At 46.4% G+C, this 71,937-nt stretch overlaps 7 protein-coding genes across 7 annotated transcripts; all 7 read left to right on the top strand.

The window, feature by feature from the left end:
• Positions 1–20,645: 20,645 nt before the first annotated feature.
• On the top strand, positions 20,646–21,637 carry LOC129593180 (alpha-soluble NSF attachment protein-like). Its single transcript, XM_055489387.1, has 3 exons — positions 20,646–20,921; positions 20,971–21,285; positions 21,338–21,637. Exons 1-3 carry the CDS (start codon positions 20,646–20,648, stop codon positions 21,635–21,637), a joined length of 891 nt encoding a protein of 296 aa, XP_055345362.1.
• A 3,541-nt stretch (positions 21,638–25,178) lies between these two features.
• On the top strand, positions 25,179–26,090 carry LOC129593179 (uncharacterized). Its single transcript, XM_055489386.1, has one exon. The coding sequence runs from the start codon at positions 25,179–25,181 to the stop codon at positions 25,911–25,913; it is 735 nt and encodes a 244-aa protein (XP_055345361.1). The 3' UTR covers positions 25,914–26,090.
• A 12,152-nt stretch (positions 26,091–38,242) lies between these two features.
• LOC129593178 (uncharacterized) lies at positions 38,243–39,265 on the top strand. Its single transcript, XM_055489385.1, has one exon. It carries the CDS (start codon positions 38,243–38,245, stop codon positions 39,263–39,265), a length of 1,023 nt encoding a protein of 340 aa, XP_055345360.1.
• A 9,356-nt stretch (positions 39,266–48,621) lies between these two features.
• LOC129593177 (uncharacterized) lies at positions 48,622–49,644 on the top strand. The gene has a single exon (XM_055489384.1). It carries the CDS (start codon positions 48,622–48,624, stop codon positions 49,642–49,644), a length of 1,023 nt encoding a protein of 340 aa, XP_055345359.1.
• Positions 49,645–54,877: 5,233 nt separating this feature from the next.
• Positions 54,878–55,867, top strand: LOC129593176 (uncharacterized). The gene has a single exon (XM_055489383.1). It carries the CDS (start codon positions 54,878–54,880, stop codon positions 55,865–55,867), a length of 990 nt encoding a protein of 329 aa, XP_055345358.1.
• A 2,869-nt stretch (positions 55,868–58,736) lies between these two features.
• On the top strand, positions 58,737–59,720 carry LOC129593175 (uncharacterized). The gene has a single exon (XM_055489381.1). It carries the CDS (start codon positions 58,737–58,739, stop codon positions 59,718–59,720), a length of 984 nt encoding a protein of 327 aa, XP_055345356.1.
• A 3,442-nt stretch (positions 59,721–63,162) lies between these two features.
• Positions 63,163–64,892, top strand: LOC129593174 (alpha-soluble NSF attachment protein-like). The gene is made up of 2 exons (XM_055489380.1): positions 63,163–63,264; positions 63,820–64,892. The coding sequence occupies exon 2, from the start codon at positions 63,821–63,823 to the stop codon at positions 64,865–64,867; it is 1,047 nt and encodes a 348-aa protein (XP_055345355.1). The 5' UTR covers positions 63,163–63,264; position 63,820; the 3' UTR covers positions 64,868–64,892.
• Positions 64,893–71,937: the final 7,045 nt, after the last annotated feature.

Here is a 71,937-nt window from a genome sequence, read left to right as displayed (position 1 = left end):
GTCTCTGGAAACTGTTGAGTGAGCCGGAACGCATATGTTATGGGATAGCAAAAACTTTTTGCGCGATCAGTGCTTGAAGTTGAGGTACCCGCGAAACTATGTTTGTCTCCCATAGACTTGTATGTTATAAAGTGCTCAACGAAGAATGTGATTGCCTAGCGCACAGATCTACGGTATTTAGCTGTAACAACGTACTGATATGCTCCCTGAAATAGACATGGTTTGCATTAGGGAAATTTATTATGAACAGGAATATCTAACACATACTGAGGAAGATGGGAGTGCTGGACAAACAGAAGGAAAAACTTACGAAGCGGTGGCCAGAAAAGGTTATGCTTGCTTTCAAGGTTAGCCGGAAAGCAAAGTCCGGGGTTTGTTCTGCGGATGAATTAGCTAGAATTGACGCTATGTACCTTTCACACGAGATTTTATCAGTAAGGCAATTTATAATACTTTGTCGTTGCTCGGCGGGCGTGCAAAGAAGGTCACCCTCCACTTCGACAGTGCCTCACTTTGAACTGCAAAGGTCACGCATGCTTGGGGGGAATAGAATGGTGTCAGGTGTATTTCGTAGCAGGATTATTTGGCACACGAAGTAGGTTTGTCACTTTTGGGTTGGAACATCAGCGAAATTTTTTATAGGATTTTAAGCGGGAGAAAACGTTCTACGGTGATGGGTCGGAGTGCATTTTGAATCCGGTGTGCCTTAATTTTGACCGAAATTTTGTGCATCGAAACACGATCCCAACGTAGGGAGCCCAAGTGTAATAGATGCTGGACACATACGACAAACATGTACAATTCAAAAAAAAAATATTTATTTGTTGATGGCTGGCCTATGGTAATTTTTTTGTAAAAACTGCCCGAACTTGGCTGCCCAGGGCTGTACAATGTCTATCTGTATTACATTTACAGTAAATGCAATCAAAATTCATTTATTTGTACACCGTTACTGCATATTAATTATTTTTGCTTTTAGTAATTACTCATAATTGTTTATATTTGCAGTCGTTACGTACATGACTTTTTTTGGGTTTGGGCTCATATAATTATAGCAAATGCCGGGATATTGTACTTTGGATCGTCGTTTTCGTATGTCTGCGCCTAATGTGAGCTGACTGTTTCACAAAACCCGGCAGCTATTTTACATTAGCCACATAAATTACCGGTCATCAATGACATCACTCGCACTTTGAGCCAGCATTAGCAATTCCTCCCTAATTAAATACAGTGAAGCGTGGGAAAGTTCTGCGAAGTAAGTTTTTCGAAAACTACCAACTTGGCAAGGGTTTTCCAGGGCTGTGCACCGTTGGCGATAATAGATCATTTGCACCTGGAGTTGATGCACAGCTTAGACAAGGACCGGCAGCCGTGTCTGGACGCCGTAAGCCGTAGCGGAGTTTTTGCCGGAAGCAGGCACAAAGGTCACAGCTACTGCATGGCGCTTCCGGACCACATTGTTAATTACAAGTGAGGCACTCTGCACTTGATTCATCTCCACACATTCGGCTTCTATTTCTGCTTGATGGACACGAGTGTGGTTTGTGTTAAATTTCGATGCTGTTTGTGATCGCAGTCCACGTCAATCGCCACTAGATTAATGTCGAAACTTCGCGTTCAGCTACGCTGAGCAGTTTATACCGTTATTTACTTTTGCACTGACCACTGTGGATTATGCTGACGCCGTGTGCGTAATCCATTTATTCCTGCCGGAAGCAGTGTGCTGCCGCGTATAGTTTTCTCACATCGATTGCTTGAAAATTCGTGGCGCAAAGTGCTGCAGTGCTGTCATGGGATACATTGGATCCAAATGAAGAAAATGCCTTATTACAGATACTAATCACGCATTCTCTTCACTTGTATCCTTCCACTAATAAGTTATTAGTGGATGTTTCCAAGTATGATGTTCATCCGGCATTCTTGGCCAAGAGAAATCCATCCGTCGATGCATGCGCAATTAAATTCGAAAAGGTGCCGTAGCTAAAACTCTTCTTGCGGTAACTGATAAAACCGCAAGTAAATAACAACAAAATCTTTCATTTACATACACACAAATTATTTCGATAAAATTTCAAAATCAAAAATTTAATGAGACCTGTGGTTGTTGCGTTCAGCATACATGTCACCTAAAATTAAATATATACATAAATGGCAAGAAAATGATAAAAGAAAAAGTTTAATGAAAGTAATAATATATGAATCCATAATAAGTTTTATCAAGCCCATCAGAATGTATTATGTTTTTATTGAGCAATGAGCAGACTCTCATTTTTAACGACGGTTGTACATCAGCGAACATCATCGTTGAAAATGAGAGGCTGAACTCGCTGCTTCCCGGATCCTGATGCAGTGTAGGGATTATAGCGGAATACGTATCCACACACAGACCACATTGCGTTGTGCAGCTGGTCTGCCCCCATCTATACACAGATGGGGTGAGACGCCATGCGGAACAGCCGCGGTGCTCATTAACCAGAACCCGCGCCGGTGACCTGGATCCGTCGCGAGCGCCGTCTGATCTGGATCTGGTTCGTCGACAGCGCTCACAGCCGAAGCTCGACATTCCTTTCCGTTGGGATTCGAGTGTGGTTTCCCGCGACGAACTACCGACCGACGTTCCCCGTCCGACACCAGACCGTGTAGCGGCGGCGAAAGGTCATCTTTAATATGCACCATTCAATCCGATACATATCTTCACCCTTGGACTGTTTTCAGCAGCGTAGACTCCAAGTAATTAACTGGTAAAAGTTTTTCTTATTGGCTGATTTTGTTATTTCCTGTTTATTTATTTTTATTCTCGTTTCTCGTACGATATATCTGTATGTGTATGTTACGGCTTTATTCTGCAGGTTGTGCAAATCCCCACGACACAGGTGTGCCGGCGAATTATCCCGACTACATGTATGTATGTATTTGTACGAATGGTTGGTGTCGGTGAACATTGAGCTGACTGTCAAGGTCCAGCAACCACTGGTACAAATACACGTTGGTGCGAGAAGAAAAAGAAACTACGCATTGCCCTGTAAGTTCATAAGCGCTTCCCGTTAGCGAGGGGTCAGTTGCTCGCAGAACAACACTGGTAAAAATTAACACTGACCGGACATCGGAATACGGTTCGAATCGGTGCAAGGCACGCACGACAGATTCTTCGAATTGAGTTTTCAGTAATTAATGTACAGCTCCGTATGCACATTCGCAGCATTGACATTAATTATTTGATTGAAGTATGACCTTTCTAACGTAAAGGAAAAACATACATCATCGCTTTTTAATAGGTGTAATGATTAAAAAAAGAAGCTCAGTCGCCGACAAATTCCTGTCAGCTGAGACCGGTATTCTGTATTTTCCAAGCAAAATTTTATAAATTGCGGACAATTTTTGCACTGAACCCGCTAAAATGTAACTACTCAGACGTTTTTATCAGTCCGCGCCGAAAGTCATTTCCAAGAGCAGTCATGCACTTTTCTACATCATACGGTGCTTTTCTGTAAGCCACTCAAGGAAAGCATACAAACCTCGCGTTCTACCGAAATGTTATTAACAGGTCAGCATGACTCTAGAAAAGTGATGATTAAAATAGTAACTGCCTATCAGATTTATATGTGTGCGCTTTATTGACTATTTTTTTGCTCTTCGCCGGCCCCCACGTGGCAGACTACTCGAATGTATCCTGATCGCCCGACTTGCTTTTTGTTTGATTTTTTGCTGCTCTGTAATCTGTATTATTGAAATAAAAAATCGAAACTGTTCGAATTTGTGCACGTTGATGACCGGTTAAGTCTGTGCATCCCACCCGCTCCAGTTGCTAATATTCATTTGCTTTTCATGGAAATTAATGTGCTGCCAGTTTATACTTCGAGCGTTCATGAGCGAGTTATTAAACTATTCATTTGACTTTTTTTTAACTATTCGTAAACTAGTTTTTGACTACTCATTAGCTGTGGAGATTATCCATCTTGTTCGGAAATGCACTCAGCGGTTTCAGTGTTAGATCACTGATCAATTAACGCTGACAATGATTCGGCAGAAAGGTCGACGCGCTGCGGCAAACTGGTGGATGGCGGCAAATTCGGGGGGAGGCAGTATTTTTCAAACGGGTTATGGGAGGGGGGCTTATTACGGAGGGGGGACCTCATGAAGGGGGGGGGGGGGTGCAAATTCGATAATTGCGGTAAGCCAAATTTCCCTTGCAGCTGATGCACAGCGAAGATAAGGACCGGCAGCCGTGTCTGGACGCGATATCATCGGCATATGTGGACGTCAAGGCCGCGCCGACGCTGTGGCCGCAAGCATGGAGGCACAAAGGTCATAGCGTTTTCTCTATCAATAACCACAGCTATTGCATCGCACTTCCGTATTATTAATAACAAGTGAGTTACTCTGTACTGGATTTATCTTGACAAATTCAAATGTCTGTTTCTGCCGTGATGGACGACAATTTGCGCTAAATTTTGATGCTGTTAAATTTTGTGAGAACTGATCCACGTCAACCGCCATTACATTTTCATCGATACTTCCGGTTTAAATTTTAGCAGCTTAAACTGCGCTGATAACTGTAACATATAATGACGCCGGATGCGTGGGCATGTAAGTACATACTACATAGTATTATTCCTGTGTGAAGAAGTGAACCGCAGCACAATTTTTATTACAACGATTGCTGGAAATTACGTCGGATCAAGATGAAGGAACTGCCACACGGGCAAATGGATTTCTGTTGGACGAGATTCGGATGTCTTGGTAAATGGAAATCCTTCTGCCGATTCATGCGCAGTTAAATTAGAAGAGCACCTGCAATTTTTGTTTCTATAACCGACGAAAGCGCAAGTAAATGAGCATTGCTTAGTTGACAATAAATAGTTGTACATATTATAATAACGAATAAATTGATTATGAATAATATACGATATTATGTATGATATGTATTAATGTATTAATGCTTCGCAAATCAGTATTAATGGAGTAAATATTTTTAAACAGGTTGCAGTCAATCATACATGGTTTCTTAATAACCAAGACAAACTCGCGTTTGTAATATTTACACGCGATCTCCTAAATCAGCAGTGGTGATAATTCTGAGCTTTTAAATAACAAATTTTACTGACTCTCCCAAAACAATAATTTTTAAACAGTAATTATGAATATTGATAAAATTAATATTTAAATAATTATTTCTCATTGCAAATAAGATGAAATAGCATAATAGCTTTTATATGAATTTTTTCTGAAATAGGCTCTTTTGTCCGGTGACGACAGTAATGCTGGCTGCATCTGCTTCTCGATAAACCTGATGAAGTCCAGAGATTAGCGGACTATGTGCCACGTCCGGAAGGGCGAGACGCTGTTCAACATTTAGTCTGTCCCCACCCGTAAGTGGCACATTACCAGAATCCGGGGACCGTGGATCCGACAATTCGTTGTCGAGCGACTTTATAACGGGCGCAGATCGTTTTTAATATGCACCTACAGATATGTATGTACAAGCTTGTCCGGTAATTTCTTACGAATCCATACAGCGATTTACACAAATTTGCGTGCTACGCCAAACTTCACACTACGGCGCGCCACGCCACAGGATTAAACACGTAACTTTCATTTTGCTGGGGGTGGCTGCGTACGGTACACGCCATATAATTTTATGAGAATAATAGTAACTGCCTGGCGGAAGGTGGCTAGAAAATGGTCGGTCCAGTAAGCGACAATCTAACTGGTGAGAGCATTAAATATTGTAGAGATTTTGATAAACGTAGTGAAGTGGCCATCGTTATATGCGCAAACTTCGCGCTAGCTGTACCTTTACGTAGGAAATTACCGCACAAGCTTGTACGTAGCAGTCAATCCGAATTTATTTTATGAAGGTTTTCATTTACGAGTACGAGTACGTATAGCGGTATAATTATGTATGGTGTGCCTCTGTTTTGCAGTTGTGCAAATTCACCCACCACGTACCCCGGCGAGTCATCCCGGCTACGCGTTTATTTGTGCGAATGGCTGGTGAACATTGAGGTGACTGACAATGTCTACCAGTGACTACCACCCATTGGTACAAATACACGTTGGTGCGAGAATAAAAAAACCGCGCATCCCCCTGTAAGTCAGTCAGCGCTCATCCAGGCAGCAATTAAGGTCAGTTGCTCGCAGAGCAACACTGATAAAAATTGGCACATATCGAAAATCGGAACGCGATTCGAATATCTGTGCAGGGCAAGACATATTCTTCAAATTCAATTTTCAGTAATAATTTCATGTACAGCTCCATATGCGCTTCAGCGGCATAAGCAATATTACTTGATTAATAAGCATGACCTTTCTAATGTTAAGGAAAAACATAGCTTTTCGTAATCTACGTAATAATAGGTGTAATGATTAAAAAAATGCTCAGTCGCCGACAAATTCCTGTCAGCTGAGATCGGTATTTTGGGTTTTCCAAGCGGAATTTATTGTTTTGTGGACAGTTTTTGCACTGAACCCGTTCAAAATGTAACTGCTAACGTAGATGATTGACGTTGGGTACGCAGATGGCCGTTTCTATGCATCTCGCCCGGTCGAGTTCCTGTTAACCATTTTGCTTTTTATTATGGACATCAGTGTTTTTGATGACCAGCTATGGTTACAGCAGAATCCGCACCTCTATAATTCTGCAACGTTGTAACACGTAACACACAAACTGTAGTGCTGTCAAAGCAACAAGAATGGACGTGAGATAACTACAGTCGTATCAATTCTGCGATTACGCCGTTCTGCAGCGCGTGATACAAAGAAGATACGTGTTGACGAAGAATAAGAAAACGCTGAATCGCCTCAAAGCAGTTAAATGACGCTGCATGCATCTGGATTTGTCAAAATTTTTGTGGAGTTATGGTTATGGAATTGTGGAGCGCGTTCTAGCAAAATAATTAGTCATGATTTTGTGAGCTACGAAGTGTGAGCTTCAGAATTTTTACGTTACATATTTGTTCAATGCAATATAAAATGTCCAGCGTAGTTACAGCACTAAATGCATATAAAATGTACAGCGCGGGCAACCACAGTGACCACACTGCGGTACAAGTGACCACCTAAGCGCCAAGGTATATATACTCCGAAACTACCGGATATATGATTAACGATATACATATATCTTGAATCCTATCTTGTACCTAGAAACTACCAAACAGATGGCTTTTCAATGAGTGTTATAATAATAACTTCGGTGTAAAAACGATCTTCATGGTTATGTGCGTCTAAATGAAAATTTACGAAGATCGGTTCATAATGAGACTTTTGGTACACCAAAAGACCTTTTAGGTTTTTGGTTTTGTTTCCGACCAAAACTCCCGAGCCAGATGTTGCGCGGACAAACGGTTTCACGCCTGTATTACAAATCATCTGGCTACAGGCTGTCATAAAACAAAGGAAAAAAGTGTTTGTGATTGCGCGAAAATGTTTATGGATGTACAAGTTACCGGGCCACGTCCCTTAACCGCAGGAATTAATAATTTTTGAAACTGCAAGGGTACGTGTACTGTACATAAAATATAACATGACTGTTGATGGCATACGTGTTGCCGGTCAGATATCGTTGTGCAAAGCTGCATGCAGGTTGTGCATGCTACTCAATTGTACAGAAAATATAATACGACTACGAGTAATATTAAAAATGTGATATTGTAAGGGCGGGACGCCCCGCCCTCCTGAGTAGCTATTCGCTGTTTCTGGGGATTTCCACCCCGCACATTGCTGCGCTGTTTTGACGGATCTGCAGCACAGTTGCACTGGCTGCAGAATCCTTCCTCTTTAGTCTGGTGTTGCTGCGCCACGGTGCGCATTAGATTCGGCAATAAAGCCTCATCCGGGTTCACGCTGTTCGCTGTCGAGGATACGCGTGGCGCCCATACGGCCCCGCGTTATATGGTCGCAGATCATGGTTGCGAGCCAGGCCGTGCGCGCTGCCCGCGCGCACGGCTCCTCTGATTATTTGAGCCAATTTAACCCCCACGTGTGGAGCTACAAATGCCCCCCCCCATTCCCGCGGAATGTGATGGATTCCTCTCCCAACTGACGGAGACGGACGCCTCCCCGCGACGGATGCCTCCCAAACTGGACGGAGATGCCGCGGGCAGAAACGCCTCCTGCGATGCCGTGGAGCGAGAATTGCCTCCTGCGATGCCGACGGCGAACGCGACCCGGACCAGCGGAAACCAGAACGGATACACCGCCAGCAGCACCAACTCCGATCCCAACGGCACGGATCGACCACCAGCACCACGCCGAAGAATTCCCCCACCAAAACACTGCCCGAACTTCCTGGGACGGCGACCTCCCCCCCGGACGGAGCAGTGGATTTCACTGCGGATTTGCGTGCTTTGTTTTTTTTGCAGGGGTCACGGGCCACATAGACCCCAAACCCCTGCCCAAATTTCCCCAGAACGTGACCTTTCCCGTGCTGAAGAAACCACGGAATTTACCCGTTTCCGGGTTGGACCCTGGATCTGGCGCGACAGTGCGTTGACCCAGACGGTTGACTCGGACCGAACCGGAGCCGACCTGACCCGGAACCCAACCTGAGCCGAACCGGATTCGAGCCGACCGGACCGAACTGACCCGGAACCCAAGCCGAACCGGCGTGGGGTGCGGATCCTCCGAATCCTGGGAGATTTCGCTCCGAGGACGTAGCGATGCCTGCAAAAGGGGTGTAAGGGCGGGACGCCCCGCCCTCCTGAGTAGCTATTCGCTGTTTCTGGGGATTTCCACCCCGCACATTGCTGCGCTGTTTTGACGGATCTGCAGCACAGTTGCACTGGCTGCAGAATCCTTCCTCTTTAGTCTGGTGTTGCTGCGCCACGGTGCGCATTAGATTCGGCAATAAAGCCTCATCCGGGTTCACGCTGTTCGCTGTCGAGGATACGCGTGGCGCCCATACGGCCCCGCGTTATAATATATTGATGTTTTTGGTTGTCACGCTAGCCGGAAATGGGTTACTTGCTTAAGGTGAATAATAATAATAATACAAAGTAATAACGTCATTCTCCTTACCAAGCCATCTCGTTCACCGAACAGAACGCACGAAAATGCTAACAGACACAGTGCATTTTTAGCTATTTTCGAATAAGTTATCTGTAATTTTCGTATTGGCTTTTTCTATTTTTCTAAACACATTAAGTACATATATTTAGTTATACTTTGTTTCATATGAATCCACGGCGCATATATTGTAGGAAGCGAAGGGCACAACACCTTATCAACGGCCTGCCTAACCTTATTTTGTGATAACTCCAATGCCATACTGCATCGAATTTATAATAGAAATTGATTATCTGCAGAACAATATTATAATTATTTCTGCTATTAATTACGTACTTGAGTGGTTCTGCGCTCATATGTAACAAATACCGTGATGTGTTGTATTTTCTACGGGATTTTATTGGGTTATTCGAAGTACATAACACTGGTACAACTACAACCGAAAAGCGCGCGTTACATCATTTCAGCACATAATCATGATAACACTTCATCCAGTCTCCTACCGATACACAACGTTTCCTGAACACAAGCAGCAATACCCCGCATTAACACAACACGGTTTTTCAGCCCCAGGAATGGTACTTTTGATCGTAAACCACAATTACAACCTGTCAACTATGACCTTACCGGCGCTGTGAATCACAGTAAGCATTTCATCCCTAGTTAAATAAAATAGAGTCTGAGACAGTTTTGCGATGCACGAGCGATAACTTCCGACAGGATTTTCTCTATAGCAATGCAATAACTATGCTGTTTATGAGAATATCCTTTAATACTTTAATAACAACTTGTATTGGCTTGTTCAATTGCTGTTTTTTCAACAGTACTGTAATTACAAATTGCGAAATGTTTAATTTATTATTATTTTATGCATTGTAAACAAGAAAAATAGCTAAATTACAGCTTTCACGTGAATGTTTTATTTTTCATTGAGCAGACTGTCGTCTTAAATAGCGACGTTCGCCGAGCAAACGTCGTCATTGAAGGTGAGGGTCTGAACTTCGCTCCCGAGATTCTAGAGAAACGCAGGGATTACAGCGGAATGTATGCACATACAGACCACCTGGCGTTGAACATTTCGTCTGGCCCCATCTGTACAGAGATGGGGTGAGACGCAATGCAAAACAACCGGTGCTCGTTATACAACGATACGGTGATCTGGGTACGGCAGTTCGTTGAGAGCGCGCAGAACCAAATCCCCACAACCCGCCTGGCATCCATGCACCCGTCCCCAGAATTGCACACCATGCCGGTGCGGATTACCACATGGAAAAGTGACTATTTCTTCAGTCCCGGGTTAGGCCGTGAAACATGGCCGTTTTACGGACCGGCACCAAACGGGGACGTTCCCCTTCGGAACCGCACCGTGTAACGGTGATCCTGGGTCGTCTTTCATTTGTACCACTCCATCCGGTACCCATTCAACCTTGGACTGTTTCTAGCAGGGTAAGGCCTCCAAATACATAAAAAACTAAAAAGTCTTTGGTTGCCAGGTCAAGGGTCACTAATTACTTTTTAAAATGGCAATCGCTGCAGAAGCTGAATCTTAAATTAAGAGTTAATTGTTTCCGAATAAAGGCGTAGCGATTTTGCGAACAGGCGTGGCGATTTAGCGAAGGCGAAGCGAATTTCGATCTTGGCTGTAAACCTCATCGGAGCGCACGCTAATGAAATTATTAGCTGAGTTTTAACATTTTCTGTTCGCTCCTAGTTCTGTCCTTCTCCGAACGAACCAGTTGTGTACCGCATACCGCCCCGTACTGCAAGCTGCACACGTGCAGTCATTTTTCTACACGTGTGCAGTAGCATGCTTCACAAACGTTATGCGTACAATAATTTTTGCCTGGGAATATCGCTGGCAAAATTCGAAACCCATTGGGGACAGTTTCTCCTATATTTGCAAATTAAGCTAACGATTGTTCAAACGGTGAAGCTTTTGCTCAGTAGACGTCTTTTTTTATCGATTCCGTTCGACACATTTTCGACAGGTAATGATGTTGTCTCTTTGTAGACGACTTTTTTCCCTCTTCCTATAACTAATACTCCTTCAATCTCGACAATGAAGATATTTTCTTTCACTTCAAATACCCGAAAATAAAAGCGGAGCATGGTTAGGCGTGTTGCATGTTCTTATTCTTAGAGTGGCCGAGGACCGCTACTTCTCCATGACGTCGGAGGAGCACCGCGCTTGGACCCTTGTGAACGCCGCCCGCACGGCGGTCGCCTAGGGCGACACCCTGGCCGCCAGCAATCTTTACCGTCGTGCCGGCTGCTTCTTCAAACTGGACCACCGTTGGCAGTGGGTCGGCACCGCCTACCAAGAAAGCGGGGAGTTGCGAGCGCCAGTTGCGAGCGCTGCTGGAGGCGCGCGACACGCCCAACCCTTCGAAACCGCGGAACGGGTGCCCCGCAATACGGCCGGCGGTCTGCCGAAGGAAGCCAGTGACGGCCTCCTCCAAGCCTGGGATATTGTTTGTACTTTTGATCGCCCTTTTTGTACGCTGCACTCACTTCTACGCCTAACTAATTTTAGCTGACTACGTACGAGCTGACTGTTGTACGAACCCCGGCAGTTACTTGCATTATATATATATATATATATATAATTAGTTACATAAATAATAACTAGTTAACGATAACATCATTGGCACTTGATGAATCAGCGTGAGCATTCAAGCACAAATTAATCAAGTCATCAAGCATATAGCGCCACGATCAAAACTAATAAACTCGGAGACAGTGTTGCGATGTATGTACTCGTACAATATGCGCCATAACCGCCCGACAGGGTTTTCGAAGGCAGTACAATAAACCGTTTGCGAAAATAAACCAGTTCCACTTGCAGTTGATGCACAGCGAAGACAAGGACCGGCAGCGGTGGCTGTACGCGATATCATCGGCATACATGGTCAATCCCTTACTGCACCGACCGTTTTCTGGTCACATTCCGCCAGGCTACTACAGTTATTCTCATTAAAATATCTGGCGTGCACCAAGCCACCATGGTCAGCCAAACGCATGTTACGTCTTTAAACAGTATGGCGTGGCGCGCCGTAGTACGGATTTAAGCGTTACCCGCCAATTTCAAATGTTCGCTGTATTTTACGAATGCTCAGTTTGTCGACAGGTTTGTACATCGCACTTCCGCACATTGTTAATAACAAGTGAGGTACTCTGTACTTGATTTATCTCGACCAATTCGGTGGCTTCTTGCTGCTTGATGGACGAGATTATGATTTATGCTGAATTTCTATAGAAGTACTGCTTGTGAGAGCAGTCCACGTCAGTCGCCCGTTCTATGTCGATACCTCAAGTTTAAGTTAATGAAGTTATATACTAAAAATTTTATGCCGTTATTTGCTCTGACCGTGGTGAATTATACTGACGCTGGAAACATGTACGCAGCACATACATATATTCCTGTCGGAAGCAAGGTGCCACAGCACAGTTATTTTACATCGACTGCTGGAAATTCGAAATCCCACGCTCCTATCCAGCGCTGTGCACTGCAGAACGCTGGTAGGTATCCCACGTATCCCACGCGCCGAGTAATACTCTGTAGTGCTGCTCGGGGCGTGGGGAACGTCGGATCCGAAGGAAGAATCTGCAATACTCGTGGATGTTTCCAAGTATGACGTCCATCCTGCGTTCTCAGCCAACAGAAATCCTTCTGCCGTTGGATGCGCAATTTAATTGCAAAGGGTACAGTAAATGCATAAATTTCTAGAAAACATTCATAGTATAAATTTGTTTTAAAAAAATAATTGTGTATTGATATATTTATTATTGTGTTGGATATAAATGTATTAATGCGTCATAAATCTACATTAATGGATTCCATATTTTAAACAGCTTGTAATCGATCATATACGTTTTTGTAACAAAACTAGTCCCCAGTAAGCAATGGTGATATATAATTATACACTTCCAATAATAAGTTTTATTGACAGGTCTAACTGCATTGACATGAATATTTTTCAAACAGAAATTATTAGCTGAAATATATTTAAATAATTTTTCATACACTGCAAACAAAATAGCTCAGTAATATGTACTTTTCATGTGACAGAATGTGCTATTTTTTATTGAACAGACTAGCTCTTGTCTTTTACAGCGATACTGGCTCCATAACTGCTTCCCGGATCCTGATAAAGCGCAGGGATTAGCGGAATGGGCCGCAAACGGATGGGGTGAGACGGATTGTGGAACAGCCGACTATTCCGGCCACAGTCTATCTCACCCCATCCGTGTGTGCCAACCATGTGCTATGCGGTCCCGAGTACCGGCACCGGGGCTCGCGGAACCAGGATCCGGTGACCAGGATGGACACGGCAATGTGTCGAGAGCGCTCATAATGTCGTCCGTCAAGCCGAAACAGCCACCGAATTTGTCGAGATATAAACCATGTACAAATTGTGGCTGTAGGTGAAAGTTTCATTTGTTTTCTCTAAATTGCTGCGTAATTTACAGCAAACAGACAGATAATACGGCTGCTTTAAAACACGACAAAGAATGCAAACTAAGAATTGCATTTACCGTAGATGTAATTAAATTTATTTATTCGTACAACGTTACTGTAGTTTAATTGCTTTTGCTTTTGATAATTACTCATAGTTATTTTTATTAATTGAGTAATTTAATTTATTAATTTATTAAGTGAGTAATTTAATTTTTAATTAGTTATTTTTAATTAGTAATTTAATTTTTATTAATTGAGTAATTAATTTTTATTAATTGAGTTTTTCTGGGCTCCTAATTTTAGGAAATGCCGGGAATATTGTACTTTTGATCATCGTTTCTGCATGTCGGCGCCTAATTCGAGCTGACTGTTATACGAAACCTGGCAGTTAATTACATTAGCTACGTACTTAAATTACTAGTCGACAATGGCATCACCGGCACGTTGAATCGGGCGTACGCAATTTGTCCCAGTTCTATAAAGTAAAGTCTGGGAAAGTTGTGCAACGTTCCCTCGATAACCGCCAACTTAACCAGGGTTTTGCCAAGGCATTACAATATACCGAGGGAGATTGTAGTTGATGCACAGCTAGGACAAGCACCGGTAGCCGTGTCTGGACACACAATCATCGGTTTCTACAGCGAAGTACGGCGCGTTTGCCGGAAACAGGCACCAAGGTCATAGCGTTTTTCTTATCAATTTATCACAGCTACCACATCGCGCTTCCGGTAGTATTCTGCACGTGATTTATCTTCACCAAGTCGGTGGCTGTTTCTGCTTGATGAACGACAGTATGGTTTGTGCTACATTTCGCTGGCAGTTATGAGAACAGTCCACGTCAACCGCTAGTGCATTTTTATCGATACTCCGAGTCCACGTTATGCTATCGGTCAGCAGTTTATACCGTTATTTGCATTAACGTTATTTTCGTGTGTGATACACATAATTCTGCCAGAAACAGCGTGCCGCAGCGCAGTTATGATTGTATTACATCGCTTGATTACAAGATTTCTGGTTGGGGCGCCGGATACATTCGATCACAATGAAGAAGATGCCTTATTAATGGATGTTTTCAAGTATGATGTCCATCCGCGGCATTCTTGGCCAACAGAAATCTTTTTGCCGATGCATGCGTAATTAAATTAGAAAGGTACAGTAACTGAGATTTCTATAAATTCACTTCGATAATTCTGTTTCTATAATCATGTTAACGGTAGTTTTTTTTTCTATAAATGACGAAGCCGCCAGTAAATAAAACTAATCTGCCATTAATAAAGAAATTATATCGATAAAATTTCAACAGCAGAGCGAGACTTAGGTTAGTTGCGTTTGGCACATAATTATATCGCGTACAATTAAGTACGAATATTCGCACATAACTGGCAAGAAAATATTCAAAGGATACATATACATATTTGTATAATACGAGTATTGTCATTGTCAATACAGTACATATATACTCTGTACATACAACAATATTCAAAGTACAAATTTGTTATACACATTTGTATATCAATACATTTATACTCGTATATATAATAATAAGTACATTCAATATCAGTAAAATTAATATTAAATGATATGATATTATGCATACATATAATATATTGCATGAAAATGCATTAACGTTTCATAAATGAAAATTAATGGATTTATTATTCTAAACAGGTTGTACGCAGTCATACCCTGTTTCTTAATAACCATTACAAACTTGGTTTTTGTTAACAAGTGCACATGAAAATTATCCTCAGTATGCAACAGCGGTAATTGTGCACTTTTAATAACAAGTTTTATTTAATTGTCCAACTGACTGTTTTTTAAACATTAAAAATATTGTTAACAATTTAAAAACATTTAAATAATTATTTATACAGTGCAAAGAAGAAAAAAAACAGCGAAATAACAGTTGTCATATGCATGTACTGTTTTTTGTTGAGCAATGGTGCAGACTCTGGTCTTTAACGGCGGTATTCCATCAGCGAAATCCTCGTTAAATACTAGGGTCTGAACTTCGCTCCAGCTGCTGCCCGGATCCTGAGGCAGTGCAGGGACTACAGCGGAATATGTATCTACATACAGAGCACCTTGCGTTATGCAGCTCGTCTGGCCCCATCTATACACAGATGGGGTGGGACGCAATGCGGAACAGATGGTGCTCGTTATACCAGGATCCGGTGATCTGGATCCGGCAATTCGTCGACAGCGCGCAGAACCGAATCCCCACCACCCGCGCCTGGCATCCATGCACCCACCTCCAGAACTGCGCTCCATGCCAGTGCGGATCACCGCAAAAAGTGACTATTTCTTCCTTTGGAAAAGTGAATTATCCCCGACTATGTTTATTTGCACTGAACATTGACACTGGACAGTACACGGCGACCACACGTACTGTACCAATACATGTTGGGCGAGAAGAAAATAACCACGCATTAACCTTTAAGTCTACATGCGCTGAACATCAACTAGTTGCTAATTAAAATGCGTATTAACTGCCTGTCAGATTTATGTTTGCGCTTTTGCTTATTTCTGCTTTTTTCCAGCCCCCAGGTCGTACGCTACTTGAATAACTGCTGATCGCCCGACTTGCTTTTTCTTTGGTTTCTTGCTGCTCTGTATGATCAAAATAAATCGAAATTAATAAAATTTGTGCACGTCGTGACCGGTTCTGTTCATCACACCCGCTCCAGTTCCTGCTAATTATTTTGCTTTTTATGGAAATTTATGTTTTTGATGTCTACTTCTATGCTTCGAAGTTTGTGAACGAGTTTTCCAATCATTCATTCCAATCATTCACGAGCGTTCCTAGGAACGCTCGTGACCACCGCACGGAAATTCGATTTTCTGTTCTGCCGTTCTGCGTTCGTGTAAATATAGTCTATAATTATAATAATTAGTGTTGCATTCAGGTATATATACATCAATACATGTGTGTTTTTCTCGACGAAAACCAGTTCGCAAAAATAAACTACACCTCTGCATTGGACACTAATTAAAAGATGTTCTAACCTTCTGATAATTAATAATCTTTGGCCTTTCGCGACGACGTGTTCTGCGAAATAAACAGCGGCTTAGTTCTTCAAAAAAACCTAAGAGACACATTTTTAACATTCATAATTAGATAGGTTAGTTCTTTTACGACTCAAAAAAGTTTTTGCATACAGGCATATTGTATAAACGGTAAAAGCCTAAACACAACTGAGTAGTAACATAACAGCACGGCTTCCGGTTGTTAGAGTGTCTGTTCTTGTCAACATTCGTTAAAGCAAACATACAATAATGTAGGACGAAATGGTCGCATAGCCCCATACCCAGCATTCTATACGCATGCGGTGCAGTGCACTTGTACGAACCGCATATTTTGAACTTAGCCGTACAGGGTACTACACTGCATTCGTACTGAATGTGGAGATGTTGGGTACGCGACCATTTTGTCTTAAGCTGTATCTGCTAATCAGAACACTAAGAAAACCTTGAAAGCTGTCATGTCACACATCCATCGTTACAGAATGGTACAGCCGAGACACCAGCGGTTACGGCGTTCCATAGCGGCCCGTTTTTTGGCAATTTCTTTTAATGCTTTTTCGTTCTGTGCCCGAAGGCGAGCAAAGTGCGCATTGAGAAGCGCCAATTCCTGTGGTATTAAACCGAGGACTTTGTCTGTCACGAAGTAAAACAATGCGCATACGGTATACGCCGTGTGTTATTTCATGTCGGACATTTTCCAGACATTCCCCAGACATAACAGACATTTTCCTTAAGGAAAATGGCCCGGCATATAGCGTCAAAAATGGGATACATACGCTAAAACTTTCGCTTTCGCGCACTCCGAATCATTTTTTTTGGAATACTTTATGTCAATCTGAAGCTAAATAATTTGTATAGGTAAAATTGTTCTGAAAGCCGTCTGCGCGCAACATCCGGTTGCCGAGATCTGGCGAAATAAAGGGCGAAAAGTTCAAGTGGATTGTTGTGTATCAAAAGTCTGATTATTATCCGATCTGTTTGAAACTTTGCTGTAAAAGACACATGGCCATAAAGTCGAAAGTAAACCAATATCATACACAGCATTTTTTTCGATTTTGAAATGAATTTCCAAAATTTTAACATTTATTTTAAAATTATGGGAAAATGCTATGAACCGGGAATTGGTTCACTTTCCACTTCATGGCCACGTGTCTTTTACATCAAAGTTTCAAGAAGAGCGGGTAATAACGAGACTTTGGTACACACCAACGCATTTAGGCTTTTCGCCCATTTTGGTTCGCCATATCTCGGCAACCGGATGTTGCGCGCGCAAACAGTTTTCAGAACAATGTATACAAATCATTTAGCTTTAGTATGACATAAAATATTCCAAAAAAGTGATTCGGAGTGCGCGAAAGCGAAAGTTTTAATGTAAGTGTGTATAGACAGTATAGTGTATACCATTTTGGACACCATGTACTGGGCCATTTCCCTTAACGTACAATGTTGAAGATGAGTTTTATCTACCCGTTTGGTCGCTTAAGTGAAACACTATGATAAGTGAATGGCCGATGGTCGTTTAAGGAGAATTTGTACTATGGTCGCAAGATGGAAAACGAGATTTTCGAAATTCTACAGTTGTAATAAGAAGGGTTATATCTATTACTGGGCGGAAGTTAAGTAAAATTAGCTTGCAACGAAAAAAGTTATCAAAGTTTTTTGGTTGGCGATCAGGAGCAATTTGGCGGGCTGGGGTATTTTTCTACACTACTGCCATCTGTGGTCAAAACCAGTGAAAGAAAGATTGCTTCGAGAAGATGCCTTGTGGTTGTTATGCACCATGCCAGATTGCAAGTGTGACAGAAACAGACAAGACTCATGTTTGCACATTGATGACACAGAAAGCATGGCAAAGGCGCTAGAGAATGGAAAGACACAGCGCTGTCCTGTGAGTGCACATGAAAGAGTGGCCAAAGTCCACTCTTCGGTGTGCACACAATCAGTGTGGCGGCACTGCAAGCGCAGAATCGGTAAGACCAAAGGAAAGCGCAGTACAAAAGAAGGTTCTTCGTCCCATCCTGAACAATTTTTGAAAAACAACTTCTAAAATCAATAACAATTCGCATCGGTTTCAGAAAATTTCACACTTTGATCAGACTAAAGAAAAATCATTTTCAAAAAGAATTGTGAAGCGTTTTTGTGGAAAATGTTTATGTACTCTTTAGAAAATAAAATAAAGTAACTTTGGGTGTAAAAAAGTTTGTTTTTTTCAATACCGGGTGGGTTTTTTTGAAAAATCGCTCCCCAATACTTTAGTCATTCTAACAGAACACACTGCTGTTCTTGAATGAAAAATTTAAAAAATCTGCTTGAATTGTTATTGCGTCCGCAAAATAACGACCTTAAATCAGTAACTTTTACACTTTAAAATAACCAAACCGAGTTTAGACTTCTAATATATGTAGTGAAAATATCATAGTGTTGGGTGCAATGCATAGTTATCATGCAGCACAAGGACACGCATTGCGCCAGCGAGAACAGTCAAAAGAGGTCGAAAATCGATTAAACAAGATGTACCCTTTACAGAGTACTTGAAATTTTTAAAAAAAGCTTGAACCGTTTTCTTGCAAATGTCTCGTAAAGAAATCAGTGAAAAAAGCGTTTTAGCCACGCCACGACTGCCACTGCACTACGCTCAAATATTTGCAATCACCGCCATACAAGGGTGGCTGTACCATCACCGCATTTGCGGCTGTTAATTCAATTCAGGTAAATTTATGTTCAACGGAATTTTTTTTCGTTCTTTGAAGCTGGTGTCTTCAAACTAAATTTATTTTGGTTTAAATAAACTTCTTACACGGCGATGGTACAGCCACCCTTGTATGGCGGTGATTGCAAATATTTGAGCGTAGTGCAGTGGCAGTCGTGGCGTGGCTAAAACGCTTTCGTCACTGATTTCTTTACGAGACATTTGCAAGAAAACGGTTCATGCTTTTTTAAAAAATTTCAAGTACTCTGTAAAGGGTACATTCTGTTCAATCGCATGAGAAAAAAATCCAAACGAAAATCGGTTTGTGGAAAACGTTATTTCGGGTGTTTCACTTAAACGACCATCGCCCATTCACTCATCATAGTGTTTCACTTAAACGGCCATACACTGTTACCGGTTCCGCGTCCCCACAGGCATGCCCTGCCACGGACAACAACTAATGGTCCCATTTTCAAGCATAAAAATGTAAAGTATTGTCACTTATTTATAATAACAATGCTGTTCATTTTGTAGGCAGAAACCTGATACCTGATGCACTAGCGGACCCCGCCACTGGTCCAGCAGAATCCGCACATAGGGTAATAATACCGCTACATAAACTTTAGTAATGTCAAAAGAAACAGTAATTAACTTTGGATAATTGCAGTCTTATTCTGCTATTACGCTGCTCAGCACTCAGCAGCGTATGAAAAAATGATACGACGTGTTAACGAAAAACCAGAAAACGTCGAATCTTTTGCACTATGTTGACAGGGAGAGGAAAAGAGGGCAGTCAAAAGCAGCTCTTGGGAAAGTGCAGCCGCACTTTGCAATTGCATTGTGTCTAGGACAGCTATGTTCCAAAAACGGGAAAGAGCACGCACGCATGCATCGCATAGAGAGATCGCATATTCAAAAGCTGTATTAGCTGCCTCTCCTTACTTGACCAGAAGAGGCATAGCGTCCAGCGCCGACTGCTGCTCCCTTCAGTCCAGCCGTAGTCTAGCTGAACAGACAGAGCTCTCTATCCTCTATTCAGCTAGACTACGGTCTACCCAATTGAACCAACTCGTCCCCGGCCAGGCAGCTTCTCTGCTTCGCCTGTGCCTGCATTCTCTCTCCGTTCAAAACGGGCTAGCGTTGTTCCTTTCTCACATGATTCGTGAAAGCTATCTTTTGCACTGCACATTAATATTATTTAACTAGCCGCGCAGAAATTAAGCAAACCACTGTATTTGTTGGCTGTTGCTAATCCAAATCATTTTCGAAAGAACGTTTTTCTCTTCCTTTCGGTAACTGATTCTGCTGACACGCTTTATACAGGTAACGTGATTTTTACGGAATCATAAGGAAAGATGACCATATTTTTGCAGAACATTTGCTAAGGTAGGTATCTCAACTTAATTGTTAAAAAATAGCGAATTAAAATGTAAGAGAGTCAAGATATTGGATGTGTGTATGATGCCTAGAATGTCTGAGGAGCGCTACCACACCATGACGCCGGAGGAGCGTCGCGCCCGCACCCTCGTGGCCGACGCCCGCACGGCGGTGGTCCATGGCGACCATCTGGCCGCCAGCCATCTATTCCGCAAAGCCGGCAACTTCTTCAAACTGGACCACCGTTGGCAGTGGGCCGGTGTCGCTTTTCAAGAAGCCGGAGAACTGAAAGCCCCGCTCGAGGCGCACGCCCCCACCAACCCCCTACGATCAGTCCGAAACGCCGCCCCGAAGTTCGGCCGCTGGACTGTATAAAGAAGCAAGCGACTGCTACATCAAAGCCGACAACTCCCACGAGGCGGTGGTCTGCCTGGAAACTGCGGCCGAAATCCTGGCGGACGCCGGGGAGTTTCGCCCGGCCGCCTGGCACTACAATTCCCTGGTGGGGATGGTGGCGCCGCAGGACGCTGACACCAAGATCCGCTATTGGGAAACGGCCGCCCGACTCCACGAGGCCGACGACCGGCATTGGACGTTTTTGGCCAGCAACGCGTGGATGGCGGCGGGTGAGTGGCTGGCTCGTAAGGGCGACTACACCGCCGCGATCGACCGCTTCGAGTGGCTCGCCCACCGTAACGCAACGGCGCCCACGCAGGGGCAGTACCGGCAACGGGTATTTCTTCTGCAGCCCGAACAGCAATATATCGGCGGCGCGGGCATGTCAGTTGCGGGCGGTGCTGTGTTATTTGTGCCGTGATGGGCCGGAGGCCGCCAAGAAGGCTCTGGAGCGCTGCGAGGAGCGCCTACCGCCGAGCGGACGCGACGCACGGAATGATCGGATCCGACGTGCGATTGTAGAAGCCATGGGCGGCGCCGGGCGCTGCTTCACCGCCCGCAGTATCGCGCGGACGCTGCAGACGCCGGATAGCAGCGCCGACGGGCGTATGGACACGTGGACCAGGATAATGCTGGAACGGGCGTGGCAGCTGCTGCGAAACGCCGAGGAAATGGGCAGGCAGCGCTGAATAAACGGAATCAGGCATACCGTTTGTTGGTTACTCATGGTCATATCTTTGTTATTTCCGCCACATCTGTTGTTATTGTACCTGATATACGAGTAGTACTATGTATGCGTCAGAGGTCGCCTTGCTCTTGACATCTTGCATAAAGGTCTATTATATTTTATCAAGCATGACCTTTTTCGCATCACAACAGCTGCATTGAGACGTTGCTTGTCCGTGGCTCAGTTGACCTCTGTATCTGCTCTGGCGCACGCGTTACCGGCCATTAATGGTCCTGCTACCGCTTTGTTTGGTCGTTTCGCTGTTTGACAATAAATACTGGCATTGTTACTGGCAATGGCATTGTTGGTGTGAGACTGGCATTGTTACTTTATAAGGGAGATTGGTAAGAAGTTGTTTTTAAGGACGGGCGAGAGTCGCTCTACTTGTTTTTTGTTTCAGCGTTTAAGTTTGGAGATTATGCGTGGTAATGCTATGAGTGTACTATGCACAGTCCCTTCTTATGTTAATTGGGACAAATTCTTCATTTGATTGTTATTGTTGAGCGTAGCTGGCTTTGTACATATTGAAAAAATAAATTACATTTTTATAAATACGTACACGAAGACATTTTTGTATCGTTTAATGGCACCATGATTTGTATATTACGGCGCTGCGTCCCGTTATTAGACAAGGCGAATTTAATTGGCCAAAACTGTACTGCCGTGCAAGACAAGACAGATTGTCGTTTCATCGAAATTTTTCTCGGTAATTTTTCGTACTCGTACAGTGTACAACTGTATATTTCGCCTCAGCCACCATTGAGACTGAACTCGAGCCTTTGGGAATATCGCGAACCAACGGCCTACGCCCTGACGGTGTCACCTTAGTACCGTGGGAGCGAGGCAAAATGTTAACATGGGATGTGACATGCGTGTGTACGATGACTCTTTCCCATATCGCTGGAGCATCCACACAAGCCGGCGCCGCAGCGGCTCAGGCCGAACGAAAAAGTACCGAGAAGCACCAGGACATCACGCATGATTACCTGTTCCTTGCGGTTGGCGTGGAGACAGTGGGCCACTCGGACCGGAAGCCTCCCGGCTGGTTAGCGAAGTGGGCAAGATGATTTGGCAGGAAACAGGCGAGAAACGTGCAACGGAGTTTTTGCGCCAGAGGTTCAGCATCGAAATTCAACGTGGAAACGCGGCATCCATCCTGGGAACGGCACCGGCCTCGGCTAATTTAGATCAAATGTTCTCTGTAATTCGGCCGCATGTTTCTGCTGTTTGTTAATATTACGATGTGATGTTTCTTTTGTGAATTGTAATCTTGTCTTTGTATTCGATTAAAAAGATATAACATTCGAAAAAGGTATAACATTCGATTAAAAAGATATATCATTCGATATAACATTCGATATAACATTCGAAACTGTATATTACCTCAACCTGTAATAAAAACTATTACGAATTTATACATAGTTTAGAGGATTATTGCAAAACACGTACAACCGGTGGCAGCCATAAATGCATTTAATGTGTGTGCTCTGTCGGAGTCTTCGACTAACGAAGCAGATGGCTGCTTGAATGGATTACCGAACTTTGCCTACTGAATCGTCCCTGTGATTGTATCAGGCTCAGCTACTAGCCAGTGTCCAATTATGATAATATGGAAATTTGGGGCAAGGGAGAGCAGACAAAGAAATTAGTCCAGCTGCCGCAGTCGGGTGCTTGGCGCTACTCTCTGGCCTTGCATCCGCTAATGATAATTATTGATCCAGCCAGAGAAGAAGCTGGTGGCTTGCCCGCATGCGCCTTGCCATTACGCTACCACGCTTGTACAGATCTGGAAATTAGGATTAAAAATTGCCCGAATGTCATTCTCAGCAGCCGATACAAGTCGCTTAAAATTCTTTGGCCGAATTTGTTTCATTTCTCGATATCACTGCCATCCAAACACGTAAAGGTGCTTTTGAAAAAGAATTTGAGTTGACCATCGAAATTGCAAATCTTTAGAGCTTGATTTTGGTCCTAATCCACCCTCCACAACCTGCGTTTCTGCTCTATTCGGAAGCGATTTTGCGATATGTCTCAATACAGGTAAAACGATGATTCTCTCATAAATCGCCGGAAATTTGTACTTACTCACTACGAGTATATTGCGATCATAGGCGAATTTAACTCGCTTGGGCGGGAGGGGCACTGAGAACCCAAGAACCCCAAAGACAGCAAGATAATTTACTACAAAACGTATAAAAAATTTTGTATAAAGTAGGAATTGAACGAAAATTGTTGGTAAAGCCAGATGTCAACAGTACATGATAAATGGAGCCAGGAGCATTTTCGCGCGAAGCGCGAAGCCGACGAACGTTTTCACTACAGAAATTATTAGAAATTCAGTAAAAAATACCAGAAATAATTTGAACAATTGTTCAATGGGTGTAAAAAGGCGATATTTTATGTACAGAGTTCAGAAAACCAGTGAACTTTCGCGCGAAGCGCGAAGACGGCGCACGATTTCATCGTAGAAATTGCTAGAAATTGTATAAAAATTAGTAAAAATAAGTTAACTACGGATACGTGACTGAAATTTTTCTGCGAAGCCGATGCACGCTTTTACACCTGGAACTGCTAGAAATTCGATAAAAAATAGTAGAATATTACGAGTTTGTGATAAAACTCCTTTAGGAACATGGTCTATTAACAAAAGATTAGGATGTATCCTCTGATAATGTGTGCTTCGTGGAAGACCGTGAACTGTACAGGCACTTTCGCGCGGAGCGCAAAGCTAATAAACAGGTTTGACTGAAAAAATCGCTAGAAATTCAATAAAAAATAGCAGTTTCTGCAGTTTTTTGCAAATCCGGTAAATTTTTCAAGCAGTACTCCCCTTTACTTTTTTGAAGTACCCATTTTTCCAAAACTTCCGGAGGGGACACGTGCCCCCGTGCCCCCTCCCTAAATTCGCCCCTGATTGCGATCGATCAACTTTTGAAGAGCGATCGCCGATTTAGGAAACCTGGAGTTACAGCTATTTAGGAACCTTCAAGTTAATATTTTCGTTGAGAAAAAAATTTTATTTGATATCATCAAGAAAATTAAGATACGATTTTAATCATGAATACCAAATGTGTAGGATGAACAGCGCTCGCCACCCCATGACCGCGGAGGAACACTGCGCCGGCACCCTGCTGGCCGCCGCCCGCGCAGCGGCCGCGAAGGGCGACCCGTTGGCTGCCAGCAATCTCTTTCGCAATGCCGGCGACCACTTCAAATTGGACGGCTGTTGGCAGTGGGCCGGCGCCGCCTATCAAGACGCCGGGGAGCTGAAAGCGCCGCTCGAGGCGGCCGACAACCACAATGACCCGTACGATACCGGCAACTTACCATACGGAAAGGAAGACGCTACGCCCAGCGACACGGCCGCTGGTTTACTGAAGGAAGCCAGCAGTTGTTTCGTCAAAGCGGGCAACACCCGCGGGGCGGTGGCCTGTTTGCATTTGGCGGCTGAAGTGCTGACGGAAGCCGGGGATTTACTCACAGCCGCGAATTGTTACTCCTCCATGGGGAAGATGGTGGCGCCGCGGGACGTCGACGCAGCGATCGGGTATTACGAAAAATCGGCGCGACTGCACGATGTCGTCGGCAGCACGAAGTACTACGCCAACACCGCGTGGCTGACGGTGGGCGAATTGTTGGCGCAGAAGTATGACTATACCGCCGCGATTAATCATTTCGAATGGCTGGTCCACCGTAACGCCCCGAAATTCAACGCGGGCGATGAGGTCGTCCATCTGGGGTGGAACGGCGACGTGGGGACAATGCGGAAAGGTCACTTCCGGGCGGTGCTGTGCTATTTGTGTCGCGACGGTCCGTCGGCCGCTGAAAGAGCCGTGGACCGGTTCGCGAACCTGTTGCCGACAAACAAATGGAAGGACTTCGATGGGGAGTTGGAGATCCTGCGGCAAGCCATGGGATATGCCGAGAACCGCTTCACCGCGGAGAACATCGAGCGCACCTTGCAGCAGCCGGCTATGCGCTCTCCCAGCGGCGGTTATGGTCCGCGTTTCGGAGGGTACACCGGCAAGGACAGGGATGCGACATACGACGCCCTACTGGCTGGTCTCGTTGCCCTCAACAAGCAGCTCCAGGATATGCGGGGCGGTAGCACGGCCAAGAAGGATGACGGAACGGGTATCGACGGCAGCCGCAAATTGACACCGTGGACCGAGATGATGCTGGTCCGGGCGCTGCGGATGCTGCGTGACATGGGGCACGAGGCCAGACGCCACGTCTGACTCAGTACATCAGACGCGTACACCCATTTAACTGCAACAGCGGGTGCACTGAATCTTTCCCTTCTTTTGTTTTGGCAACGTTTATCTGCAACCGTTATTGACTGTGGTCGTTGCATTAAGTTGCACCACCGCATAGTATTGTTGATTTCGTATAGTCGTACCGCTGACCCATGCAAATGGCCTTATTAAGTTTTTGCTTCGCTATTGTAAACGTTCACCATGTTTCAGCCTGTTCTGTCAGCGTTTGGCGTTCGCGATAGTTCCCCGTCGCAGTCAAAGATCAAAAACAGTTTCTAGGTTGGTAAAATTATTTTATTAAGAAGATATCCATCTTGCTGTGTGGTGGTTGCATGGTGGTACATTGGGGATGCTCGCGGCCGTTACGTTTACACTGACGTGCAACGCGTTCTTCGATCGGCCTCTCAGCAGGGCCCCATCCGCCCGACCGTCCCCAGGACTGAAGCCGCGTTTCCGCGCTGAATTTCCACACTTATACGTTGCCATAAATACTGAACAGCGCGCGCTTCTCCTGTTTGTTCTTGGATACGCCGGCCGACTTCATTGATGAACTGGCGAGTACTTTCGCCACAACTTCCCATAGTTTCGAGAGCCACTGGCTGGAAAAAATGCCGATCAATGAGTTCGGAATAGAAGTTCCGCTTCCGCACTTCCGCTTCTTCAGCAGCCGATCCCGCTGCTTCTGAACAGCCAGCTATATACGAAGTAGCGAATGTGTCAGAAACTGTCACATCCCATATCAGAGGGAGGCCATTTCTCCATGGGAAGAGTGATAAGCCGTTTGGAAGCTTCCCGTTCAATGTGCTCAGTCCAGGAGGCTCCAAGATTGTCGGGACCTTTGCTGATCCGAGGCTACGCTGAATCACGCTATTCAAACTCGCATGCCTCCTGAACCTTCCTTGGCTTTTGACGCCCAGGAATATTTGCAGTGAATCTTAATTAATAACGAATACCATGTATCTGTAAGACGTGGTGTCCATTCAGCAGATAGGTTTGAAACCCCATGCTAGACTGTCATCCTCCCCGGAAATGGGCTACCTCCCCTGACTCGAATTAATACTAGGAAAGTGCACTCGCTTCTGGCGGGCACTGCATGACCGAAGCGTAGCGGTAAATTTATACGATTATGAAGTATGCAAAGATAAATCATGCAACCGGTGAGGTTTCCCAGACATATAAATATTCCGCTGTTCTCGGAACATGGCAAAAATTTCGGATGAGTCATTTTTGCAGGGTTTATTGAAAAATTTCTCCAAAGTCTACTTCGAGGAAAATTATTGCTGTCTGAGTTACGGCAACTGCCGGCGGATGCATGAGTTCACCATCTGTAGACGTTTTCTGGACAATATTTAATGCAGTTTCCAAATTTCATCTTTGACGAATCGTGTATCTTCTAGTTTGTTTTACCCGGTTACCATTCGAGTAGATGACGGTAACTTTTCGACGAAATACTTGCTCGTTTCTACATTAAGTGATTGTTAAATGCGGTTTGATAGCTTGTCCATGCCGGTATTGCGCTTGTCCTGCACTGAGCAGTTGTTACCGTACTTCCGGGCTTTGTATTCAAATTCATGGAGCGGTTCAAGCATTCAGAGTTATTTTAGCAGCAAATTGTGTAATGGTAGAAGAAAACCGCTGTATAGAAAAAGCAGGTAACCAAAAAAAGCACTCATGGTTGTCGCAAGCCACAAGTATAAACTGACTTGCGCCTTTTACGTATTTAAGTAAGGTGGTGGTGACCGATGAGAAAATGCAATCGTTACGTATGGACCGGTATGGTGTATAAAAGATAGGAACGCAAAATGGAAACCTAGAATTATATCAAAGAAGTATATCTCTGAAACGGCAGTAGGCAACGCAGCAATTGCATCTGTACTCGTATACAGCTACCGTGCCTCCGGACACTTTATAAAGAGAGACGGTGGCCAATGGATGCCACATACCACATTTTACACCGACGCTCGTGGCGTTCACCGACGGACACCGCGGTCTGCAAGCGCCTTGAGTATGCCTGTATGCGCGCGTGGGTGCATTTGATAGTAGGAAGGCCGCGCATGTGAGCATTAGGTGGCGGTGACGGACAGACACCACAGTTTGCAAGCGCCTTGAGTATATACGGCCAGCGCGCATGTGAGCATTAGGTGGCGGTGACGGACAGACACCACAGCTTGCAAGCGCCCTGATATACGGCCAGCGCGCTTGTGTGCATTAGGTATGGTGACCGACAGACACCAGCTCAGCAAGCGCCCTTGAGTATATACGGCCAGCGCGCTTGTGTGCATTAGGTGGCGGTGACCGACGACAATCACAGTTTGCCAAGCGCCTTGAGCATATACGGCCAGCGCGCATGTGAGCATTAGGTGGCGGTGACGGACAGACACCAGCTCTGCGCGCCTTGAGTATACGGCCAGCGGCCAGTGCATTAGGTGGCGGTGACCGACAGACACCACAGTTTGCAAGCGCCTTGAGTATATACGGCCAGCGCGCTTGTGTGCATTAGGTGGCGGTGACCGACAGACACCACAGCCTGCGCCGCCTATATACGGCCAGCGCGCATGTGAGCATTAGGTGGCGGCGACCGACAGACACCACAGCCTGGCGCGCCTTGAGTATATACGGCCAGCGCGCATGTGAGCATTAGGTGGCGGTGACCGACAGACACCACAGTTTGCAAGCGCCTTGAGTATATACGGCCAGCGCGCATGTGAGCATTAGGTGGCGGTGACCGACAGACACCACAGCCTGCAAGCGCCCGATATATACGGCCAGCGCGCATGTGAGCATTAGGTGGCGGTGACCGACAGACACCACAGTTTGCAAGCGCCTTGAGTATATACGGCCAGCGCATGTGAGCATTAGGTGGCGGTGACCGACAGACACCACAGCTCTAAGCGCCCGGAGCATACGCACAGCATGTGAGCATTAGGTGGCGGTGACCGACAGACAATCAATAGCCTGCGCCCTGACCTATATACGGCCAGCAGCGCATGAGCATTAGGGTGGCGGTGACCGACAGACAACAACAGCCTGGTGCCCTGAGCATATACGGCCAGCAGCGCATGAGCATTAGGTGGCGGTGACCGACAGACACCACAGTTTGCAAGCGCCTTGAGTATATACGGCCAGCGCGCATGTGAGCATTAGGTGGCGGTGACGGACAGACACCACAGTTTGCAAGCGCCTTGAGTATATACGGCCAGCGCGCATGTGAGCATTAGGTGGCGGTGACCGACAGACACCACAGTTTGCAAGCGCCTTGAGTATATACGGCCAGCGCATGTGAGCATTAGGTGGCGGTGACCGACAGACACCACAGCCTGCAAGCGCCTTGACTATATACGGCCAGCGCGCATGTGAGCATTAGGTGGCGGTGACCGACAGACACCACAGTTTGCAAGCGCCTTGAGTATATACGGCCAGCGCGCATGTGAGCATTAGGTGGCGGTGACCGACAGACACCACAGCTTGCAAGCGCCTGAGTATATACGGCCAGCGCGCATGTGAGCATTAGGGTGGCGGTGACGGACAGACAACCATTGCGCCTAAAGCGCCTTGAGTATATACGGCCAGCGCATGTGAGCATTAGGTGGCGGTGACCGACAGACACCATTGCCTGGCAAGCGCCTTGAGCATACATACGGCCAGCGCATGTGAGCATTAGGTGGCGGTGACCGACAGACACCACAGCCTTTAAAGCGCCTGAGTATAGCACTACCACCAGCGCATGTGAGCATTAGGTGGCGGTGACCGACAGACACCACAGTTTGCAAGCGCCTTGAGTATATACGGCCAGCGCGCATGTGAGCATTAGGTGGCGGTGACCGACAGACACCACAGCTTGCAAGCGCCTTGAGCATACGGCCAGCGCGCATGTGAGCATTAGGTGGCGGTGACCGACAGACACCACAGTTTGCAAGCGCCTTGAGTATATACGGCCAGCGCGCATGTGAGCATTAGGTGGCGGTGACCGACAGACACCACAGTTTGCAAGCGCCTTGAGTATATACGGCCAGCGCGCATGTGAGCATTAGGTGGCGGTGACGGACAGACACCACAGTTTGCAAGCGCCTTGAGTATATACGGCCAGCGCGCATGTGAGCATTAGGTGGCGGTGACGGACAGACACCACAGCCCTGCAAGCGCCTTGAGTATATACGGCCAGCGCCTTGTGCATTTGATAGCAGAAGGCCGCGCATGTGAGCATTAGGTGGCGGTGACGGACAGACACCACAGCCTGCAAGCCGCCCTGAGATATACCAGCAGCGCATGTGAGCATTAGGTGGCGGTGACGGACAGACAACTGGTCAGCCTGCGCGCCTTGAGTATATTACCAGCGCTTGTGTGCATTTGATAGTAGAAGGCCGCGCATGTGTGCATTAGGTGGCGGTGACCGACAGACACCACAGCCTGCAAGCCCTTGATATATACGGCCAGCGCGCTTACCAGCATTTGATAGCAGGAAGGCCGCGCATGTGAGCATTAGGTGGCGGTGACGGACAGACACCACAGCTTGCAAGCGCCCTTGATATATACGGCCAGCGCGCATGTGAGCATTAGGTGGCGGTGACGGACAGACACCACAGCTTGCAAGCGCCTTGAGTATATACGGCCAGCGCGCAATGTGAGCATTAGGTGGCGGTGACGGACAGACACCACAGCCTGGCAAGCGCCTTGAGTATACGGCCAGCGCGCTTGTGCATTTGATAGCAGAAGGCCGCGCATGTGAGCATTAGGTGGCGGTGACGGACAGACCACAGCCTGCGTCTCGAGTATACTACCAGCGCATGTGAGCATTAGGTGGCGGTGACGGACAGACACCACAGTTTGCAAGCGCCTTGAGTATATACGGCCAGCGCGCATGTGAGCATTAGGTGGCGGTGACGGACAGACACCACAGTTTGCAAGCGCCTTGAGTATATACGGCCAGCGCGCTTGTGTGCATTTGATAGTAGAAGGCCGCGCATGTGTGCATTAGGTGGCGGTGACCGACAGACACCACAGCCTTGCCGCCTTGAGCATACCACGCCGCATGTGAGCATTAGGGGGCGGTGACGGACAGACATCAACAGCCTGCGCGCCCTGAGTATTACACGCACAGCGCTTGTGCGCATTTGATAGTAGAAGGCCGCGCATGTGAGCATTAGGTGGCGGTGACGGACAAGACCACAGCTTGCAAGCCGCCCTTGAGCATACGCACAGCGCATGTGAGCATTAGGTGGCGGTGACGGACAGACACCACAGCCAAGCCGCCTTGAGTATATACGGCCAGCGCGCTTGTGTGCATTTGATAGTAGAAGGCCGCGCATGTGTGCATTAGGTGGCGGTGACCGACAGACACCACAGTTTGCAAGCGCCTTGAGTATATACAGCCAGCGCGCTTGTGTGCATTTGATAGTAGAAGGCCGCGCATTTGTGCATTAGGTGGCGGTGACCGACAGACACCACATTTTTCATGAACGCTGAACATAGAGGACCTTCGCTACGCTTCGGTCGATTAAGAGCTTATTAATATTTCCGTGTATCTTCCACAAGTCAGTCCTCTGCTGACGTGAGTCAGCGTGGTCGTGAACGCAATATTGCGAGTACAAGTATTGCAGAGCATGTCATGGCGTCCACCGTGACATGCTCTGCAATACTTGTCCTCACAATATTGCATACACGACCAACCTAACTCACGTCAGCAGATTAATATCTGGACTGACTTGCGGAAGATACACGGAAATATTAATAAGCTCTTATTAATATTATCAACCAATACAATCGCAACCAAAGATGCCTGTTATGCCTGTTAATAGGCATATACCAATGCCTGTTAATACGGGGCATTCGCGCATTGTGCATTGCTATCGCTATTGTGGAATACTGGTTGGGCTAACCGCTAATAGCCTAGTTTAGTAGAATCCCCAGTGGTTTGTATCGCGTTCTTGTTAACCCCGATTATTTCCCATCTACGCCTGAAGGAGCTATTTCCGTACGAAGTGTCACGTAGCGTTTTGGTTCAAGTAGAACACCTGCAGATTGGCAACGTCAGCAAGCGGAGTGGATAATTGGCAGGCGCTTCGGCACGCGCCGACCGCTGTAATTAATTAGCAGACCGTAAACCACAGTCGTTTCCGCTTTCTCTTTATCGGCCCACCGTTTCTGTGCACAGCTGCTATCCAAACATCTCGTTTTCACCACAACGGGTATATTGCCCTTAATCCTTTTTCGTCGTCACCAGCATGCCTTAAATTAAGGCAATTATACCGTTACCTTGTTATGAGTATACGGTAACTGGGAAAGCCCCATATGCCGTTAATACGCAGACGTCGCAGAGCTCTTCCTGGACGCAGGAGAGAGTCACTAATGGCCTCGTGTTCAAGTAGTAAAAAGCTAGGTATCCTACTTTTCCTTCCCGCTCCGCAGAGTTTTACTTCACAGGCGCATGACATTCGATCATCGAACAGTATTCAATGGCCACGTTCAACGCATCCACCATCCATAATGTTCAGAATCTGTCGTTCCCTCATCGTAATGCATCCATCCTGGGAGCCGCATACGATTCCTTACTGATCTCCGTCATCACACCGACCATCGTCAGCCTGATCACGAACGCGGCGGTCCTTCTGATGCTGGTCCAGGGAAAACGGCAATACCACGCTTTCGGCGTGTACATCATGGTGCTACTCTCCACTAACCTCCTCTTCGCCGCACTGGACGCGACTGCCCTGGCGGTGTCCACACTGCATCCGGCCTGGTGGATCTCCAGCTGCGTTGTCCACACCTACTGCCTGTCCATCATCGCCGGGGTGGTCGTCCACATGCATCTCTTAATTACCGTCACCCGGGCGTGGGCGTTGTTCTTCCCGGTGTCGTATAAAGAACGACATAATACGAAGACTGCCGCGTTGTTATGCACAGGAGTGGTGGCGTACGTCCACATGTTCCTCCTCCCCGTTGTGATCCTGGATGCGCTGCACTACAGTGCCATCATGCATAAAGGATGCTGGCTGAATCAGACAGCACAAGCGGGGGTGGAGGTGTTCGGTGTAATTCGCATCTTGGTGCATGATGTGCCGAAAGTGGTCATTCCCGTTGTGTATCCCGTTCTGCTGTGGAGGAAGCTTCGCAGAAGAAGAAAATTTCTGGCCATCGGACCAGCATCAAAAACGGCGACAGGTTCCGGAGTAGATGTGGCCGCCGGAGACGAAGCGATCACGGTTACGGTTGGCCCACGCCGGGCGCGAATTCGCTCACGATCCTTCGTCGTCCTGACGCTGTTTAGCGTCAGCATCGCTGTCTGCTGGCTGCCGGGTGTGATCTACTACAAAATCGTCTTTCTTGTTCCGCTGTCGAAGCTGCAGATGTTCCGTAATGTCATTGCGGTGCTGTTCGGCATGCAGGCCATCTTGGACCCCGTGTACGTGTGTCTGAGTTTCAGTCGTCTGCGCAAACATGCTGTGTGGTGTTGGAAGAAACTTTTTCGATGCTTTTAATAGGCATATAGCCTTACAAGCATAATGCATTTAGCATGTCCCATTATTCACATTATTGTGAACTGTCTATTTGCCGGTTGGTAGTAACCCGTTCTGTGTTGGCAAACGGGGCCAACATCAATCATGGAGTTTGTTATGTTGTCGAACGATGCGAGTTTTCTACTACTTTCGTTTCGTAGACGTGATGCTCCAGTTAATGAATTTTCTTAATTTTTGTAAGCTAAATTAAAGCTTGATTATGTTCGTGTCAGTTTATTCAGACAACTGCCGTATCGTTTAAAGTTTCAAACACTGGTATTTTAATATAAGGGGATGCCTTCCCTGTAACACAGCAGTGTAACAGCACACGCTCGACTTCCGTTCCCTGCCTCGCGTGACCGACGGAAACTCTCGTTACACTAATTTACGCGAGACACTTTCTGCCACGATGAATTTCAGCTGAAGTACCTTATAATCACTTTATCCAGAAAATACACCTGGGTTCTGTTTACTTGTTCGATGACGTGAACGAGTGTTAAAGGCTTGCTACAATTCGCAAGGTGCTGCATTATCAGTTCTGCCACTGCGGGCTCATCTGGCTACGATTCAATTCGCTGGCTAAGGTCATATGGCATCCTTGCTATTTGGCATACGAGTAATTTGAAAAGGTCAATAAATTTTAATTTCAAATGTAACCGTACTAGGAAAGTGCAGTCGCTTCTGGCGGGCACTGTATGACCGAAGCGCAGCAGTGAATTTATAATCAATTTTTATCTACTTCGTAGCAAATATTGGTCGAATTCTCGTTACGAGTGTATGAGATATTTAGAGCAAAATCCTGCAACCAGTGGAAGCTCCCGGACCGACGAACATTCCGCTGTTCTCAGAACGTAATAAAAATAATGGATGGGATTTGTGTGCCAACCGTACTGAAAGAGTTAATATTTTCTAAAACCTAAAGAGAGGGAAATACGTATTTACGGTTTAAATTACGGTGGAGGTAGCTCTGAGCCGGTGTAGGGATGGTTTTGCCGGTTGTATAGACGTGTTGCTGGATAATACTTGCTCCTTTTCGATTTACGAGAAATCTGATAACGAGCCTAAATCTTTTTTACTTGGTTCCCGTTGAAGCTGACTGCGATAACTTTCCCGACAAAATACCAAAATTTTACTGTTGCAACATGGGCTGGTGGTTAAATATGGTTTTAGAAATACTTGCTAGTTTGACTACTGTAGCCACCTAATGAAACTACGATCAAGTAAGGACCCCGATTGCCCATGCCGGTATTGCGCTTATCACAACGAGCAGCTGTGACTTCCGTACTTTTAGGCGTTGCATTATAATCTTTTGTTGCACTGCATTATAACCTTCTTTCCTAGATTTTTCATTTGCGTGTGATGTAAAGATTGTGATGCAAATAGTATTATCACGTAGCAGTAGTAATTTCAGTAAGCAATGTGTGAGTCCATACCATTTTTATGTAGTAACATACTCTCAGTCTTTATAATTATGGCAGACCCGAAATATGCAAGTGATCTGTTCCATCGCGCTAATTCATCTTTTAACAAAAATTGGCACTGTGTGGCCGCGTACGCGTTTCAGAACGTGGGTTTTCCGATTACAGCAGCGGTGTCAGCCTGTTCTGTCTGCCGGGTACCGGCATTGGTGCGTCCGCTTTCTTTTCTTCGTGATCCAGCTAGATAATATGTCTGGCCACGACCCACGCCGCGTAGCGGCCACCGGCCGATGTACGGGCCGGTGGCCACCATGCCGCAGGCCATTAGGTATTTTTATTTTTATTCTTTTCATTTGTACAAGCAATGCCAATTAACACTTAGACAAAAATATTCCATAAACTAGAACAAGTGAAATAATTCTTCTAACTCCGTAGAACAGCCGACAGTTCCTAAAACAGAAGCCGCGTTTCCGCGCCGAATTTCCACTCTAATACGTTGCCACAAGAAATCGGTAGCTCGTGCTTCCCCTGTTTGTTCTCTGATACGACGGCCAACTTCACTGATGAACTGACGGGGGCTACCGCCGTAACTCCCCGTAGTTTCGAGAACCACAGACTGGAAAAAATAGGCCATTAGGTATGTGCTTCGACAACCAGTATGGTACGCTTCCAAGCGGAGCGCTGCTGTGGAAGGCGACGGATGACGGCCTGGTCACCTTCACCGCCGAGACCATTGGGTAGCTCCTGCCGCCGTACGAGGGGAGCACCGGGATTCCCATGAACCGCTCAGGCGAGGGGTAATTCCCGCGCCCGCCTCGGCCGGCCCTTTCCCGTGTTGCTCTCGGGGTCAGTGCAGCAGGTTAATACTGTGCCGATGCTGCAGGACACGCCGAGGACCATGGGCAGCGCTGGTATAGGCCTTGCGTGGTCATCTGTCGCCACTACGCTTCCGTGGCCACTAATGTGGACTGTTTTGGTTGTACATCCCGCCGCAACGCCGACTGTCGGAAAATGGCTTTCGTTCCCAAGTTTCGTGCTCACAGTGTCGGCGGGGCAAAATTCTTCCTGTTTATCGTAAGATTCTTGATGGTGGTGCTGTGCGCGCCTTTAAATACATGCATATCGGTTCTGATTTCGACTGCCGCAAAATTGTTTTTGTCTTAGATGAGACTAAAAATTGAGATGAGACGTGTTTGTCAGTTATATATAGTTGTTATCGGCGTCCGAAATACAGTACGAGTTCAACAAAAATTTACTTAAACAGGTGGGAAGCGAAATTTAACCAGTTATTACCAGTAATAATAACCAATTTGTTACCAATTTCTGTACGAAGTAAATGACAGAAAAACACGTAAAGGTCACAGTAGCACAGTTACCAATTTGTTCAAAATATCGGCTACTGTTAACATCAGAACAACGGTCTGATGATGCTTCAAAACGAGCGTCACGATGCAGAGAAAACGCTGAAGAAATGCAGTACTAAATTTGCTGGTGATCCGCACAAACACGCCCATCGTTACATGATGGTGCAGCAGAGATATTTGCTTGTCGTCTTCTTCGGGGCGGTGCGTGCGCGTTGGCGGCGTTGTTCAGCAGCAGCGCGTCGTTCGGCAGCGGCTTTCAGTCGTTGATCACGTATCGCCTGATGGCGAGCCAGTGCTGCCTGCAGATACGCCACAAACTCCCAGCCCGGCAAATGCATTCACTATGGATTAAATCGCGACGACAGTCCCCATGGGAAGCGCAGTCACGGACCCTCGGACGTGAAAAATTTTTATAGTATCACTTCGGTTTCCTGGTCGTTTGAACTTGTTTCTGTCGCTTTGCGGACCTATCAGCTTTCATAAGCCGGTGACTGCTTACCACCCATGTGGCGCGCTACTTGAATAATTGCCGAGGATGTGGGTTTCGGCGTATGTTGTGGAGCTGGAGACGGCTAACTACGAGCACTAACTTCATTCTTTATTGAATTTCGTGGACAAAGTTTTTCACCAGTAAAAGTGATTTTTTTTGAAAACTTGTAATTAAATCGAAATTAGGATAGTTCAGTATAGAAGTGACCAATTTACGAAGAAGCCTACGCATATTGATCGGGATATCAAAAAATCGAACTATATCAATAAAATTAATAAGCATGGATTAAAAGAATTCGATTGTAGCCAATATCGAAAAGGCATAAGTTGCAAAAGCGGAAAACGTCCGTCGACCTTACGCAAGACGAATCTTCAAGTTTTAAATTGACTACAATCTTAAAAACCGACTTCCGGTTTAGACAACTAACTTACATTGGCGAAAGTCACCGGCTCGGCATCCCCGCCGATATTCTCTGGCAGAACGGACCCGGCCATTGATTTCGCACCGAATGATACCAAAACGAGAAATCCTCTTGAAATATCCCACAATGAAACCGCGTGTTCTTCGAGCAGTTTGCGGAGAAAACCGAAACGTTTACATGCTGAGTAATTCGCTAATTAGATGCCAGAGCGAATAATCAGCTGGCAGGTAACTGACTGAAGCAGAGCTGCAACGAAGCTTCTACAACACCGCATAGACCACAGATAGATCAGAAATCAGATTGGGCTTCTACAACACCGCATTAGATAGATCACATAGATAGACACCAGATTGGGCAGACGCAAACACCCAGATGAGAGAGCAATCAGGTCTTTTGCTTCTGATCCGACAGATGTGGCTCTGCCCACTAGGTATGAATGACATCACACCAGTCTGTACTTTTAGCAAAGGGAGGCCATAAGGGAAGCAGACCAGCATTCATTGTTTGCGCTGTCTTGCTCTCTGTATTACAGGAATACAGTACTTTACAGGGCTAAGAGACAGCCAGACAGCAGGCGCGTCTCCATATTTTGCACTCGGTTCCGTTTTCACTGCCTAGTGCTTTTTCAACCTTCATCTGAGCAAACGTGTATCCGTCAGTTTACAGCGCATCATACTGGTAATAAACAGTATTGTAACCTGTAACGTAAAGTGACTGTAAACAGTGCGACCAAAAATAATCACCCAGAGTATTTGTTGTCCGATTCTGTTACAGAGAGCTTTTCGGGAAATCTTGTTGTTAGCTCTAGGTAAGGAACATGGCTGCCGCAGTTACGTAAATTATTCGTCGCATCTGGATCATCTGCAGCACATAACGTTTAAATTCTGCCTTGGTCGTTCGCAATTTTCCCGTTAATTTTTCTTAGAAAAAAGTAAAATGTTTCAATAAAATGTTTCTCTTGAAAAAAATACAAGTTTCAGTTCTCTGTGAGTGTGGACACGAAAAGCGGGATATAACACTTTCCTAATCCCACCAACTCGTTTTTTTTTTCCGTGGCTGTAGAAACGCTCGTTGAAAGGCTATGGTGAGCAAACACCATTAGTTCATAATGCAAATGATTTCAGGATGAGCGCACCCGTACCCCGTTTTGCGTACGACACCATGCCGTTGGAGAATAGCCGGGCCCACCGCCTGCTGGACGCGGCAGACACCGCGGCGGCGCATGGCCACGCCGTGGAGGCTCGCGACCTGTACTGCCGCGCCGGCCACTTGCTTAACCTGACCGGGGAATGGCAAGCCGCCGGCACGGCCTACCAGGACGCTGCCCACCTCCAGGCCTCACTGAAACGGGGCAACGAATGCACCGCCACGGGTCTCCTGCAGGCGGCCAGTAACTGCTTCCTCAAGGCGGACAACCACCGCGCCGCGCTGCACTGTCTGCAGACGGCGGCCACGTTCCTCACGGAGTCCGGGACCTTCATCACGGCCGCCGAGCACTACGTCTCCATGGGGCAGTTGGTGACGGCCGGGGATGTCGACCGCGGGATGGCCTGCTTTGAACAAGCGGCCCGCCTGTACGCGGCCAGCAGCAAAACGCACAAATGCGACCCAGCGGAGAAGGCCTGGCTGACCGTCGGGGAACTGGCGGCGCGGCAGGGCGACTATCAGCGCGCCATCACCATCTTCGAGGGCGTGGCCCAGCTCAACATCCGCGACGGGACTGCCCCCGAGACCTACGACCACTACACCTTCCCGACTTTCGACTACGTCCGGGCCAACACCTACCTGGACCCGGAGAAGGTCAACACCGCTTATTTCCGCGCGGTGTTGTGCTATCTGTGTCGGGACGGGCCACTGGCCGCCAAGATGGCCGTGGTGCGCTGCGAGGACCGACACCCGGGGTTCGCCGGTAGTGCTCTGCGCGGGATCCTGCGCCAGGCGATGGGCGACGCGGAGAACGCGTTCACGGTGAAGAGCATCGAGCAGCTGTTGAAGACGGACGCCGAGAACATCAAGAAGGGGCACGGTACTCCCTACCGCTACGGCGGCGGTTTCATTGCCTACCTGAGCCTGACACAGTGGAGCCGGGTGATGCTGGGCCGTGCGCTGGAGCAACTGCGGGCCGCTGAGAAAGAACAGACGCGTTAAGGGCCGGGGCCGCCCGAACAGGGATTGCTTGTTTTTACGTGTATTACGATCATATCTGTATCGCGCGATAGCAGCGTTCGCCGTGACCTTTCCGCATCGCAGTGCCACCACGGTCACAGCGTACGGCCGTAGTTGCAGTTAATCGTCTTCGCTTTACGTACTACCAGAATGTAGTTGTCAGTATTTACGGCTACGTACAAACACATATACTACGGATTTATACATTATAGTACGTACATGATTATTATGTTGTAATGGATTAACTGTTAAGCCCAAGACGTGTGTTTTCAGTCCCGTTTCGGTTATCCCATATTAAAATGTGCGGGTGCTTGTTAATAATCATTCTAATGCGTGTTACTCTAGTACCGGTGTATATCTGTACGTATATGTGCTTTTATTGCACAATAGCTTGTTGACATCGAAATTCAAACCAACTTCCACAAAGGACGCGAAATCGAAAAAAAAAACGATTCTTTCATCTTTTTATTCTGTTAACCATACCGTGACAGAAACAGCCATTCTTTTAGTTAACAGAAGTTTACAGGCACACTCGTATGAAAAACTAACGATCAGTTGTTGCCGGAGAAAGCGGTGTAGAAAAGAATATTTTGCAAATACACGTTTACATTTCATGGGGCGACAGTGGCAGCTGTTATCGGCGTCCCAAGCATGATTTCAACAAAATTTACATATCCAGAAAGCCTTCGTTGTTACCAGTACGCAGCAGGCTAAGCCGTAAAGGTCAAGCTACCACAGTTAACGGTTGTTGTAAAATATGGTATCATGACGATGAAAAAAGCTGTAAGAATGCAATCAAACTTGGTGATCATCCGGTCAAACGCATCGAGCGTTTATATACATGATCGTACAGCATATGTATACGTAAATAAATTTATCGTCACCTGGTGGCCGGCGCGAACGCTTTGGCGGCGTTGCTCAGCAGCGTGTTGCTCCGCAGCCGCTTGCAGTCGTTGATTGCGCAAGGCCCGACGGCGAGCCAGTTCCGCATTCGATATACCTACATAATAATCCCAGCACTGCAGTCATTACTGGGCACTGAATGAAGACTGGGAACAGTCCGCACAAGAACTGGGAAGCGCAATCATAACATTGTACACAGTTACAAACACGGAGATAGATACTCGTATAATGCAATTTCGCTTTTCCTTTTATTTCTGTCACTGTGTTTTCTACGGATTTTTTGTATTTGATTTTTAACTTTTGATTCGTTTATAGGCAAAATAGGAAAGAAGCCGCATGTCACTAAAAGGACAAACAGCCGTACCGTAATGGCGATTATTCAGGTTAGATACGAAGGATAGGATCTTAAAAATTAACTTGTGCATTTAGAAAACAACTAACTTTGGCGAACGTTACCGGTGTGGCATCTCCACCGAGATTCCCTGGCAGAACGAACACGGCCATTGATACCGCACAAAATACTGCGATACTTACAAAATCCTTGTGCTACTCCACACGTTTACATGTTCCTCGTGCGGTGTGTGGAAACGGATAATTCTCGTAGTTCGCATGCTCAGTAACTCCTGCATCACTAATCAGTTGCGTATCTGTTCTGCTGTGGAAGAAGCTTCATTGGAGATCGTCGGCCACCGGACAAGCCATCCAGATGGCAACAGGTTCGCACGGAGTTGACGAAAAGCTCACTTTTATGGTTGGCCCACTCCGGGCGCGAATTCGCACGCGATCATTCGTCGTCCTGACGTTGTTCAGTGTCAGCATCGCACTCTGCTAGCTGCCGGGTGTGATCTACTACAAAATCGTATTTCTCATTCCGCTGTCGAAGCTGCAGACGTTTTGCAGTGCCATTGCGGTGCTGTTTGGCATGCAGGCCATCTTGGACCCGGTGTACGTCTGTCTGTGTTTCCATCGTCTGCGAAAACAAGCGGTGTGGTATTGGAAAAACTTTTCGATGCTTCTGCTAATCATATCGCCTTACAAGCATTTAGCAATCAGCATGCAGGTCCCAGTATTGGCGAATTGTCCATTTGCCGGTTGGCAGTAACTCCGATTCGTACTGGCGAATGGAAAAACAAAAAGCGCAAAATTTGTTGTCGAAAGATTCGAACGTTGTACGACTCGGTAGTATGTGTTTCGTTTCTTTGACGTGATGATCCTGCTATGTATTCGGACAACTGCCGTATCGTTTGAAAGTACTCGTAATTGACACGTGGGGATACACTTCCCTGCAAATATGTACGTCTGCACAGCAATGTGACAGCACATGCTTGTTCCCTTCCCTGCGAGGCATTGCAGTCGAATAATTGTACTCGTCTAGTCTTACTCAGCTGCTTTGTGACTGCCGGGAACTATCGTTACGCGAGCCACCTTCAGCGATTACTAGTATGTTGATGTTGATTTAGAGGCATGAGTTCGGCGATGTGACGGATGTCTGCAATTCCCGAGGTGCTGCATTGTCAGTTTTCCCACTGCGAGCTCTTCTGGATACAGTTCGATCTGCTGGCAAAGTTCGCATGGCATACTGTTGCTATTGGAGATATTATGAAAAGGTCATTTAATTTCAAATGTAGTCGTATGTTCACGGAGCAACAGTAATTTATGAGTCCATACTATTTTTGTGTATGAATACTCTGAGCCTGTATGGAGCACCGGAATCCCCACGAACAGCTTGGGCGGTGGTATCCCCGCGATGGCCTCGGCCGGCACCTTCCGTGGCGCTATAGGTCAACGGACCCGGTGGATACTGGGCCGAGCGCAGAGCAGATGCTGCAGGGCACGCCCAGGTCCACGGGCAACGCCGGTAGGCCATGCGTGCCCGTCTTTTGTCACTACGCTTTCGTGTTCGCTAATTCCGACTGTGCGGATTATTGGTTTTCTTCCGCCTTAGCGTCGCCTATCGGAAAATGGCTTCGTGCTTAGTGTCTCGGGGCAAAATTCTTTCTGTTTATCGTAAGATTCTTGATGCTAGTTCTGTGCCTACCTTTAGATCACGGCTTAGTCTGCATATCGGTCTGGGTTTCGATTGCCACGAAATTGTTTGTTTTTCTTCCATTAGGCTCGAAATTTATAATGGGTCGTCTGCTCGCATGTTGTAAGTAATAATAATCATTAGAAATTCTGCTGGATGGCGTGAAACTTATAATTATCATCGGCGTCCAAAATACTGTATATTACTATAATTCAACAAATATATATTTAAACAGATGAAATTCTCTAACCAATTTTTGTCCGGAGCAAACGACAGAAACAACAGGTAAAGGTCACAGTACCACATTTGATGATTTTTAAGAAATATCGGTTAAAGCTACCATTAGAACGCACAGCGGTCTGCTGATGCGTTAAATTGAGCATCACGACGCTAAGAAAAAGCTAAAGAAATGCAGTACCAAACTTGTTGAGAATCCGAACCAACACACCCATCGTTACATTATGGTACAACACAGATATTTGCTTGTGGTCGTCTTCTTCGGTCCGGTGCGTGCGCGTTGACGGCGTTGTTCAGCAGCAGCGCGTCGTTCAGCAGCGGCTTTCAGTCGTTGTTCCCGTATCGCCTGCTGGCGAGCCAGTGCTGCCTGCAGTTACGCCACATACTCCCAGCCCTGCAAAGGCATTCACTATTCAAACGGCGAACGACAATCACGGATTTGAAAAATAATCATAGTGTTACTGCGGATTTCCTCGTTGTTTCGTTCAGTTTGCGTACCTACTCCGTATGTACTGTACTTGTTTTTATCAAGCGGTTACTAGTACTGTTTACCACCCTTGTAACGCGCTACTTGAATAATCGCCGAAGATGTGGGTTTGGGGTATGTGTTGTGGGATGGCTAATTACGAGTAGTACAAACTTCGTTCGTTATGGGTTGAATTTCGTGGCAAAGTTTTTCACCAATAAAAACGATTTTTTTAAAAAAAACTTTGTTGTAATTAGAAATTAGGATACTTCAGTGTAGAGGTGATCTATTTACGAAAAATCCTAATTGTATGTAAAATGATCGGGTATGAAAAAAATCGTTCTACTGTATTATGTATATAATATATCAATAATTAATAAGCAGGATTAAAAGGATTCGATTATAAGAAATACTTCTACTTATCGAGAATTCATAAGCGACAAAAAAACGGCTAACGTCCTTACGCTTGACAAATCTTTGAGTTGATTACAATCTGAAGAATAGACTTCCGGTTTAGACAACTAACGTACACTGGCGAAAGTCACCGGCTCGGCATCCCCGCCGATATTCTCTGGCAGAACGGACCCGGCCATTGATTTCGCACCGAATGATACCAAAACGATAAATCCTCTTGAAATATCCCACAATGAAACCGCGTGTTCTTCGAGCAGTTTGCGGAGAAAACCGAAACGTTTTACATGCTGAGTAATTCGTTAATCAGATGCCAGAGCGAATAATCAGCTGGCAGGTAACTGACTGAAGCCTTGACCATCGCTCGCACCGTGCTGCTCGCTTTCGGTTAGACTGCTTAACTTCATCGTTCAACGTGTGATTGCCCAATATTCGGCGTTTCCGACGGAAATTTGCCAATATTCCACCCAATCACCCTTGCTCTCCCGTTCGTTACCATCCGATCATATCATTATTATTGTTTGTATTAGCGAATTATTATTTTAAAAAAATGACTTCCACTAATAGCCGCACTGTTAACTATACCGTTGAAAATGTAGATAATTTGTATCATTTATTGTCCGGAATCATTTCTAATGACGATCGTGCACCAAGTATTGCCCAGATTTGCCAGGAAAATTGTTCCCGTCCTAAAATCCTTATGCCTGATTGGGAATCGCTCTCTCCTGAAGTTTCCGTCAGGTTTGAAAACTTTTTGGGCGATATTACTTCTCGGCTTAAGAATGCTGAACTACTGGGTCATATTTCTGCATCGGATAATATTGAATTGTTAACCTGGTCCCTTGCCAATTATCTTATTAAAATTCTTAACTGTAAGACGAAAACAAATTTTTTTGATAAAATTTTGAAGCGATCTGTTCCTCGTGAGTTACTTGACGAAAAATTTAAAATAGCTGGCCGTATCGCCAAAATTGTTCGCAAACGTAGGCGACTGCAGGCACGTGGTTTTCAGTTACCTGAAGAGGATGTGTTCGCTCTACAGCATCTCCGCGTCCTCAATAAAAGGTTATGTAATCAGATTGCTGAACTAAGGAAAGCTTCTGAAATTCAGTCCAATGAAAAGTTTTTTCTTAAAAATCGGTTTGACTTTATAAAAGAAAAGTTTTCGAAATCCTCAGGTACTAATTCAAATTGCCTGAATAAAACCGAGATCGAATCGCATTTCAGGCAGACGTACAATCTGGATAATCTCGAAGCGCTCGATTTGTCTTGGCTGAATGAAATTAAAATGCCAGAGGTGTGTGTTCCTTTTAATGAATCTCCAATTCTGGGCAGGGAAGTGAGCAGGGCACTGTTTAAAAAATCAGGGCGCACTGGCTCCGGTCTCGATGGACTTGGCTATGGTATTTTTAAAAACTTTCCGGTGTTACATAATTTTTTAGCTAGTATGTACAATAAAATCGTATCGTCTGCTAATCCACCAGCTTCGTGGAAAGTCGGTCGCACCGTTCTTTTGTATAAAACTGGCGACGCCGCTGATTGCTCTAACTACCGGCCAATTACTCTGACCAGTTGTTGTGCTAAAATTTTGCATACAGTCATTTCCAACCGGATCCTTTCGTTTGTTCAAAAGAATAACATTATTGATGTTTCAGTGCAAAAGGGCTTTATCGAGTGCATGAACGGCTGTGGGCAACACTCTTTAAAATTACAACACATTATTGAGAAGCAACGTAAACTGAAACGCGCTTTACATGTAGCATGGCTGGACATCGCGAATGCCTATGGTTCAGTAAGGCACGAGCTGTTAAAGGATGTTCTCTCTCGTTACGGAATCAGTGCATCTTACATAAGGTATATTCTGGCTTATTATGATGGCTTATCTGTGAAAGTTCAGAACAACGATTTTATTACTGATCCTATCCCTTTTAAGGTTGGCCTATTTCAGGGAGATTCAATGAGCTGCATTCTGTTCTTGCTTTGTTTTAACCCTGTGCTCGAATATCTTAAACAAAATAACAATTGCGGCATTGAGATCGATGGTAAAAAAGTCGTTGCGCTCGCTTTTGCTGACGATTTGACTTTAACAACAAATAATAAGCGGTCTATGGATAAACTTTTGCGTGATGTAAATGTGCGAATGGTTAATATGGGCCTTTTCTTGAAAGTTTCGAAATGCAGATCTTTTTCTCTGACGGGCGGTGTTGCCTCTGACTATGAATTTTTCATTAACGGAACTGCTTTGCGCAATATTAAATCGGAGCCAATGAAATTTCTCGGTTCATATATATGTCTTCTCTAATAACCAACGTCGAAACGCGCAAAAAACCGTTAACAATTGTTTAATGGATCTGCTTTTAAAAACTGACCAGCTTTCTTTGCGCGACGAATATAAGCTATGGATTTACAATAACTATATTGTTCAATCAGTGCGTTTCCTTCTGACTGTGCATGACCTAAATACTGCAGCGATCGATAAATTGCAAAGCTTAACTAATAAATTTTTGAAAAAATGGCTTCGTCTTCCTCAGTGTGCGAATACTGATTCGCTTTTTTTGCCACAAGGCGCTAATTTCGAATCAATTAAAAATATTGCTTATCAAGCCAGAAGTGGTCTGATTGTTGACTGTTTAATCTCCAGTGCTGACCCAGTAGTGCGGTGTGCTGCCGATGAAGTGTTACAATCGCCTTCTAATCTTATGCACCAATTTGCCCCAGTAATCCAGTCCGAAGCTCAGAAAGCCCGTGCCGCTGTTGTGGCCAGTGATGGCAGTAACACCGCAATAAACAATGCCCGTGCCGCCGCCAAAGACAGGGTAACCTCCCATGTTTATTCCATCATTACTTTGGAGCGAAAGCAACACGTGGCCAGTCTTGTACAACAAGGTGCCTGGCTGCGTGTTGCTAATGAGGAAGACGCTGATAATTATTGGTCTTCCTTGAAATTCGATCTCCCACGCAGCACATGCTTATTTCTTTCCCAAGCCCGGCTGAATGTTGCCCCTTCTTTTACTAATCTCCATAAATGGGGCAAATTTGGTGTCTCCTTTGTGTTCCTTATGTGATCAGGCAGCGGGCACACTTGGACATATTCTTAATGGCTGTCAAGTTTCATTACAGTCTGCCCGTTTCACATGGAGACATAATAGTGTTGTTAAAGCGCTGGCTGATGGTCTAACCGCTGCAATCAAGGACACCGACAAAAACACCGAAGTCTTTTGCGATCTAGCGCCTGACTGTTATTCCTCGCATGTTGATACTATTCCTTCAGATATTCTTGTAACTAACGTCTTCCCTGATCTCACTGTAATTAATAGATCTTTGAAACGTATTGATCTTGTCGAAGTAACAATACCTTTAGAAACTGTTAAAAGTTTTAGCAATGCTGATTTAAGGAAAAATAAACGATACGCTTCCCTTGAAAACGATTTCGCGGCATTAGGGTGGACTGTTAAACAACATCACATTGCCGTGGGATCATTGGGAATGATTCCCAAAAAAACGAGCCATAATTTAACCTGCTTATTCAAACAAATATCTGGCTGTAACACTAGTACTTCATCTTTAATCTGTAAGAAAATGGCTAAAATTGCTGTTTGTTGTAGTTATGCGTTATTTAATAAACGATCCGATAAACTGTGGCTCCCACCTGGCCCGACTAAGCCTTTCACTGTATAAGTAGTCGTGCAAAATAATTTTAATAATTAATATTCCATATTTTGTTGAAATTTCAGTTTTTTCCAAAACTTAACTGGAGTTATATTTCGGTGTCTGACAAATAGTCGTACAGTGAAATCTGAAAAACTTTCACGTTTTCTTAAGTTTTTGAAGAAACTTCGATGTAATGTTGGAAAAATCGGTTTCGTTGCTACATTGGAGAGTGTTCGAAAGTTAAATCGAACCTTATGTTTGTCGTATTCAGCTAGTGCGTTTAACCTCACAGAGATTCCACTGCCGTCGAATCTTTGACTGACTCTATCTCTGTTCTACGTCTCTCTCGCTTTCACACTGACTCGTTTTATCCCTACTCGCTTCTCGGTAACAGTGTGCAGCCGACGCAACCACCAAGCGCAAACCACCCAATGACGCTCCGGGTCTCCATCGAAGAACGGTGCATGGATGTGTGTTTAATAATTTTGCTCATTTTATATGTGGTTGGTGTGTGTTGCATTGTTGCTTGCCATACACCCCGCATAATTGTATTGTGATCGTCCTTTCCACATAATATGCTCTTATAATCTCTATATTCTATAGTTCCTTCTTTAAAATTACCAAAAAAAAAGATTCATGTGTAATGTAGAGGAGAGCAAGCGGTCTTTTACCTTATTGATGCTTCCGTTGCGCGAGTTTTGTTTACAAAACTTTAAAAAAGAATAGGTTATGCGTGCCTTTTCCCCTAATTTGGAATAGGGGTTTTTTGCCGCATAACAGCAAACGGAACTCAATAAAGGTTGATATATATAGAGGGGAACGAAGCTTCTACAGCACCGCATTAGATAGATCACATAGATAGACACCAGATTGGGCAGACGCAAACACCCAGATGAGAGAGCAAGCAGGTCTTTTGCTTCTGATCCGACCCATGTGGCTCTGCCCACTAGGTATGAATGACATCATCCCAGTCTGTACTTTTAGCAAAGGGAGGCCATATGGGAAGCAGACCAGGATTCATTGTTTGCGCTCTGTCTTGCTCTCTATATTACAGGAATACAGTACTTTACAGGGCTAAGAGACAGCCAGACAGCAGGCGCGTCTCCATATTTTGCACTCGGTTCCGTTTTCACTGCCTAGTGCTTTTTCAACCTTCGTCTGAGCAAAGGTGTATCCGTCAGTTTACAGCGCATCATACTGGTAATAAACAGTATTGTAACCTGTAATGTAAAGTGACTGTAAACAGTGCGACCAAAAATAATCACCCAGAGTATTTGTTGTCCGATTCTATTACAGAGAGCTTTTCGGGAAATCTTGTTGTTAGTTCTAGGTAAGGAACATGGCTGCCGCAGTTACGTAAATTATTCGTCGTATCTGGATCATCTGCAGCACATAACGTTTAAATTCTGCCTTGGTCGTTCGCAATTTTCCCGTTAATTTTTCTTAGAAAAAAGTAAAATGTTTCAATAAAATGTTTCTCTTGAAAAAAATTCAAGTTTCATTTCTCTGTGAGTGTGGACACGAAAAGCGGGATATAACACTTTCCTAATCCCACCAACTGGTTTTTTTCCGTGGTTGTAGAAACGCTCGTTGAAAGGCTATGGTGAGCAAACACCATTAGTTCATAATGCAAATGATTTCAGGATGAGCGCACCCGTACCCCGTTTTGCGTACGACACCATGCCGTTGGAGAATAGCCGGGCCCACCGCCTGCTGGACGCGGCAGACACTGCGGCGGCGCATGGCCACGCCGTGGAGGCTCGCGACCTGTACTGCCGCGCCGGCCACTTGCTTAACCTGACCGGGGAATGGCAGGCCGCCGGCACGGCCTACCAGGACGCTGCCCGCCTCCAGGCCTCACTGAAACGCGGCAACGAATGCACCGCCACGGGGCTCCTGCAGGCGGCCAGTAACTGCTTCCTCAAGGCGGACAACCACCGCGCCGCGCTGCACTGTCTGCAGACGGCGGCCACGTTCCTCACGGAGTCCGGGACCTTCATCACGGCCGCCGAGCACTACGTCACCATGGGGCAGTTGGTGACGGCCGGGGATGTCGACCGCGGGATGGCCTACTTTGAGCAAGCGGCCCGCCTGTACGCCGCCAGTAGTAAAACGCACAAATGCGACCCAGCGGAGAAGGCCTGGCTGACCGTCGGGGAACTGGCGGCCCGGCAGGGCGACTATCAGCGCGCCATCACTATCTTCGAGGGCGTGGCGCAGCTCAACATCCGCGACGGGACCGCCCCCGAGACCTACGACCACTACACCTTCCCGACTTTCGACTACGTCCGGGCCAACACCTACCTGGACCCGGAGAAGGTCAACACCGCTTATTTCCGAGCGGTGTTGTGCTATCTGTGTCGGGACGGGCCACTGGCCGCCAAGATGGCCGTGGTGCGCTGCGAGGACCGACACCCGGGGTTCGCCGGTAGTGCTCTGCGCGGGATCCTACGCCAGGCGATGGGCGACGCGGAGAACGCGTTCACGGTGAAGAGTATCGAGCAGCTGTTGAAGACGGACGCCGAGAACATCAAGAAGGGACACGGTACTCCCTACCGCTACGGCGGCGGTTTCATTGCCTACCTGAGCCTGACACAGTGGAGCCGGGTGATGCTGGTCCGTGCGCTGGAGCAACTGCGGGCCGCTGAGAAAGAACAGACGCGTTAAGGGCCGGGGCCGCCCGAACAGGGATTGCTTGTTTTTACGTGTATTACTATCATATCTGTATCGCGCGATAGCAGCGTTCGCCGTGACCTTTCCGCATCGCAGTGCCACCACGGTCACAGCGTACGGCCGTAGTTGCAGTTAATCGTCTTCGCTTTACGTACTACCAGAATGTAGTTGTCAGTATTTACGGCTACGTACAAACACATATACTACGGATTTATACATTATAGTACGTACATGATTATTATGTTGTAATGGATTAACTGTTAAGCCCAAGACGTGTGTTTTCAGTCCCGTTTCGGTTATCCCATATTAAAATGTGCGGGTGCTTGTTAATAATCATTCTAATGCGTGTTACTCTAGTACCGGTGTATATCTGTACGTATATGTGCTTTTATTGCACAATAGCTTGTTGACATCGAAATTCAAACCAACTTCCACAAAGGACGCGAAATCGAAAAAAAAACGATTCTTTCATCTTTTTATTCTGTTAACCATACCGTGACAGAAACAGCCATTCTTTTAGTTAACAGAAGTTTACAGGCACACTCGTATGAAAAACTAACGATCAGTTGTTGCCGGAGAAAGCGGTGTAGAAAAGAATATTTTGCAAATACACGTTTACATTTCATGGGGCGACAGTGGCAGCTGTTATCGGCGTCCCAAGCATGATTTCAACAAAATTTACATATCCAGAAAGCCTTCGTTGTTACCAGTACGCAGCAGGCTAAGCCGTAAAGGTCAAGCTACCACAGTTAACGGTTGTTGTAAAATATGGTATCATGACGATGAAAAAAGCTGTAAGAATGCAATCAAACTTGGTGATCATCCGGTCAAACGCATCGAGCGTTTATATACATGATCGTACAGCATATGTATACGTAAATAAATTTATCGTCACCTGGTGGCCGGCGCGAACGCTTTGGCGGCGTTGCTCAGCAGCGTGTTGCTCCGCAGCCGCTTGCAGTCGTTGATTGCGCAAGGCCCGACGGCGAGCCAGTTCCGCATTCGATATACCTACATAATAATCCCAGCACTGCAGTCATTACTGGGCACTGAATGAAGACTGGGAACAGTCCGCACAAGAACTGGGAAGCGCAATCATAACATTGTACACAGTTACAAACACGGAGATAGATACTCGTATAATGCAATTTCGCTTTTCCTTTTATTTCTGTCACTGTGTTTTCTACGGATTTTTTGTATTTGATTTTTAACTTTTGATTCGTTTATAGGCAAAATAGGAAAGAAGCCGCATGTCACTAAAAGGACAAACAGCCGTACCGTAATGGCGATTATTCAGGTTAGATACGAAGGATAGGATCTTAAAAATTAACTTGTGCATTTAGAAAACAACTAACTTTGGCGAACGTTACCGGTGTGGCATCTCCACCGAGATTCCCTGGCAGAACGAACACGGCCATTGATACCGCACAAAATACTGCGATACTTACAAAATCCTTGTGCTACTCCACACGTTTACATGTTCCTCGTGCGGTGTGTGGAAACGGATAATTCTCGTAGTTCGCATGCTCAGTAACTCCTGCATCACTAATCAGTTGCGTATCTGTTCTGCTGTGGAAGAAGCTTCATTGGAGATCGTCGGCCACCGGACAAGCCATCCAGATGGCAACAGGTTCGCACGGAGTTGACGAAAAGCTCACTTTTATGGTTGGCCCACTCCGGGCGCGAATTCGCACGCGATCATTCGTCGTCCTGACGTTGTTCAGTGTCAGCATCGCACTCTGCTAGCTGCCGGGTGTGATCTACTACAAAATCGTATTTCTCATTCCGCTGTCGAAGCTGCAGACGTTTTGCAGTGCCATTGCGGTGCTGTTTGGCATGCAGGCCATCTTGGACCCGGTGTACGTCTGTCTGTGTTTCCATCGTCTGCGAAAACAAGCGGTGTGGTATTGGAAAAAACTTTTTCGATGCTTCTGCTAATCATATCGCCTTACAAGCATTTAGCAATCAGCATGCAGGTCCCAGTATTGGCGAATTGTCCATTTGCCGGTTGGCAGTAACTCCGATTCGTACTGGCGAATGGAAAAACAAAAAGCGCAAAATTTGTTGTCGAAAGATTCGAACGTTGTACGACTCGGTAGTATGTGTTTCGTTTCTTTGACGTGATGATCCTGCTATGTATTCGGACAACTGCCGTATCGTTTGAAAGTACTCGTAATTGACACGTGGGGATACACTTCCCTGCAAATATGTACGTCTGCACAGCAATGTGACAGCACATGCTTGTTCCCTTCCCTGCGAGGCATTGCAGTCGAATAATTGTACTCGTCTAGTCTTACTCAGCTGCTTTGTGACTGCCGGGAACTATCGTTACGCGAGCCACCTTCAGCGATTACTAGTATGTTGATGTTGATTTAGAGGCATGAGTTCGGCGATGTGACGGATGTCTGCAATTCCCGAGGTGCTGCATTGTCAGTTTTCCCACTGCGAGCTCTTCTGGATACAGTTCGATCTGCTGGCAAAGTTCGCATGGCATACTGTTGCTATTGGAGATATTATGAAAAGGTCATTTAATTTCAAATGTAGTCGTATGTTCACGGAGCAACAGTAATTTATGAGTCCATACTATTTTTGTGTATGAATACTCTGAGCCTGTATGGAGCACCGGAATCCCCACGAACAGCTTGGGCGGTGGTATCCCGCGATGGCCTCGGCCGGCACCTTCCGTGGCGCTATAGGTCAACGGACCCGGTGGATACTGGGCCGAGCGCAGAGCAGATGCTGCAGGGCACGCCCAGGTCCACGGGCAACGCCGGTAGGCCATGCGTGCCCGTCTTTTGTCACTACGCTTTCGTGTTCGCTAATTCCGACTGTGCGGATTATTGGTTTTCTTCCGCCTTAGCGTCGCCTATCGGAAAATGGCTTCGTGCTTAGTGTCTCGGGGCAAAATTCTTTCTGTTTATCGTAAGATTCTTGATGCTAGTTCTGTGCCTACCTTTAGATCACGGCTTAGTCTGCATATCGGTCTGGGTTTCGATTGCCACGAAATTGTTTGTTTTTCTTCCATTAGGCTCGAAATTTATAATGGGTCGTCTGCTCGCATGTTGTAAGTAATAATAATCATTAGAAATTCTGCTGGATGGCGTGAAACTTATAATTATCATCGGCGTCCAAAATACTGTATATTACTATAATTCAACAAATATATATTTAAACAGATGAAATTCTCTAACCAATTTTTGTCCGGAGCAAACGACAGAAACAACAGGTAAAGGTCACAGTACCACATTTGATGATTTTTAAGAAATATCGGTTAAAGCTACCATTAGAACGCACAGCGGTCTGCTGATGCGTTAAATTGAGCATCACGACGCTAAGAAAAAGCTAAAGAAATGCAGTACCAAACTTGTTGAGAATCCGAACCAACACACCCATCGTTACATTATGGTACAACACAGATATTTGCTTGTGGTCGTCTTCTTCGGTCCGGTGCGTGCGCGTTGACGGCGTTGTTCAGCAGCAGCGCGTCGTTCAGCAGCGGCTTTCAGTCGTTGTTCCCGTATCGCCTGCTGGCGAGCCAGTGCTGCCTGCAGTTACGCCACATACTCCCAGCCCTGCAAAGGCATTCACTATTCAAACGGCGAACGACAATCACGGATTTGAAAAATAATCATAGTGTTACTGCGGATTTCCTCGTTGTTTCGTTCAGTTTGCGTACCTACTCCGTATGTACTGTACTTGTTTTTATCAAGCGGTTACTAGTACTGTTTACCACCCTTGTAACGCGCTACTTGAATAATCGCCGAAGATGTGGGTTTGGGGTATGTGTTGTGGGATGGCTAATTACGAGTAGTACAAACTTCGTTCGTTATGGGTTGAATTTCGTGGCAAAGTTTTTCACCAATAAAAACGATTTTTTTAAAAAAAACTTTGTTGTAATTAGAAATTAGGATACTTCAGTGTAGAGGTGATCTATTTAAGAAAAATCCTAATTGTATGTAAAATGATCGGGTATGAAAAAAATCGTTCTACTGTATTATGTATATAATATATCAATAATTAATAAGCAGGATTAAAAGGATTCGATTATAAGAAATACTTCTACTTATCGAGAATTCATAAGCGACAAAAAAACGGCTAACGTCCTTACGCTTGACAAATCTTTGAGTTGATTACAATCTGAAGAATAGACTTCCGGTTTGGAAAACGGACTTACATTGGCGAAAGTTACCGGTTCAGCGTCCCCACCGGGATTCCCTGGCAGAAGGGGCCCGGCCATGGATTCCGCACAGAATAACACTTCTGCAAAATGGCTTGATTTTCGAGCGGTTAATTGCAAAAACGGATGAGTTCAGATGCTCAGGAATTTTTTATCAAGTACAGTATACTCTGTAATCTACCAGATAATAATGCGCACGGTAATTCGCTCCAGCAGACCTGCAGTTGAGGCTATAAGACTGATAGACCGCATCAGACAGGTAGACAGTATTAGTAGGCAAGCTCAGACGTAAACAACCGAATCAGTGAGAGAAACAGGCCTGCTGCTCTTGTGAGGATTCTTTTCGGCCGTGCCTCTTCAGACGTCACATCATCCCAGTCTGTTATGTTACCCGGGAGCACACGTTGAAACAGACCAGTATTCTTTGTTGGCGCTCTGTACAGAGTACATAGAGAAGACAGGCTATGGAAGACAGTCAGTCGTAATTTGCACTGCGCTCTATTGATACTGCCTAGTGCTTTCTCAGTCTTTTTCTGGGCGAATTTTAATCCATGATTTTATAGTATAGACTACATTACGACAATCTCAGTGTCAATTGTGCGAGCAAAGGTCACCATCTTGAGTTTATTCTTGACTATAATCTGTTGTGCGAATCTGCTGCAGAAGCGAAGGATTTCGGTGACTTTTTGCCACCAATTCCAGGTAACGAATATGGTTGTAGAGTGCTACCGAAAATTTAATTATTCTTTGCTTCTGGATCCTTTTGCCGCAGAATTATTTTGAATTTATCCTGCGGTTTGGCAGCACGCAGTTTTTCCTTTAACTTTTCCTGACAAACAGAATATTTCCAAAATTATCACCATGTGAATGTTAATGTGCGCCGAGCGCGGCGAGGTTCTAAGAGCCGAATCGTTTGCTCTCTTTAAGAGCTGTATCGCGTATTAAGGATAAACAATAATAATTCGAGTTGAGGTGCTTGAAGAGCATAGTTGGAATACTGTGATTGATTTTAGGATGACAACACCAGCATCCCGTTTCGCATATGACGCCATGCCGTCCGAGGAGCGCCAGCTCCAGCGCCTGTTAACCACCGCCCGCACCGCGGCGGCACATGGCAGCCAGCGGGAAGCCTTCGACCTGTACTGCCGCGCCGGCCACTTGCTCAGCCTGGACCGGGAATGGCAGGCCGCCGGCACCGCCTACCAGGACGCCGCCCGCCTCCGGGCGGCGGCGCGCCAGCCAATCAATGCCGGTACCATCAGCTGCCTACTGCGCACAGCCAGTCACTGCTTCCTCATGGCGGACAAGCAGCGCGACGCCCTGCACTGTCTCCGCACAGCGGCCACGGTGCTGGCGGAGGCCGGAGACTTCCCCACGGCCGCCGGGCACTACGTCTCCATGGGACAAGTGGTGGCGGCCGGGGACCTCGAGCGCGGGATAGCCTATTTCGAACAAGCGGCCCGCCTCTACGAGACCGCCAGCATCGGTTTCAAAAACGACTTCGCCGAGAGGGCGTGGCTGTCCGTCGGTGAGTTGGCGGCACGCCAGGGCGACTACCACCGCGCCATTACAATCTTCGAGGGCGTGGCCCAGGCCAACCTCCGCGACGGGACCGTCCACGACGCCCCCGACCGTCACATCTTCGCCACCTGCGACTACTTCCGCGCCGGCGCCTGGCACGACCCGGAGAGGGCCGCCGCGGCGTACTTCTGGGCGGTGCTGTGCTATCTGTGCCGGGACGGGCCGCTGGCCGCCAAGGTGGCGGTGGTGCGCTGCGAGGACCGACTCTCGTGTTTCGCCAGTAGCGTGCAACGTGGCGTCCTGCGCCAGGCGATGGGCGACACGGAGAACGCCTTCACGGTGAAGAGCCTCGAGAGGGTGTTGACGGCCGACGCGGAAAACACGAAGAAGGGATACGACACCGCCTACCTCTACGCCGGTGGCTACATCGCCTATCTGAGCCTGACGCAGTGGAACCGGATGATGCTAGGCCGTGCTGTGGAGAAACTGCGGGACGCTGAGAAAGAACAGACGCGTTAAATGGGGCACTCCGAACAGCAATTGCTTATCTTTCACGTAAATTACAATTTTATCTGTACTTCTATCGCGCGATAGCAGCGTTAGCCGTGGCCTTTCGTGTTTTCTGCCAGTTTTGTTTCGGTTATCCCATATTAAATGTGCGGGTCTTTCTTATTAATTGTTAAAATGGGCGTTATTGTTGTACAACTGTATCTGTATGTACGAGTATTTAATTATTTGACAACAGCCTGTTGGCATCAAATCAGCCTCCACAAAGGACGCGAAATCGTAAAATAAATTCTCTGAGTTTTTTATTCAATAACTGTTAACCGTATACCCTGACGGAAGCAGCCATTATTTAGTTTTTTTAGTTCACAAAAGATTTATGTAATATAATAGGCACCTGAAAAATTACTGTACATAACGATCAATCGTTGCCGGCAAAAACGGTGTAGAAAAGAGTACTACCATAAAGTCTAACCATCCTCGATGCATTTATGACGGCATCGTCGGTTGCAGCTGGGCCGAGCGCAGCGAACCACAGGCAGCGCTGGAAGACCGTGCGGGCTGCTGCATCGTCACGGCACTTCCGGGTTCGCTGGTCCCCGAGGCCGCACTGCACGGAGCGTCAGTTTTATCGCAGCGGAATAACTACAGTGTCCTCTGGATAAAGTTCTTTTTGTCAATTCCGAAGTTTTCCTTGCTACTTGTATACATATTTCATGGTTTTGATCTGACGTGATTCCTACTGCGCGAAACTCCTTTTGTTGGGTTTTATCGGGACCAGATTTGAACGTATACGACTACTAACGAGCCAAATGATCATAATAATCTTTATCGTCATAAATCTTATGCGATAGCGACAGTTGTTATCGGCGCCCCAAGTATTAGTTAAACAAAATCTACAGCCAGAGCAAATTTGTTAGCACCAACTATTATACGGAGGAAACGACGAAACCATAAAGGTCAACCTACCATAGTTAGCGATCGTTTGAAAATAATTGGTTAATGTCATCATTAGTACGGATGAAAAACTGCTTGTTGATCCTCCAGAGTGAGAATCCTGACAGTGAAAAAGTTAAGCATGGCAATTTGGTTGATCATCCGGACAAAACACATCCATCGTTAAACATGATGGTACAGCGTACAGCAGAGGCATTTTTTCATCGTCTCCTGGTAGCCGGTGCGTGCGCTCTGGCGGCGCTGCTCAGCAGCGCGTTTTTTCGCAGCCGCTCGGAGTCGTTGATCGCGCGCAGGTCCCGACGGCGAGCCAGTTCCGCATTCAGATACACATAATAATCCCAGCCCAGCAACAACGGACGGAAACTGCATGTAGACTGCAGACTGGGAACAATCTCGGGAAACGAATTTTTTAAATAATTTTGTAGCATTTGCTTTCTAACTATATGACTCGTAATTACAGCTACAGGCAATACGGAAGAAGTCGCAGGTCGTCATAAGGATGAACATGGACTGTTGAGGTTGGAAGCAATTAACTTCCTGGTTTAGAAAATAACTTACATTGGCGAAGGTTACCGGTTCGGCATTCCCACCGAGATCCCCGGGCAGAACCTACACTGCCGTCTGCCATTGATTCCGCATAAAATAAATGTAGTACTTTCAAAATCCTTTTGACACTCAACACGCTGCTTGTTTTTCGTGCAGCTGGTTGCGTAAACGGGTAATGGTTCACATGCACAGGAATTCATTCATCCATAATGTAACGTTTCAGTCTAGCGGTAGTCCGTGGAAATGCAGCAGCTGTTTTGGGTTCACTTAACGCACGTCCCAAGATCATGCGTGACACTAACGATTTTGGATGTTTTTTTAATGTTTAAAAATTTGATGCTTTTAATTAGTGTAAACCTGCGCAGGCGATTTATTATGTATGCTGGCCGAAGCCGAATAAAAGAAAAAAAAATTCATTCATCCGCTACAATGAAGCTCCTACAAGACCGCTGCAGACCGACAGACACTAGGTAGACTCCACAGTGAACAACCGAACGAGAGAGGAAGAGAAGGAGCGAGAGAAATAAAATTCCACTTTGTCGACTCCATGACATCATCCTCAGTCGGTTATTTTATCCAAGCGCACAGTGGCACACTGAGGCGAAGGGAAGCAGACCACCATTCTTTGTTCGCTCTCTGTGTCCCTATCGGTTACAACTCAGTCAGACGAAACTCTTTGGCGTTCTGCTGTAATTTGCACTCCGCTCTATTTGCACTGCCTATAAGTGCTTTTCAGCCTTCTTCTGGGCAAGCTTTAATCTGTAAGTTACGAAAGCTTCTAAACAAATTACCGACAGTTTTATAAACAGGACACTATTGTCATTTGTGCGACTAAAGGTCACCAGTCAGAGCACCTGTTGTCCAGTTCTAATACAGATACAGAGGGCTTTCCGGGAAATCTTGTTATCAAATCCAGGTAAGAATATGATGCAGCAGTTACATAGATTATTTGTAGTATCGGGATCATCGTGCACGAAGAAGGCGAAGCTGAATTATTTTACATTTTGCATTTGTTTTTAGCTTGCAATTTTCCCGTTAATTATTTTTCTTAGGAAAATTACTATACCGGTAGAATATTTTAAAGATTATTCCTCACGTGGCTGTTCGTTTGCGTCGAGCGCAGCGAGGTGCTTAGGACCGTAATTAGAGCAAACATTTGTCTATGGCCACAAAGAGCGTCCCGTAACACTTTCTTAATCCCACCAGAAGAAATTCGCTTTTCCAGTGGGTATAGAAATCACTCGCTGCAAAGGCCGTGGTTAACAAACACCCCTATGTGTACGAATACATAATTATGTATTAGGAGTGCGTACGATCTGTACATGTTACTGTGATTTATTTTAGGATGTACGCACCAGTACCCCGTTCTGCGTACGACACCATGCCGTCGGAGGAGCGCCGGATTCAGCGCCTGCTAACCGCCGCCCGCACCGCGGCGGCGCATGGCGACCGACAGGAGGCCCGCGACCTGTACTGTCGCGCCGGCCACTGGCTCTACCTGGACCGGGAGTGGCAGGCCGCCGGCGCCGCCTACCAGGAGGCCGCCCGCCTGGCGCCGCGTAAACGGGGCAGTGACAGCGGGCTCCTGCAGGGCGCCAGTAGCTGCTTCCTCAAGGCGGGCAACCACCGCGACGCAGTACACTGTCTGCAGGCGGCGGCCACGCATCTCATCGACGCCGGGGACTTCAACACGGCCGCCGGGCACTATATCTCCATGGGCCAGCTGGTGGCGGCCGGGGACCTCGACCGCGGGATGTTCTACTTTGAACAAGCGGCACGCCTGTACGAGGCCACCAGCAAATCGTTCAAAAGCGACAACGCGGAGAAGGCGTGGCTCACCGTTGGCGAGTTGGCGGCGCGGCAGAGCGACTACCAGCGCGCCATCACCATCTTCGAGGGCGTGGCCCAGGCCAACCTCCGCGACGCGACCGTCCACGAGATCCAGGACCGTTACACCTTCGCCACCGACTACTTCCGGGCCCACACCTGGCTGGACCCGGAGAAGGCCAGCGCGGCGTACTTCCGCGCGGTGCTGTGCTATCTGTGCCGCGACGGACCGCTGGCCGCCAAGATGGCCGTGGTGCGCTGCGAGGACCGACACCCGGGATTCGCCAGTAGTGCTTTGCGCGGTATCATCAGCCAGGCGATGGGCGGCGCGGAGAACGCCTTCACGGTGGAGAGCCTCGAGAAGGTGTTGAAGACGGACGCCGCGAACTCGAAGAAGGGATACGGCACCGCTTACCACCACGGCGGCGGCCACATGGCCTACCTGAGCCTGACCCAGTGGAGCCGGGGGATGTTGGGTCCTGCGCTGGAGCAGCTTCATGATGCTGAAAACGGACAAACGCGCAAAGCAAACGAATAATGCTTTTTTCTTCTTTCTGTATATTCCGATATATATGCGCGATAGAAGTGTGAGCTGCGACCTTTCCGCCAAGCAGGGATATTCGTAAGCGGGCCGCTTTCGCTTTACTATCCGATATCTTATTACGACTACGTACGATTTCGTATAATGAGGATGTATAAAGTGTTAATTGTTAAGCCAAATATGTGCTTTCGTCAATCTCGTTCTGATTTCTTTTAATTATGCTGTGTAATGTGCGTTAGTGCAGTACGTAGCATCTGTACTTGCGACTTGCGAGTGTCTGTATTTCTTCGACAACAGCCCGTATTCATCAAATTATCCTCCGCACAGAACGCAAATCGAAAACATTCTTCGATCTTTTTATTTAATTACTGCATGTTAAGTGTTGTCCATTCCGGTGACAAAAGCAGGCGTTTCGTTCCACAAAACATTTGCAAACTTATGAAAATTATTGATCAGTTGTTTTTTTCGGAGAGAAACCGGCAAAAATATCTTTGACAAAGCCAAGCTAACGTTTATGCAACACGGTTAACGATTGCTATAAAAACGCGTGAATAAGGATTATTGTATAGAAATTAGTCCGAAGTTGCAACAAGAATTTGCCACAACGAAATCCGCAGTGATGCACTGAAAAACCTTTTACAGAAAGAGATGCTATAAAATTGTTCGCAGTTCCTTCCGTCATGACATCCATCGCTACAAAATGGTACACTGACGGCGTCTTCGCTCACGAGCAACGTGTTTGTCCAACAACGCATCCAACTCCAGCAAACGTTCTCGAATGGCGATCAGTTCCGCAAGAACTTGCTCCCGTTCCTCATCTTCCTGCAATATTGCATATACACTGTAAAAACCACGAGCGATGGTATAGTGTACTCTGTAAGGGCGGGACGCCCCGCCCTCCTGAGTAGCTATTCGCTCTTTCTGGGGATTTCCACCCCGCAAATTTCTGCGCTGTTTTGACGGATCTGCAGCACAGTTGCACTGGCTGCAGAATCCTTCCTTGTTAGTCTGGTGTTGCTGCGCCACGGTGCGCATTAGATTTCGGCATTAAAGCCTCATCCGAGTTGACAACCGTACAATCAGGCGTGCCGAGGGTATACCAGGCGCAGCGTGCCTAGCCATTGTCATTTGAAATGAGACAGTAGCGCGATACATATAGGACTGCTTTACAAGCATATGCAAAACTTCATTCGGAATCAGATCAAACAACTTCGCTTAATGTCGTTTTCCTTTTAATTATATATATTTATTGTTGTTTACTATAACAACAGCTAAATAAGTTATACTTCCATATGTATGGAAGTAATCTAACCATGCTTCTGCACTGACATTGTGCAAATCTGTTGTCGTATTTTTGAATTGTGCTTACAGTAAGTAAGTATGCTCCAGTAAATTTTCTAAACAGAATGTGAATTAACGACGATTGTTTTTAGCTTTGGTTGTATTAGCCAGTTTGATTATGACTGAGATATCCAGTACTTAATGTTACAGAGTAATGTTAGTACTTGCTGTTACTACTCGACACTCTAACAATCTGCTTAAAATTCTCAAAACTAGTTCAGTTTTGTATAAAATTTCAAAAATGGGTAATAAATCGTAGAAAAGTGCTAATATCGTATATTACATAAGTCGTAAATATAATTTAATATTTCTAACAACTGTAAGTGAACATACGATGTATGTTATTGCTAAAAAGTAAAAACTGGTCATAAATCGTTTTTCACAAAGGTTGTAGCGACAAATAAACGACGCTCACACATCACAAGTTCTGTACAAGAGTAGATCAAAAGCCATTCAAGTACAGCGAAGTCGCCGCCCTGGCCACGTGTATATGGCAAGAGCTATAACTTGGGACATTGTTTGCTTTTGCAGAAAACGGAGTGTGACATTTTACTGGCATTGCTAAAATTGTTAAGATTAGTTTAGTTTTGTAGTAAATTTTGTGCTGAATAAGTTCTCTTTGATCGTACTTAGAAAAAAACAGGTAGAAGAGGGTATACTCGTTGCAATGTGGATTTCACTGATGTGGATTTCACTTCCCATAGACGCATATGCTTAACCTTGCGGAATGTCTCATTCCAAATGACACAATAGAGCCGAAATCACACCTCATTAGCGATTGTACCGTTGTCAGTTCACCGCTGTTTTGCTGTCGAGGATACGCGTGGCGCCCATACGGCCCCGCGTTATAATAGACAAACCATAAGGCATATGATCAGCAAATTGCCGTTATTAGAATACCGCAGCCTGGTCAGTGATTTAAATACTGACACCAGAAACCGTGGCAAATGACAAGCAAACCATAATACAAAACAGCTGTATACGATGTTGTACATATAGATATTATTATTATGTAATATTATACATATGTACAGTAATTTCAGATCGGTACGCAATGGGACTTCTGGCACGCCTGTATGCGATTAAACGTTTGCATTAATACTGCACTTAAAGGAAATGTTTGAGAATGCACGAACGTGAGAGTTTTCGTGTATGTACACGAATTTGGTGCCATGTTCCGGTTTTCTGAAGTGCTAACTTCGAAACCGCCAAGTGGATGTTATGGGCACCAGTCCGCCATCATTTCTGCAGAAATTGTTTTGGCTGTCTAATGTCATGAAACCTTCAAACCATACACCAAAGTGTTGGGGAGTGCGGGAAAGCGAATGTGGCAAAGCGCCCATGCATGAACTGGAATTCTAAACCGTGTTAACTTCCGTTGTGACAAACAGGAAATTCACGTTCGCATTGTTGCCGCCTGCCGGCTCGACGTCTCCACTGGCACTCCCGGTCCCCCCTACGTATACGGAAAGCAATTATGGGCAAAACATTTATAATTGTAACGAGGTAGAAAATAAATGATAACAGTTGCAGGTGGAAATTATCGCATAACGTGGACGAATAAATACATATAATGGTAAGAATTTTGAAAAGAAAGCCTACCTGCTATGCTTGCAGACCCCGCCATCCCGATTCCGCACAAAAATATTTTTAAAAAAACGAGCTTTGTGCAGTGCTTAGACTCGGATTCCAGGCCTGCTCAATAACCGATCAGCGTAGTCATTTAGTAATTAATACCACGCACGTTCGATATGAATTCTAGAGAAAACACCCTGGTGCTGTAACACTGCATCAGACAGACTGCTTTTTCTACCGAATCAGTCAATTACTACTCAATTAATACTCATTAAAGGAGGTAGAGCAAGGACACAGACCGAGAGAATTCCTAACCGGCCTTTCGCCCCTGTGCATGGATTCTATTGTGCCCAAGCATGGCACAAGTATGCACCAGCAAGTTGCGCCATCGCTGTCTCTGATGATTCTTTCCTGAGAGCCGCTTCGAGGCGAAAAAGGAAACCGACAGCATTTTTGGTTGGCGTCCTGTGCGTTTTGCACTCTGCTCGACTGCCCTGCTACTTGAGCTTATTTACAGCCTTCTCATTCCAAGGCGTTCATTTTTGATTTTGTGTAGGTCATCATCCACAGGCCGTCCGAATCCACTGCAGCGTGATTTCTGCATAATTGCCGACGTTAATTACAGGTAAGCTGTTAGAGCCACACCCGAAAATTGTTATCAAGATAGTACGTATTTATTCGGAGTACATACACTTGGAAACAACAGTTTATTAATTTTGCCTGGAGATTGCCCAGAATTCTCTGCGTTTGATATGATTAACGTCTTTTGCAATTTTTTCGGTTGATATACGTTACACGGTTTTGCAAGTTACATTATTGCATAAATACAAAGTTGCTCGCATTGCTGGTGAATTATTTTTTGGAGCGAGTGCAGTGAGGTGGGACAATAAGCCAGGCTTTCCCGGCTTTCGTTAAGGACACATTTTATAAAATGAAAATCTACAACAATAAACCCAAACGTAGTTTCCCACTTCGACTAAACCAATACATTAAAATTTATGCTTGTACATAATACATAATTCTGTTTCTCGTAAACTCGCTCTATATAGATCTATATGTAAAGCTCGTTCGGTGCAGATGCTATGGCTAACGGCCAGCCGCTACATTTAAAAATGGTTGATACGCTTTTATGTACATATTTTTGTTACAGTACGTTTGCTAAGGTTATAATAATCTTTAGGATGAGTACGCGAGCAGCCCACTCCGCGTACAGCACCATGCCCTCCACGGAGCACTGCGCACGCTCCTTAATGACCGCCGCCTGCCGGGCGGCCGAACGCGGCGACCAGCTGGAAGCCAGCAATCTGTACCGCAACGCCGGCAACTTCTTTAAAATTGCCCGCCAATGGGAGGCCGCCGGCGTCGCCTACCGCGACGCCGGCCAGCTGAAAGCGCCGCTGGAGGCGGACGACAGCACCGGCCCGTCCCGGACCACCGGCGCCCCGCTCAGCACGGCCAGCGGTCTGCTGACGACGGCCAGCGACTGCTTCGTCAAAGCGGACCAGCACCGCGAGGCGGAGACCTGTCTGCTGCTGGCGGCCGAACTCCTGACGTTCGCCGGGGACTTCTTCACGGCCGCCGGGCACTACGCCGTCCTGGGGCAGCTGGTAGTGCCACGGGACATGGACGCCGGGACTGGGCACTTCGAGGAGGCGGCCCGGTTGTACGAGATCGGGGAGTCGGCGGGTCACTACCACTCCGACCGGGCTTGGCTGACGGTGGCCGAATTATTAGCGCGCCAAGGGTACTACAAGCGGGCTATCGAGATCTACGAAGACGTTGGCCAGCGCAACACCCCGGCCAACGCCCCCGACACCTACTTCACCTTCCCCACTACCGGCGTCGGCGCTCGCCTGTACGCCAACGCGGACATGGCCTACTACGCGTACTTCCGGGCGGTAGTGTGCCACCTCGTCCGCGATGGACCGTTGGACGCCAAGATTGCCGTGGCGCGCTACGAGGACCGGATGCCGGCATTCCGCAGCAGTCAGCAGCGCGGCATCTTGCGCCAGGCGATGGGACACGCGGAGGATCAGTTTACGGCGAAGAACGTCGAGCAGCTGCTGACGGCCGACGCCGCGAGCAGCGGAATCGTTGCGCAGTGCGCCGCGGGGAGCCCCCCGAGTAACTACCGCGCCTACCGCCTCCTGAGTGAATGGAGCCGGATGATGATGGGCCGCGCACTGCAGCGGCTGTGGGCTACCGAATACGACCGTGCGCGTGAATGACGGCGCCACGATTTTCCTCGGAGAATGAGGCACCGGGCACTGGCCTAACCGAATACCGAACCGCATGTTAGCGTGTGCGAATTCCATTACGTGTATTTGTGCAATAGGTCTCACTCATTCCTGCTGTCGAAGACTGCGGCGTTGACTTGAGACGTGACCATGATCGTGACCTTTTTATCCAGCGTAGCCGTTAAAGTGTCATGTCGTGCAACAATGCGAGCCGCGATGTCCCCGCAGCGCCGTAAGACCAGTTGTTCTTGAACTGCTCCCCGTTACTGTTTGAATTCCTATCGTTAGTATCCTCAAACGCCGTCGCCGCTCTGTGTATTATTAATTTTCTTATCCGATGGCGGCTGACTGCTGAATAACGTGCTCTATATTGCATTTCTATTGTTGCATCCGACGCAGTATTATGTACGGTTAGCTGTTCATCTTAACCGGCATTTTGTTTGTTGGGCAATAAATTTGTCAACCTCACAGAGAATCTTATCCCGAGAGATCGACAAGGAAGAATTAAAATGGAGGACCCGACATTGAAAAACAGGGATTGTCGCGCAAAGCAAGCCTCACTTGGATAGAGACTACCAATCTACCATTATAGCGTTTATAGTTCGACAACGTGTCGAACTGCAGTTACTACGCGTGCCCGAGTACGGATGTGGTTGCGAATCGTGAACTCCTTGTTGAGAAAAATTAAAGTAAAGCATACGAGTAAAAGGAGCTTTATGCAATTTTATTCGACGTCAGCCAGTTCACATAATATCAAATAGGCCTGCACAATTGTGAACTACTCAATAGGAGCAAGTTGAAAAGAGCATCCAAGATCGTTAGTCCCACTGGAAGCTGGCCGGCGTTCTAATTACACCATGCGTTTCGTGATGACAAGAACAAGATGCGGCAGTTGCCCTATGGTCTGCATAAGATTGGGTCCAAAGCGGGCCAAGGTCTGACGGGAAAAGGCGCACGGTGGGAAGATGTGAATTACATACTGTATCTGCAAAATAAGTTGTTATGATGCTGTACAGATACACTATCGACACTGCGGCTGACAATAGACATCATGAGTGTTCTTATTCCGTACCGGGCAATTCGGGCCGTGCGGGGCCATGCAAACGATGCCAGCTGCCTGTTTTGCCGAGAGATACTCCGCAAATCCAGTGCGTAACCTTTCCTCCTGATGAGCTTGTTCCGTAGCCAAATTTCCACTGGCACAAGCCACTAATATACAGTGCGCGTCTGCATCCTGTGAAAAAAATTGAAATGATACTGTAACAGCAGCCGATCTGGCTGCTGTTCTAGTGGGTTGGCGATCAGCCGTTACCACGAGTATGCGGCTGTTAGGATGAAAGGTGCCATGGCCGGCAACGATGCTTGCCGAGGACGCTCTTACTGATGTAACACAATTACACAGGTGGCTCCAGTTGGGATGACACAGGTTCATCCCAAGCGGTTACACGCAGCAACGTAACTCAAGGCATGTTTAATAACAAGAGAAAGCCTTAGGGCAAGAGATAAGGAAAATGTTGATCAAGTTTATGCAAGCTGTAGCAAGCTGAGTACAAGACTGAAGTCTAGAAATTCATGAGAAGGGAAACCAGCCGGTAATGTGGACACAAATTCATAACGCGATGGAATGATGAATCATAACTGGGTGGTCTTATCGTTCGTACAAATACTATCGCTACAATACATATTAGCCGATGAAGCAAATCGGCTCAACGAACACCTCTATACATCATTCATTCCAGAACGTACGTTCATTCGAGACGAGGCACAAGCGAGGTGGGCCGGCTCCATGGGCATACGCTGCGATATCGCCAGCATATTGTGAGAGGGATCCGGACATCCAGGAAGCGATAGCCGCGGTAATTCTGGATTCCCTGAAATGATGTGCATGCGAACCCAGGCTTGGTCGTTCATGAGCGATAGCTGTCCCCGCCAGACGACTGGGAAGGCATTCTGCAATGACAACATCGTTAGTAACGAATATGCGACGAATGCCGACCATGTTTGTGGTGGCATTCTTCTCACCATCGATGGTCCAGGCGGCATGGCGGCTACACCACTCATGGCACTCGAATCATTGGGATGGAAGCCCTGCAAAGGGGCAAAGCGGGCTGGGTTGATAGGCATGGGAGAAGGATTAGGATGCGGTTGAAATCTGTTCGGTACAAACTGTGAAATCAAACATCCGTTGTGCAGATAAAAAAGAACTCGTGCTACTACAGACTAATGTACCCTGATTTCCAGTTCGAGCTTCCTTTCTTAATTACTGTATTATCCAAATAATGTGCATTAGAATAAACAGTGACTTTACTCAGCACCTCTAACAAAACGGCAACGCCTTGCTTTCGCAGGATCTAAATGGAATATTGATAATTGTAACGACATATCTGTACAAGATATATAATAATAATTACAGGCGGAATTTCCACCGACCGCCGATAAAAATAAATTATCGTAATTCGTAGGCATTTTTTAAGGCGAAAGCCTACCTGATCTACTTGCCGACACCCTCATCGATCCCGCACAGCAGCAAAAGCAAATAAACCATGCGTTTTCACGTGCTTAGACGAAGTACTTGAAATTTGGTTGTATTTAGAGTTCTTGCTCAGACTCGGATTCCGTCCAACAAGGCCTGCCAAAGAACCAGCCAGCACAGTTTTCTAGTCATATCTACAATGCAAAAATTCGCCATGAAATTTATGGAATAGGCAGACCGCTCAGACAGCCGGCTCAGTCAGCCTCGGTGTGTAAACTTGTGCGATAATCCCATGGAAGATGGCTACAACAATGCATCAGACAGGCTGCTTTGTTCTACCGAATCATAAATGAGGCAGAGAAAAAGACATACTTCAAGAACACAGAGAGAGAATTATTATGACAAGACATTTCGCTCCTGCGATGATTCTACTCGATTCTGTACAAGTATATACACCAGCAAGTTACGCTCATCCCTGTCTGTGATGATTCTTACCTAAGAGCAGATTTGAGGTGAAAAGGAAACCGACAGCATTCTCCATTGGCGTCCTATGCGTTTTGCACTCCGCTCCATTGCCCTGCAGTTGCCTTCTCATTCCTCAGATTTCATTTCCGATTAAACTCCATTTATTGTGACTATAATACCGTGACTTCAGTACTGTGCAGTTGTACATTTATAGAGGTCACAATCCATAGGTTGCCCGTGCTCGAATCTTTTGCAGAGTTTATTTTTGGATTGTTGTTGGCGCTTATTACAAGTAAGCTGTTTGCGTCGCATCCGAATTTACTTAAGGGAACATTTTTCTTCCTCCACGGATTATTGTGTGTTGGGAAAAACAGCAAATTACTGGATTTTAGGTACATTCAGTCGGCCCCAAATTATTTCGCGGCGTTTGATTTATACAGTTCATTACTTTCTTACATTACCTAATTCCATATTTTTTTAAAGTAATGTGCAACATAAACTCGCATTGATATTAATTTTGATAGTTAATTATTATTTGCACCGAGCACAGCGATTAGCCAATCAGCCGTTACTAAGCATTTAAAATATTTATTCCGCTTTTTATATAATTTTTTATTATTATGTTTATTGCTAATATGTGATATATAGGATGAGCGCACGCACCATGTCATCCACGGAGCACCGCGCTCGCTTCCTAATGACCGCCGCCTGCAGGGCGGTCGAGCGCAACGACCTGATGGAAGCCAGCAATCTGTACCGAAAGCCGGCAACTTCTATAAACTGGCCCGCCAATGGCAGGACGCCGGCATCGCCTACCGCCACGCCGGGCAGCTGAAGGCGCCGGTGAACGACAACACCGGCCCGTCCCCGACCACCAGCGCCCGCTCAGCACGGCCAGCGGTCTGCTGCTGGAGGCTAGCCACTGCTTTCTGAAAGCGGACGCCCACCACGAAGCCGTGACCTGTCTGCAGACGGGTGCGGACCTCCTAACGACCGCCGGGGATTTCTTCACGGCCGCCGGACACTACGCGTCCCTGCGGCAGCTGGTGGTACCGCGGGACATGGACGCCGGGATCCGGTACTTCGAAGAAGCGGCCCGGCTGTACGAGATCGGAGAGGCGGTGGGCCACTACAACACCGATATGACCTGGCTGCTGGTGGCCGCTTGGGAGGCGCGCCGAGGTCACTGCACACGGGCCATCGCCATCTTCGAGGAGGTGGCCGAGCGCAACATGGCCGACACCGCGTTGATGGCGGGCTACTACGCGTTTCCGAACCCGGACGCCGGGTGTATGCCGACCAAACTATTGGCTTCCGTGCCTACTTCCGGGCGGTGGTGTGTCATCTGCTCCGGGATGGACCGTTGGCCGCCAAGATCGCCGTGGCGCGTTACGAGGACCGCATGCCGGAGTTCCGGAGCAGTAGCCAGCGCAGCACTCTGCGCCAGGCGATGGGATACGCCCAGGACACGTTTACGGCCAAGAGCGTGGAGGCGCTGCTGCGGGCGGACAGCGGGAACGGCATGTCCCCTATCGGCTACACCGGTACCTACTGGCAATACAGCACGGGTAGCGACTACAGCGGGTATCGGGTGCTGACCGATTGGAGCCGGATCATGTTGGGCCGCGCCGTGCAGCTGCTGCGTAACGCGGAGCACGAGAGGGCGCGTTATAGTGTCGATCCTGACCACACCCACGATTATTCCGTGTATTGCTAGCCAGCACGCGGCTAGGACGATGAAATGCAGGACTGAATAATGCATATTAGCGCTCGCCGCCAGTTATTTGTATCGGAATTATAGGGCTAACTAATTCTTGCCATGGAAACCTGCTTTTTCGAAATTTCATCCACATGTTATTATTCTACTGTGTGCTGCACGTCGCATAGCAGCTAACAATATGAATCGTGACTTTTCGGTATCGCAAGAAAATCAGTTGTGAGGTGAACGGCTTCCTTTAATAATCAATTTTTCGTAAGTGCATGCAGAGGAGGTTCACGCCACGCCCCATTGAGAGAGCAGTGAAAAACTTTACAATAAAATTTTCTGTTGACCGTTGTTATTCATTCGCCACTATCGTATCTGCAGTTCTGCATATCTCAAAGTCTGTTCCAACATAGAAGTTATAAACATGGGTTAGAAAGTTCGAATGAAGAACGTTTTCCCAACAACGAAATCATCAATGGAGGAAAAATATATTAAATTCTCAGCTTCCAGTCTTCAGTGTATTACAAATTCCTTTAGATGGGAAAGCGAAATTCCACACAAGTACCGGCCAAGGCAACGGCAAGCGCCCATGGAGTGCTCGAATTCATGTAATCCACTGCCCACTGGTGACTGTTGTGCAAAATTTGTTTTTTACCTATGCGCTATACTTGATGTTTCCACAACTTTTCGCCGGCGTAGTTATGGCGACAAGAAATTTCGCCGGCGTTCTGACCATTAAAACATTCTGCTGACGCTTCAGTACTGGCCATAATTCCATTCAAGCCGAGCAATGAAAGTAGGTGGTAATACAGTGGACAGACAGACAGACAGAGCTGAACAGACAGACAGACAGAGAGCAGCTAGACTACAATTAAACGCTGCTTCATACAGATCAAATTCGGCAAGTTAGCCCTGTCTGGTTCGCACTAAGCAGGACGCAATTTCAGTTATTCCACCGCACCAGGCAGAGCAAGACGCAGGCAACCGAATGCGACCGAAAGAGATTCTTACCCTTCGCTCCTTGATGACTCCATGCTGCACGAGTACACCGACAAGTTGCGCCGATCCCAGTCTGCTGCCGCGACATAAGAGCACAGCCGCAGCGACAAAGGGAAACAGACTGGCTTCTTTGTTGGCGCTTCTCTGCGTTTTGCACCCCGCTCCATTTGCACGGCTACGGCTTTCTCCATCCCAGGACGAAAATTCCTTGTTTTTGGTTTTTCTCGTTGTATCTTTGCTGTGGATCAGACTCGAGTGCAACTGTTCATAGAACAATCAAAGGTCACCGCTGCAGCGTAATTTTTCTGTAATTCCTTCGAGATCACTCCCAGTCTCCAGGTAAGCTCCTCGCAGAATGCGAGTAGTCGCCGAGTACATTTAAAAGGTAATTCTGTGCGGTAAACAGTATAAATCTTTTGCTGATAGTCTGCTTGCCCTGGATTATCTGCGTTTGGGATGGGCAGATCGCTAAATTATTTAAGTACAAACTTGTCCGCTAATGTATGCATTATTCATTTTGTTAGTCAGTTAGCTGCATATTCCGTTAATTTTTCAGAAATTATTCACGTTAGTGATTTGATGATATCAATTTTTTCACGTTATTAAGTGTACCATCGAGTGAAACACTTCAGTTCCAGTAATCCAGTTCAGATACTGTATACTAAGAATTTCTTTTCCCGTTTAATACCTTGTTAGGTATTAATTTGTTACGGTGTGCAACAAGGAGATCCTCTTGGCCCTGCATTGTTTTGTTTGGTATTGCAACTAATCATCGATAAAATCAACACGGACTTGAATGCCTGGTACATGGATGACGGGACGCTAGGAGGCCACCCGTCAAGTGTACTACGCAATTTCCAGCTGCTTATCACGGAAGCCCTACGGATTGGCCTTTCCGTCAACATTGCGAAATGTGAACTTTTTCTCTGTGGTGGTACTGAAGTACAGCGATTATCGGTCATCGAAAACTTCACTACTTTGTTTCCTGGAATTACAGTGCTAACAGCAGATAAGCTTTGTCTGCTCGGATCCCCTTTGTTACCACCAGCAGTCGTACCGATTGTTAACGAGAAAATCAGTCAGCTCGGGGTAATGTGCAGCCGTTTGCAGTTGATTCCTAAACATCAAGCGTTGTTTCTGCTGAAAAATTGCTTAGGAGTGCCGAAAATCGTGCATATCTTGCGCACCTCTCTCGCCTGGATGTTCCCGCAGGAGCTGTACAGGCTCGGCCAGGTGTTCCGCGATGCAGTGGAAATGATCACCAACGTACGGATGGATCATCCTACGTGGCTCCAGGCATCTCTCCCCGTTCGCTTCGGCGGCTTGGGAGTCAGACGCACCGAGAAGCTAGCTCCCTCTGCCTACTTGGCATCGGCTTCCTCGTTGTTTCCGCTGACTTCAAGGCTGTGCCCGACGCTA

Source organism: Paramacrobiotus metropolitanus, unplaced genomic scaffold, assembly GCF_019649055.1.
Source record: "Paramacrobiotus metropolitanus isolate TYO unplaced genomic scaffold, Prichtersi_v1.0 Parri_scaffold0000060, whole genome shotgun sequence".
In the NCBI taxonomy this organism is placed as follows: Eukaryota; Metazoa; Tardigrada; class Eutardigrada; order Parachela; family Macrobiotidae; genus Paramacrobiotus; species Paramacrobiotus metropolitanus.
Note: the sequence above shows the minus strand (reverse complement) of the source record. Positions and strands in the feature narration are given on the sequence as shown.

Bases quoted from the DNA above. Each gene is read 5' to 3' on its own strand.
- LOC129593180 (XM_055489387.1), top strand. From the start codon at position 20,646: ATGTCTGAGGAGCGCTACCACACCATGACGCCGGAGGAGCGTCGCGCC. The intron at 20,922-20,970 runs GTATAAAGAAGC...AACTCCCACGAG, and splicing joins CGAAGTTCGGCCGCTGGACT to GCGGTGGTCTGCCTGGAAAC. The intron at 21,286-21,337 runs GTATTTCTTCTG...CGGGCATGTCAG, and splicing joins AGGGGCAGTACCGGCAACGG to TTGCGGGCGGTGCTGTGTTA.
- LOC129593179 (XM_055489386.1), top strand. From the start codon at position 25,179: ATGGGGAAGATGGTGGCGCCGCGGGACGTCGACGCAGCGATCGGGTAT.
- LOC129593178 (XM_055489385.1), top strand. From the start codon at position 38,243: ATGAGCGCACCCGTACCCCGTTTTGCGTACGACACCATGCCGTTGGAG.
- LOC129593177 (XM_055489384.1), top strand. From the start codon at position 48,622: ATGAGCGCACCCGTACCCCGTTTTGCGTACGACACCATGCCGTTGGAG.
- LOC129593176 (XM_055489383.1), top strand. From the start codon at position 54,878: ATGCCGTCCGAGGAGCGCCAGCTCCAGCGCCTGTTAACCACCGCCCGC.
- LOC129593175 (XM_055489381.1), top strand. From the start codon at position 58,737: ATGCCGTCGGAGGAGCGCCGGATTCAGCGCCTGCTAACCGCCGCCCGC.
- LOC129593174 (XM_055489380.1), top strand. From the start codon at position 63,821: ATGAGTACGCGAGCAGCCCACTCCGCGTACAGCACCATGCCCTCCACG.